This window comes from Balaenoptera acutorostrata, chromosome 18, assembly GCF_949987535.1.
Source record: "Balaenoptera acutorostrata chromosome 18, mBalAcu1.1, whole genome shotgun sequence".
Taxonomy (NCBI): Eukaryota; Metazoa; Chordata; class Mammalia; order Artiodactyla; family Balaenopteridae; genus Balaenoptera; species Balaenoptera acutorostrata.
Genome location: NC_080081.1, coordinates 21,185,328 through 21,257,416, shown reverse-complemented (window position 1 = coordinate 21,257,416; position 72,089 = coordinate 21,185,328). Strand labels below are relative to the sequence as shown.

Here is a 72,089-nt window from a genome sequence, read left to right as displayed (position 1 = left end):
TGTAAACAAAATAGCATCTTTGGATGAAAATACTCTCCAAAGAAAAAGTAAGTTCAGGGCTTCCCTTGTGGTGCAGTGGTTGAGAATCCGCCTGCCAATGCAGGAGACACGAGTTCGAGCCCTGGTCTGGGAAGATCCCACATGCTGCGGAGCAACTAGGCCCGTGAGCCACAACTACTGAGCCTGCGCGTCTGGAGCCTGTGCTCCGCAACAAGAGAGGCCGCGATAGTGAGAGGCCCGCGCACTGCGATGAAGAGTGGCCCCCGCTCGCCGCAACTAGAGAAAGCCCTGGCACAGAAACGAAGACCCAACACAGCCAAAAATAAATAAATAAATTAATTAATTAATTAAAAAAAAAAAAAAAGTAAGTTCAGTGAGAAGAATAGTGTTGTTTTACATATTCGTGAATCTCTTTAAAGAGATGTTGAATTTTACCTGATCCTGAACTTCTGGGAAACAGTGAAAGTTAAAAAATATGCCCAACCTTTTGTTTTCCAGGAAATGGCCCCCTGTAAAATGGCTCACCCTTCCTCATATGACTTAGTAAGGCTCATAGATGCTCCCTTGTTTACCTGTGACAAGGCCAGACCCAGATCTTCCACATTCCTATTCTTTGCCACATAAATAACTAGCTAATGAGCTGTCACCCATCCTTGGTTGATGGCCTTAGACTCCTACGTCTTAACCTCACTCGAAAAGTATTCTTTGGGAATAGAACCAGAGGTGTTTGGAATTGAATTATTTTTAGAAATGTCTCTAGTGTGTTTGTTTCCCAGCATTTATTGATGCACTATTTTTTAAGATAAGGAAGAAAAAAATCAACATAATTTGTAAATTATAGTCCTTAAAAGTTCTATATCTAAATAGCTATTTTGAGTGAGTAAGCAGCATTTTAAAAGGAAGAAAAAAATATTTAAAGGAAAAAGAGGGAAGGATCTTTCTGTCATTTTCACTGCCATAGCTACAATGTGCCCAACAGCTAAAACACGTTCAATATTTAATATATATTTATTGAATGAATTAAGGAAGCTGCTATTAAAATAATAATATGCTTCAGAAAAGAAAAGGACATGAATTCTAAGTTACAAATTTGACCATGTATCATTCCCAGTGTTAGACTTTCTATGTCATAAAAGGTTAAAAAAAAAAAAAAGTGTTATCTGTTCTAGATTAAAAGAAAATTAAGAGCCAAAACAATGAAATACAATAATGTGTGGTCTTTGATTGATCTTGGGATGAAAAAATCAGCTATAAAAGATGCTTTTGGAATATCTAAATATTCTCAAATATAGAATTGGTATTAAATAATATTAGGTGACTTGTCTCAATCTTGTTAGCTGTGATGTGATATTATAATAAAACAGGAGAGTTTGGGGGCAGAAGAGGCATGCTTGAGGTATCTAGGAAGGAAGTGTCAAGGTATCTGTAATTTACTCTGAAATGCAAAAAGAAAGAAATATCACTAGTGAAGCAAATTTAGAAAATAGCAACACTTGTTGAAATCAGATTTTGAGTATATGACTGCTCCTTTTACTAGTCTTTATACTTTTCTGAATATGTAAATATATTTATGCTTATAAAAAGTGAAAGAGAGAGGAAAGGAAGAGAAAATGTTCAGATAAAGAAAAGAAAAATAAAGTAGCTATACACCCACCTCAAGCCCATGTCAGAAAGAAAAGAGATTTAAAAGTTTCCTTAGCAAATGTGAAGCTCGAGAGTAAGGGAGACAGAAATGCAATCTCTAGGCTAAAATACGAGAAGGGAAGCTCTTCAGATGCCTCCTCAATCAAAGATAAGGTGGGTAGCCAGGGACCAAAATCAACACATTCTTATGCGTTAGCATCCAACTTTTCCCTGAAACTTATGCCAAAATATTTTAGCCTAGAGATATATATTAACAATATACAAAAATTAGCTTTAACAAAAAACCATGATATCTGTATTATTATTTATTTTTATTATTATATTTACTATATCATAAAATTTGGTGTTATAAGTATGCGTGCGAGAGAAAGAGAAATTTTGATTATTTCATTGGATAAATTCCTAAAAATAGAATTATTGGGCCAAAGATCTGAACATGTTGAAGGCTCTTAATTAAGATTACCAAACTCATTTCTAGAAAATATAGGCATGATTGTAAACTATCATAATCATAATGGTTACCATTTATGTAATTTCCTCTATGTAGGCATTACGCAGAGGATATTACAGGCCTGATTTTCTTACTCCATGCAATAGCTCCATTAAGTAGATATTATTACCCTAACTTAACAGACTGAAAAACTGAGGCTTAAATAACTTGCCTAAGTGTGTAGAGAAAATAAATTTTGCAAATTCATCTATGTTAATTCTTTCTACCAACATACAGAGATTCCTACCAACATTGCTTGGAAAGTTTATATGCACCTTTCAAATAATGGCTGTTATATTTTTTAAAGACTAATATGATAGGAAGAAACTTATATCTCATTGTTTTTAGGACGCTTTTATTGACCCTTTAATTGGACAATTACAATTTTTTTTAATACTGTCTTTTCTTATCTTAAATACATCCTCTACTTGGACTCCATCAGATTCTTATGAATTAAGAATTGTTATGTGTAGATTAATATTATGAGCCTTCTGTTTGACTTATGGGTTAAAAATATTTATTGGTCTCTACTGTGAATTGGGAAAAAAAATCATACATCTTTTAAAGAAATAGGAGTTGTTCACCTAAATCTACATTTAAATAGAAGAACATAAAAAATAATAACCTCAGGTAATTCATGTGAAAAGGAAATGTAGAAACAGACTCATTTTGTGGATGCAATTCAAATTCAAGTTAAATTTCCTGGATTTTTTAGTCCAAATAACGATTTTATAACTGGCCACTGCAAATATTTGTGTAGATTTTTTAATACTTATTTTAAAGCAACTTCACAAAACACATTCAAGTTGCATTAATCCCCTAATCCTTTTCCACTTGTTTCATGGTTTTATCTTTCTGTAACAAAAATGGAAAGGTACAGGTGAACAAATTGTTAACATATTTGGTCAATGCAACTATTCTGAAAAACCTGATTACAAAACAACCTATTTTTCTTTAAATGAGTTTTTTAAAAAATGCTATAGACAGTGTGCAGATCAAACTTGGCATCAGTTTTTGTATATTTTAATTAAGGGGATTAATTTAGTTTACTGCTACCTAATCTTTTAATCTATCTAATCTATCTAATCTTTTAAAATGAAAGTGCACTCAACCAAACAGTTAATTGTAATGTACAAAATTGATACTTCTTTTTTAATATTTCAATCATGTTTAATTGAGTGCAGCTATAATTTTTACAATTACTTGTACAGATGCAACATGAAATATCTATGTAACTTATTTAAACACATCTATATTCAATAAATGCCTCCCTCACTGACATTCACAATATATCAAATGCTAATCTTATACATATATTTTCACATATGCAATATGAAGCCTATAAATATACGGACAAAGTGAAATGAAAAGTGGAAACAATGATCGAGCCAAGTTAGGAACAGCTCCTACTTTTAGGGTAAATATTTTAAAGGTTTGAATCATGTAGATTTGCTCTTTTCTTTGAGAGCTACCAATAGGGAATAAATGGTAATCTAGCCATATTTATTATGGAACTGTATCTGAGAAGATGTGTAGTATTGTCAAAAAGCTTTCTAGAAAGAGTCATCATTAAACAGCATTTCTAAGAGAGAACTAAAACAGCATAACCAAATGAATATCATTCTCAGTTTAATGCCATTGTTGGTGTATATTTCGCTAGATTCTACTCATAAATTCTCAGAGGATATGAAGTAGATCAGATAAAATATAAATGATAATTTAAATAGGTTAATCTTTTTAATATATTATCCTCCAGATTTAATAGAAACTATTTTTTCCAACACAATACCACTGATTTGCAGACCTATCCTTTGCAAAAGGTTCAGGTATCGTCAATCAGTAATAAATGTTCTTAGGATATTCTACATCTTAGCCTAGAAAACCACATCCCACTAGACTAGTCATTCACTTGAGTAATAAATTCTTTTAGAGGCATTTGTAAGAAGGAGAGCCAGGATGAATGTTATTCTCCTCTGTAACACTATTCATATTTTGCAAAAGTGAATGCTTGGCTTTTTTTTTTTTTTTTTTGGTCAATTTTATTACTCTTTAGGCAAGTTGCAGTGAATCCCATTCTTCACACACTTGATGTGTGAAGAGAGATATAGAGTTCACTTCAGAAGAGAAAAGTACATAAATCTTGATGAAATCTGAAAATGAAAGAAATGCCTAAAAAAAATTGTCTATCAATATCCAGTCTTAATTTCATTATAGTGTGTGTGTGTGTATCTTTTTAATTTGCAAGAAATGGATTTAGGAGTATCCTAAAATAAAATCTCAAGACATTTATTGCAAGCAATTAATTTCCTTGAGGGGGGGGAGAAAAAAACAGGACTACAACAGTCACGTCAGTCTATGTCAAGCAGCCCATGAAACAAGTTGGGTTCATGCTGTTTATTTATTATTAAAATTCATACTTTTTTACATTATTAAAACATGAGAGGAAAAGAAATGAGTCTTAGAAGATTTCAGTGCATGTGGTTATTGTACTTATGACAGTCTCAACCTACTGAGTGGCTGAATGCTATTACCACTGTAGTGGCAGGGAGGGAACAAGGTGCACTTACTTGTACTATATATAAACCTGAGCTCACTCTTTTACACCTGCAGCATCTTGGAAATCTATCTTTCTCTCCTAGTCGTATCTAAATCCCGTCTGTCACAAATATCTCCCACAGCTCTGATTCCTTAGGACATGCTCCTATCTCTCAAATCCAGTAAAATCGTGAAAAACTTGGAGTAAAAAAGTAGGCTCTCTTTTATGGATGCTACCATTATTTGCCACACAGGGAAATTAATATAATTTGGAGATCATATGCTTGATTGTATCCCAACAGATCAGGAATCCTAATTCCCATTCTTCTACTTAATAGTCTTGTGACCTCATATATGTAACCAAATTTATATTAGACTCTGTTAAGATATCTAGATATTGTGGTTAGCCATCCTGATTCTTAAGGTTTCCCGAAATTTTTACATTTGCATGTGATTTCACAACTGAAACTATATTCAGCTTCTACATAGAATGTCTGAATCCTCGACCACCCATTTTCTAGAGGAACAGAATAAAAAAGGAGATAGCCAGAAGACACAGACAGGTAATGCACAAATTATATTTCTAGCTGTGGCTTTGGTCCAAGACCTAGTAGCTTCATAAGTTGAGTTAGTCTTTATAAAGCTTTCAGAACTCCTTTTGAAAAGAGTTGAAATTGGCTTTCTTCTGGTCAATTGTATTACCACTAGATGACTGGTAAACTTAAGAATAACCCTAAAAGCCGCACTAATGGGTTTTTGGCCCTTTTTCCACAGTCATTTTCTCTAATCATCGTTCTTCAAATGTTATGACTCTAATGGGGAAGAGAGAGCAAAGGGAGCCGTTCCTAAGGAAAAAATTCATGGAAGACCAAAGGGAAAAAATCAATGTGTCCCTAAGGCCTAGAGCCTCAGACTGAGTCACACGTTCTCAGCCTTCCTGGGCAGGGTCCCTTCCTGGGTGTATTTTGCAGCCAGCAGTGTGCTCTTAGAGAGAAGTTCACATAGAAAGAACCCTAAAAAACACGCCTAATGGTCATGAGTCAAATTTTTGAAGAGTTTCAATTTTGTGCAAAGCACAAAAATTACCTAAGTAAGACAGACATTTTGCACCATAAATACGTAAATTAGAACAAATTAAAAATTGTGGTAAATTTATAAAATAAATAAGTAGATCCTGTGGGAAAATAATTTACACTGAGTATTTGGTGTATCCTCTCTGAGATAATTAACAGAAAATGTATTTAAAAATTAATAATGATATTTGACAGAAAGATATTTATACAGAGAACTAGAGGGGGGAGGAAAACAGGGAGGTGGAAGCACAAAACAGAGAATAAATTGAATCAAGAACTTTCTAGTACTTTAACCAAATAATACCCTTGCTTTAGTCACCTGAATGAACACACCTAATTCTCTAGTAAGAGAAAAGGAAAAGGGCTTTACCTCGTGTCTGTCTTCTTTTCCTCTTCATCCTTTTGGGGTTTCTGCCTCCCAGATGGCCTCCTATAGTCTTTAAACCATCAGCCCCTTTGCTGCTCCTCACTTCCCTGCATCATTTTCTTTCTAAAAGCATTAACCTACTAATGACCCCAAATTGAAAACCCTGTCCATGATTTTTCCTATGAGTTTTGATCAATTTAGCCAACTCTAAACTTGCCATTTTCACTCAGATGCCAAAGAATCATCAAAATATTAATATGTAAGAAAATAAAATCTAAATTTTAATTCCATCTTATAAGAAAATCTGTTCTCTTTTTCAGTAATTGTACCAATATATATCTAGTTACTCAACCTGAACATCTAAGCCCAGGCTCTGTAGTTACCATCTTGCCCAAACCACCACCAAATGTTTCCTGGGCTTTTGCAATTGCCTCCTGACATCGGGCATCTGTTTCTACATGTGCTCACCACTGAACAGTCAATTCTCCCAACAGTACTAGACTCACAATTTGAAACAAGTATTGGATTACATTGTTTGTGGAAAAAATGACAAATTATTTAATGACATCCATTCTTACCTTTGTTAATAATCAAATCGCTAGGTTCGAGTTAGACACATGGCTGCCCAGGTAAGAACTAGGCATTCCATCTTTTCTCACAGCTTAGTATGACATATGACTAAGTGTTGTCCAGCTGGAGGGGAGCTGCAGGGATGAGTGCTACTTCAGGGTTCTGCATTCAGAAGGAAAATGACCTACACTCCCCCGGCCTTCCCCACTGGCAGGGAAGCAGTGTCTTCTAGAGAAGCCGGAAATGGAAGCCAACTTTTGAGAATTCCAGAGTATTAGTGCCAGACCAGGCCCTCTTATCTCTGGACTGTTACAAAGAGATGAAAAATTCTAACATTTTAAAAACGATTGCATGTTTGATTTCTTTGTTACAGCAGCTGAGTGTGAATTCTAAGCGTGACAGGTTGTATTTTCTCAAAAATGACTGCAGTACTATGCTTTATTCCACATGCTCTTCTTACAATGTGACTTTGACAATCCTCTTGTCAAGAGGTAGGGTCTATACTCTTTTCTCTTGAATGCTACAAGCCTTATATCTATGACAGAAACAATGGTATGTGACTTCCAAGGCTAGGTCAAAAAATTCTACACGGTTCCCTTGGGATATTTATTTTTGTAACCCAGCCACCATAATGTAGCAAAACTCAAATCAGCCCATGTGGAAAGATAACATTGAGGAGGCACTGAGTATACAAGAAGAGAGACATGGCCAGTCCCCAGCAGCCCACCTGCTGTTTCAGCTGCAGTCACATCTGAATGCAAGTGCATGAGAACCCCCTTTATAGTAGCCTCACGAGGAATTCAAGTAAAGCCTATCTCAGTGAGATTTGTGGTTGTGGGTTCTACATAATGGAGTAAACACCAATAAAATTCATAGAAAGCCTACAGAGTTGTTCTGGTGGAAGCACCACCATATTGAACTGAAAGGAAGAGAAACAGTACAAAATAAAAGCAAGGCTTTGGACTTACTAACTTTTATGGGCAGGAAGCAGGCTTGAGAGAACTACTCAGCTGCAAACGTGAAGTACATTTGATGGAAAGGGAAGGATGTTTTAGAGAGCAGGACCAAGATCCCAAAGAGAGAAGCCACAAGCCACAAATAGCACTGCGATCCAATCAATGAATTAACAATATTTTCCCAGCTGGATTTAAAGATTATTATTATAATCCTCTGTGCCTCCTATTTACCTCACCCCCTTCAATGACTTCTGCAGTTATCCCATGCCTATCCAGTCTTGCATGTTAAGTATGTGGGAGCAGAGAAGGTACCTCTTTATTTCCTATGGCTTCATGTCAAGGAGAGCTGTGTTTGAGGAATGTAACCAAGGAACAGCACCCAAGAGCCTCATCCACAGCTATACATGATTTAAATGATGAAACTTACTTCTCGATCTTGTTCCTGATGCTGTAAAGGGATGAAACTTCTGGGGGTTCTTGGGCAAGGTGAATATATATTGCACATGGGAAGAATGTAAATAATCAGTTGCCAAAAGGGAGAATATGGCCCCCAAATTCTATGTTACTCCTAACATTGAGAAATAGAGTCTATGTCTCTCCCCAAAATCTGGGCTCTGCACACATAACCAAGAGTGTACGGTGGAAATGATACTGTGCCAATTTCCAGAAGGAGGCTAAAAGAAACTGGTAGTTTCCACTTCCTGACTCCTGAGGCCCTCACCTTATATGCAGTTACCATGCCGTAAAGAAGCCCAAGCACCCAATTTCTCCTTGTATGGAGAAATTCACATGGAGAGGGATAGAGTCCCCTGGCCGTCAGCAGCAGCTGAGTTTCTGTTCAACTGTCAACATTAACCTGCAGCCATATATGAGATCCTTTTTTTTTTTTTGGCTGTGTTGGGTCTTCGTTTCTGTGCCAGGGCTTTCTCTAGTTGTGGCAAGTGGGGACCACTCTTCATCGCGGTGCGCGGGCCTCTCACCATCGCGGCCTCTCTTGTTGCGGAGCACAGGCTCCAGACGCGCAGGCTCAGTGATTGTGGCTCACGGGCCCAGTTGCTCTGCGGCGTGTGGGATCCTCCCAGACCAGGGCTCGAACCCGTGTCCCCTGCATTGGCAGGCAGATTCTCAACCACTGCGCCACCAGGGAAGCCCCCATGAGATCCATTTTTAAAGTGGATCCTCCAGCTCCTATGTGGATGACTATGATGTCATGTAGAGCCAAGACCAGCCTTCCTTTCACTAGATTATGGGTTGGTAATCCAAAGAAAACAATGTTGTTTTATGCCAACAGGCTTGAGGTGGTCTGTTAAAGAACAGAACACCTAATAATATATAATTTCCTCACCTTCAACCCTCAAAAATTGCACAATGAATTGGGGAAAAATACCCCACAAGCCCAGATTACTTAGCAGAACCTGATAAGCCCTTCCTGACTTGGTCCCTGACCACATCTCCAAGCTCATTTCTTTCCACATTTACCATCTCTATTTTTCAGGTGCAAGAGGTTTCTTTATCTTCTTCAAATCAGTCTAGTATTCTTCCAACTCAGGGCCTTTGTTCTTGTTGACTTCTTCTCTGGAATATACTTTCCCTGATTTGTGTGGTTTCTTCTCATCATTCAGGTTAAGTGCCACCTCTTCAAAAAACACTTCATTATAGTTAAATTTGTTCCCTTTGCACTTCCTCCCATTTACAGTGCCCAATTTTATTTCTTTATAGCACTTATTATTATTGAAATTAACTAGATTAATTCATGGGTTTATTATCTGTTTCTACTACTAGATTTTAATCTCCATGAATCAGAGACATTTTCTTCCTGTTCTCTGCAGGTTCTCCAAAGCTATGTGTGACACGTATTAAGTGTTAAAAATATATTTGAAATGAATACTGGTTGAATGGCAAACATAACTTATATTTTGTTTCTCACTTGTCAACTTTTCCTGTCACCTGGTGACATTAATATCTTATTCAGACTTAATAAGACAGGAATATTCCAGGATTTTCCATTGTGGCCACATGATTCCATACATTACAAAGGCCAACAGATTTGTGCTATTTACGGGAATGATGAGTTGGGTTCTGCCATGTGTATAATTTTCAGATATAACTTAAATTGGGTGGAGTACATATAATGTCCTTTTTTTGTATTTTTAAGAAAATTAAAACTAGGTACCTTTAAAGCTACAAATAATCAAGACAGTGTGGGATTGGCATAAGATAGACATAGAGGTCAATGGAACAGAATAGAGTCCAAGAATATTTAGGTTTGATAAACCTGCTGGTTCATGAGTTTTAGATGGTTACAATAATAAATAACCAAAATTTTCTAAAAAGTATGGTAGGATAGACTTTGAATCAAATGGACTATTTGGTCTTCAGTTCACTTGCTGTATAATTTTGAGCAAATCGTAGATAGTCATTACTGTGTAAAGCTTGCCCATCAGTTGAATCTGGGATTTGGCCTTCTCACAGGACACCTAAATTTATGATAATTTTTTAATCTCCTCCTTACAAGCTGCTGCACGTTCCTTCAAAACCATCTGGTTCCAGAACAACTTAGTTAAAACAAAGTTTCACTCCAGATGATACGTAAATAAAGACATCACTTTTTTGTTCTTTGTTTTAGCTTACATTCATTGGGCACATACATTGCAAGAATTATTTAAGCACTTTAATTGTATTAATAAAATTAATATTCTTTCTCCATTAGGTTGCTAGGATACAAATGAACCAACTGAAGCACCGTGAGGTTAAGAGCTATATATCAAGCAAAGCACAAATTTAAATGTGACTGGATCAGAATTCCTAGATTTTTTTAATAGATCTAAACTACTTTCTTAAGTTGACATGGCCCCATTTAATTTTCTTCAGAATATCTCCATTTGCATGCCACACAGTCAAAAAAAATTTTAACGTTCAAAATTGATTTCATTGTCTATCCTTCAAAATGAATAAATCTCTTCCTTTTCTTATATTTCATATGGGGTTGAATGGCTATTATGATAGCCAGAAATCTGGAAGTTTCTCTTTTACGACCCTCATATTCAAATATTCTACCAAATTCTATTGATTTTATCTTAACAGTTCCCTAATCAATTCAATACAAAGAATTCCCATATCTGTCTTAGTTCAGGCCAGTGCCATTACTGGTAGAAACTGCTATAACATAGTCCAAAATAGTTCTCTTTATTCCCCTGGTATCTGATCTATTGCAGATATTGCTACAACAAGTAATATACCTAATAATCAAATCTGATCATGCCATCAGGGCTAGATAAAATTTTACAATGACTCTCCACTTTACATTGAATTATTAATTTATTTTTAATCACATTGTCTCTCTATTAGAATGTGAGCTCCTTGAATGCAAACTCAATATTTAACCTAGCCCAGCATCTGATTCTAATGAAGAGCTAATATGATCTGATAATCATTATTATGAGAATGAACTGAGGAAGAGAGCTCAGCTTATTTTAAAAAATCAGAAAAGTAATAGAAATCTAATAGGCATGAAAATCAGTCAGTAAAGGCATTAAAAATGTACTTAAAAGTGAACTGAATTTTTTATTAATTGAGGAAAAGCCCAACTAGGTTCACTTATTTCGAAAAATTGGTAGAGAATATTTGTTATCTCAACTGTAAAATAAACACTTAAATTGCCTACTCGTTTTTTATTAACATAGAGATCTAAAGAGAGACAATGATTTCCTACTTTATTTTGTTTTGTTTGCACATTTTTTTTATTTTCCTGGTTTCTTTCTTTGCTTCTTCCTTCCTATCTACCTCCTTTCCTTCCTTCCTTCCTCCCTTCCTTCCTTCCTTCCTTCCTTCTTTCCTTCCTTAATAAAATAAAACTCTATCCAGGTATTTCATTATGTTAATGGCAACTTCTACATAATAAATTTTATAGATAAGGAAAAATGGTTTTTCACATTAAAGGTAATGGTTCAGGGCTAAAGAGATCATGAATATTAGAATCAGATTTAAACTTTCCAAGTTTTGAAGGCTCTATTCTTTACTCTGTACATGTCAGTTTTCAGGTGCATAGCAAGAACTAAATGAAGAGACGAATAGTCTGGGGAAGGTTTTTGAGGGGGTAGTAGTGATAAATCAAGGACTAAGGAAAAGTACAACTGTCTAAAAGAAGAAAGAGGGGCACTTTTGTTAGTAAGGATGCATACAGAGACATATATAGGATGGTAGAAAGAGAGAGGAAATGGCAGCTGCCTTGTGTGCAGCTGTCATAATTGATAACCCAGACATACTGTTGTAATTATAGAGTTCCGCAGAGAAAATTTTTTAAAACCCACATTTAATACATCCATATATAAGCAAGTTTAGGAAAAACACAATAAACTGTGGACTCTTAGAGAAAGTTAGATGGAACTATTGGTAGAACAGCTAAGGGAAAATGTGAGAAATTTTAGAAGCAAAAAATTATAATGTGTTCCACATATTCTTTACCATGTGATTTTTCATGAAATCTAAATTTAAGTTAAATATGTATCTGAAATGTAAAAACAGTGAATAAATATGCCTTTTAATTTGACCTGAGTTCATCTATTTCTTGTAGGTACATAAATAAAAAAGAAAATGGCACACTTCCGCTCAAATCCAGCTAGTTTGCCCTAAAATGGTGACGTATCTGCATGTAATATGTTAGATGAAAATATATATCCTTATATTATTCAGCATAAGTACTAATTCCAGTATAATATAATTTTTATTTCATGCAAATGTAGAGATATTAAAACAGTATATCTATTTTAAATATATTGATATACAAAACATATCTAAATCTGTGGATTGCTATACAAGCAATCATTTCAAATATTTGTAAATATAAGTCTAAATATACTCTAAGTATATTAATGAAATGTTTTCATGTTATAATTAATTAATTGATAAATAATTGATATTAATTAATTGATAAATAATTGATTCATTTAATTGATGAATAAAATATAATTCTTGAAATGTTATTACTAATGTTCAATTACTTTCCCTAAATGAAATGTCATACTGGATTCTTCTGTCAGTTCAAAGCTGGATAGCATTTTTCATTTATTCAATGAAGACTATATTGTCAAATGGAAAAGTAGCAAATTAATTGTCATTTAGACTTCTGCCTCTGTAGAAGGTGGAGAGAGAAACAATTGAGCTAAGAAAGGACAAGGCATTTTTTCAAATTCCTTGGATTCAGTGGTTAAGTATTGTGAATGCCTATTATATGGAGATTTCTTTTCTTTATGGTTGTTGTCAATTCCAATTCCTTTCACAAAATACCATATAAAAGGCCTGCAAAATACCATAGTGGACTTGCATAAAATGTAAATTGTTTTTTGCTTCAAAGCACTCTAAAGAATTAGGATATGTATATGTGTATATAGATACATATATATATATTTAAAGAACAATATATTTCTTAAAATACTTTGTATTGATACAAAATTACATATTATATATTCTGAGTTCTTTGGGAAACTAATATTCACATATCGGTAAAGTGACATTACCCATTATATGTCAAAACTATTTTTAGAAGTAACTATTCAGGCCCATTTCTTGCAAGTTCTGTGTTCATCACATTTTGGTCTAAGACGTTTTTCAGAAACTGTACATTTAAATTTGTGTTTTATGATGTTTATACTCATCATTGAAAGAAATTTTATGACGGAAATGTTTATTTATAAAATGAAGACATTAACAAGAATAATATCTTTAAAGTTGTTCTTAAGGAAATTGGGTTAATCTTCTGAATATAAAAATTGTTAGCTAAGCTTCACAAATTGTTAAAAGCTGGTGATGATGGTAAATTGATGATAATAATGGTAAATTGTTAGCATTGAGTTCTTGTTGATCTTGCCCATGAACAGGGAAACCAAGTCTTTCTTTATTCACAGTTTCCTTTATGTCTAGTTCAACGCCAACCCATGATAGGAGTTTTCAGTTAGCTGTTTTAAATAATTTTGGATTTTTTAGGAAACTATAAAAGAGTACCTTAAAGGATTATTTTCTGGAAAAAAAAAAAAAGCTCACTATTCTTCCAAGTCAACACTACAATGAATACTTTGGTCCAAAAACAAATCACTAGGAAATATATCAGTAGAAAGCAAAGTTGTAAGTCTTTGATGAATTCTCTAATAATGGACTCTCTCCAGCTGAATAATTTCAGTTTTGATCACTTCATAATTTTAAGGCTCAAGAATATAATCCAATGGACCTTTTTCCTGTTAATTTTCCTGAGGTATCTTAATATAGAGAATTAAACCAAGTAAAAATGAACATTTGGTGGTATAATTTACAATACAGAGAACTGTAAACTTGCCAAAAATGTCATTTCTTTATATTTTATTAAGATTAGATACTGGAAATATATTACTGCATATTAACTTAAGAATAATTAGACTTGTGTTATGGGACTTCCTGGACAGTCCAGTGGTTAAGACTCGCCACTTCCAATGCAGGGGGCGCGGGTTCCATTCCTGGTCAGGGAACTAAGATCCCACATGCCAAGCGGCCAAAAAAAAAATTATACGTGTGTTATTATTAGACTATATGTGTGCATTCAATATTTTTTCTGGTTAGGAAGGAAAAAGAAGATACATAAACTCTCTAATTGTGTCTTTTTTTTTCTCAATGTTGTTACAGTGAACTCCAAAGTTTTGACTGTCATCTCTTTCAGCAAGGGAAATTTTATCTATCTATCTGTCTATCTATCTATCTATCTATCTACCTATATCTATCTAAATCTATATCTATGGAAAGAGAAGAAAAAATAAGAAAGAGAAAGTAACACTTTGAACTTGTTAGTAGCCAAGTGAAGTTGCCATTTAACTTGAGAAATATTTTTGAGCACTATGACCAATGTAAATAGTAGAAAATGCAAAGGGAATTAAGCATAGTATATGACATCGAGTACCTTATAAATTCGTAATTATTAGGCAAGTATACAAAAGTCATAATATAATGTGTAGGGAGATACATTCCAAAAGAAATTCAAAATGCAACGATTATTCAAAAGACAAAGAAGTTACAGGCAGCTGAATAATCAAAAATGAATAAAGGAGGACACGAAGCTGATATGAGCATTGGAAATTAAATAGTTCTCATAGTGAGAGATGAAAGGGAATACACAGGTGGAAAGGACAGCATGGGGGATGTGTAAGAGAATATGTGTCTATTTAAGGAGAAAGCAATATTCCAATTTGGCTGTAAACCATGATTTCTATAACGGATGTTGGGATAAAATCCTGGAAAGATAAGTTGTGTCCATATTGTAGTTTGGCTTATATTGTAGTAAGGGAAAAGACAGAATACTATATTTGATAAATGTAAAAATAGGATAATTTAAGGTAGTAATGAGGTCTGTAAAGGAAAATGTTGGAGCTTGATTTGGGGAGAATATAGTGAATTTCTTAGATAGGGTGGTTCAGAAAAAACCTCTCTGAGGATTGAACATTTAGCTAAGACATGACTCATGAGAACTAGGAAGTTGAATGCATAGCCAACATTAGTTTACAAATTATCTTTCCATAAGGTTTTGGTTATTTCATAAATCAATTTTAACTGTGATAAAATTAATTATTTTTTCTAGACCACATTCAACTTTTAATACAGTTCTGTGTTTCTATGGTCTAAAGAATCACAAGATAATTTATTAGTTCATACTAAATTAGGCTTTATTTTTATCTGTTGAAAGTTATGAAAACTCTGATTGATAAAAATCAACTCTCAATTAAGAACGACTAGCATTGCATGTATTTAAGTTTAATTACCTGAACTTTAAAATTCGGATGAATCCCCTCAATTTTTGATATTCACCTCTAACTCAACGAAATCAGAGACACAGTTTCTCAGAATACAGACATCTGTCCCTACTTCTATGCAAAAAAAAATTACCAATAAAGTAAGACTTAGACTATCTATTGTTTTATTCAGCATATATAAAAAATAAAATTTTAAAATTTTCCTCATGAGAAAGCAGATTAAAATAAACTTTGCAAGAGAAGGGAAAAACATGATTTACTCCATTCCCCCACCCCGCAACCCAATAGCATTGGAGGTGCTACTCATTGTCTAGGGCATATAATAATTATCGGCATCTACAAAAATGGAGAGGATGGTCAAAAGAGAAAAAAACGTTTTCTATTATTTCTGCAACTGTAGTTTCAGAGGGACTTTCTTATATCTTTTTTTGGCACTGTAGCTAAGGTAATAGTTACCAGTTCTCATGTTACAAATGCCCCTGGTATAAAAGAATTGAGGTGAAAGGTTGTAGTTAGTAGTAACTACATTACTACATTTTACTTGTGAAAAATGAGAAGCTTTTATTTTTAATAAGCTTTTATTTTTATCCAGGACTATATTAATATTAATTAGTATATTAATAATTATTTATGCAAATGATTAACAAAAGGAGTACTGAATTTAGAATGAGAAGCCTCTGGCAATGTCACAAACTAAGATCAATTTCAGCAAAAATAAATAAAAAGAGAAACAATAACATCTCTGTCTCACAGGGTCATTGTAGAGAAAATGAGACAATATACATCAGAATTTTGGTTATGTCTAAATCACCATGCAAATGGAAGGAATTGTTACTCTTATTTATACAGGCATAGTTGTAATTCTATTCCACGTTGACACTTTTATTTCCAAAAAATATGATTTCTTGGGTCTTAGAAACAAAAAGTTTCAAGAGCTGAATTAGGAAATCATTGGACTATGTAGGTGAAAGTTCTATAACATGGACAGAACTCTTTCTAGGATCTTGTTTCAAAACCTTCCCTGTATATATGAAATAGATAACTAATAAGGACCTACTGTATAGCACAGGGAACGCCACTCAATACTCTGTAATGACCTATATCAGAAAAGAATCTTAAAAAGAGTGGATATATGTATATGTATAACTGGTTCACTTTGCTATACAGCAGGAACTAACACAACACTGTAAATCAACTATACTCCAATGAAAATTAATAAAAAATAAACTTCCCTTGATAGCAGGTATAAAGGCCTAAAAGCAAGACATCGGATAACTGCAAATCCTGATGTGAGCTGAAGTACTATGGCCTGGAGTCTGGCCAATGGCAGGTGGTGAGGGGGAAGGCAGACCTGTGTAAACAGGCAGGGGAGCAAACTGCTTCCCCAGGCAGGGGCTAAAAAATCTCTCACAGCGATCAGGCTATCTCTCCAAAGTCACACAGATCACGGGTAGCTGACTTGACACTACGAGTTTATGTGTCCTGGAGCCCAGGCCCAGGATGTATCTTGTATGCTCTAAGAATTGTGTTTCCCAATTAAGTGTCTCAAAGAACTGTTAAAAATAAAGTATTAGGTTTTATGTTGAAATTCTAAGGATTGGGACATAAAATACTTGAGCGTTATCTTGTAAAAAGCATATGTTAATAATTGTCCAAAGTACATGGCCTGGAATTAGCAGGAAAATGATTTCAAGTTTTTGAAAAATCTACAGGTAATCAGGTACAGGTACCGTTTAACACTGCAGTATCATTACCCCTGTATCTATAGATTTTGCAGTTTTTAAAAATAATAAATACCTGAGATACTGATAAACTTGCCTCCAGGGTCCTGCCAGGATTTCTAGTGTTCTGAGGCTTGAAGTGGTGATTGACTGCATCAGTACCTTGCGGCATTCATTTAAAACACTGCGGTAGGGGCTTCCCTGGTGGCGCAGTGGTTGAGAGTCTTTCTGCTAATGCAGAGGACACGGGTTCGAGCCCTGGTCTGGGAGGATCCCACATGCCGCGGAGCAACGGGGCCCGAGAGCCACAACTACTGAGCATGCATGCGCGTTTGGAGCCTGTGCTCCGCAACAAGAGAGGCCGCGATAGTGAGAGGCCCGCGCACCGCGATGAAGAGTGGCCCCCGCTTGCCGCAACTAGAGAAAGCCCTCGCACAGAAACGAAGACCCAACACAGCCATAAATAAATAAATAAATTTAAAGAAAAAACAACAACAACAAAAAAACACTGCGGTAATTAACCAGAGCAAATCGTCAATGAAGTCAGCTCTCATTAACTCAAGGGATCCTAAAAAAGGTAAAGCTGGACTGAAATTAAAATGTCATAGAAAGTAAGCAAGTTTGATGAAAATTACCCTTTATCCTGTCTTTAAAACTTTTGCCAGCCATTGGCAACCCTATCTAATCCACCTAACACGTGTCCTGTACCATCTAATTACCTAACTGGCACTCCTGTGAACAGGATAGACTCACGGTGTACGGGCATCTCACTTTTCAGTCATGTTTGACTTTCTGGGTTTTCAGAGATCAAATCTATAGTATCTAATAAATCTGAATTGCCCTATGCTATTATTGTGATAGAAGTGGTGGCAAGGAACGCTAGGCAAATATCTACATTTTAACAGGGGTTTTCTGGAAGCAATACCTTAACATAAAATATTGAATTTTTTGGTCTTACCATCTAAAGATAGTTGGGGAATTATCAGGAGGCAATGGACTTTTTGACCTTTCAAATTCCAGTGTTCACCTTTACAGCAATTGTCCTTGACTCATTTATTTTGCAGTCAGTGACACTGGCATGATATTCTTCATTGGATGAGAAAGCAGAGGTGTTGTAACCAGAGGCCATGGAGCGTTTTCAGTTTGCATCCCTTCCTCATCGATAAAGGAGAAAAATGAATTCCCATGGGGCAGTTTCATGCAGTGAATGTGTATTGAGATGGCCAACTTTCTGAATGACTATCCAGCTAGGAAAGTTCATCCAATAGAAAATCTCAAAGGAGAAGTTCCGTCAGCCTTAAGTGACAGTTTTTAAACATTTAGCACAGATGTTTTCCTGTTATCAATACATTTAATAAGAGCAGAGTGACAGAAACAAAACCTGCACCTAGAACTGTAGCTTTCGCCATAGTACACCTCAAAACCTAACAATTGTGGACTCTCTGGCTGCTCAGGAAAACCCACTGCAGGAGCTTCTCTGGCTCCTGCTGGTTTGGGGAGACCCCTGAAGCTGCACATCTGAATGGCAGTGGCTAAATCCCACCACCCAGGCACCTGGCAGGCCAGATGAATTCACTGTATCCTTCGACAGCCAATTAAATGTTATTTGACTAAATATTTTTATTTCTGTGCTTTTCCTATGGAAAAAAAAAGTCATAACCATTCTGATATCTGCCATGGGTTCAGAAAATCAACAACTTGCCGCATGTTACATGGTCAGTTTACAGTAAGGAAGACACATATCTTCAGATTGAAACTGCTACTTACTTACTAATATATCCTATTTCTCTTTGTTAGGTACAGGGCACTTTCTGTATCCTGAAATTTCTACTCCTCTCCTCTCTATTCAGGACACCAGGATTCTATAAGATACTGTGCCAGCTACAAGTTTTATGACTTTTGATGTATCGCTGGATCTCAGTTTCAACATCTATAATATATGTTAATTGAATTATGCATCTCATTTTCATCTTAAAAATACTTAAATCTACAGCAGTACCTTTCCTCCCTTTTCTTCATTATATTAGTGGATTTTCAAGATTCTCGTACCAGCCTTTCAATGAAACTATCGATCTAGAAGAAGTTCAGGGAAACAGGGAACAGATTAAAATGACACCACAGAGAGCAATCGGTACAATCCAGATTGGGGGAATGATATTAATTCTTCATCAGATATTTTGCAAGGAAAAGACACAGAGAGATAGAGAGAGAGAAAAAGAGATTGAGCTAGTGCTGGGATAGGAACATATAGATTAAAAAAGGCTTAAAAAGCAAAGCAACAAATTGTTATATGTGAACATTAATAAAATCTTAATTTGAAAAACAATAAAAATTCGTGAGAAAATCAGAAAATTTGAACATTGGTTACTGGACATTAAGGAATTATTGCTAATCTTTAAGCGTGAAATGATTTTGTTGCTATGCTATTAAAAATGCATCTTTATCTTAGAGATGCAGTTGAAATATTTGCGGGTGAAATAAAATGTGTGATTTTTACCTCAGTATAAATCTGGAGAGTGAATGAGTAGTGGTATAGAATAAAAATGAATTATGAAAGTTATGAAAATTATGAAAAGCCATGAGTTATGGGTACATGTTTAAAATTTTCAATAATAAATGTTTAAATGTGTTTACATAATTAAAAGTAAATATCATTGATAAAAATAATATATGGAAGTTTTACCCTAAACATAATTTCTATCTAGTTTAATAAATAATGAAATCTGATTTCTATATACTGAACTTGAGAGCTTGAAAGACAAAGTCCTTTGGCATTCATAAAACTAGTCACCATTTTGAGTGCTTCAGATTTCATTGATCATATATTGAACATGCCTTTTTACATGTCCTATTTGTTTCTCCTTTTATTAATCTGTTTATTCTTAATTTACTCCTCCTCTGAAAAGGGTAAGGGATCCTTTACTGCCTTTACAATATAGCCAGAGAACTTTTGTTACCATCACTACAAGACATAAATTATAATCACAGATGTGTACTTCACAAAAACAAGAAAAGGCTATATCCTTTCACTCACATTCATTAAATAAAAGTACTTGGATTCCCTAGGGGGCCTACATATTTGCTAGTACAAAAATGCAAATTGGATTTCATTTTTATTACTTAAATTCTGGCACTGTTTTCAGAAACATTCTTCAAGGGAGAGTAAAAACTTTACTCTCAAAGAATTAGTAGTAAAGCTTCACCTTATACAAAAACCCATCTAAAACATTTTTTTCTGATTGAATTTATTAACAGTTTTATTTACACATTTCATCTTGGTATGATTTCGTAGATATAAAAAATTGAAAAAAATAGTGTCAACATATAAAAATATTGATACAAAAATATGCCACTGATACCAATTACTTGTCCTGGTGATTATACATTTTCTGTGACAACAATATATTTTCAAATTCTGAAGAAAGATTGCTATCTCAGTTTTTTAAAAATAGTACATTAGATACAAAACCTCCAAAATTATAAATTTTAACTAGTCTATATTTTTCTGAAACATTTTCATGCCATTCTATAATTTTTATATTAATATATTTCTCATATTAATATTGGTATTCATGTTGGAAAATGTATTATGGACCCATGTATATTAATTCCTAAAAGACAAGCTAGCCTCAGGTTGCAACATTCCCATGGATTGCACCTCTGATTTTGATGGAAGATGTTTATAATTTATATGAAAATTATAATGAAAGCAAAATTATTCACTTTTTTCTCTAGTAATTTACGTGTTTCTTTATGCAGTTGAAAACCTCAAGAGTTTTCAAAGAGGTATTGCTGCTTGCTCAAGAATACAATATTAATCATAAGATTTTCATGTTATTGATATACCCTATGAGCTAAGAATTTTAACTATAAACACAGAGAGAAACTGAATAAATTTGTACAATTTTACATAAATTTTTAATCTAAAGACACTTTAAATAAGGCCCGGCCTCCCTGGTGGCGCAGTGGTTGAGAATCTACCTGCCAATGCAGGGGACACGGGTTCGAGCCCTGGTCCGGGAGGATCCCACATGCCACGGAGCAACTGTGCCCGTGAGCCACAATTACTGAGCCTGCGCGTCTGGAGCCTGTGCTCTGCAACAAGAGAGGCCACGATAGTGAGAGGCCCGCGCACCGCGATGAAGACTGGCCCCCGCTTGCCGCAACTAGAGGAAGTCCTCGCACAGAAACGAAGACCCAACACAGCCATAAATAAATAAATAAATAAAATTTAAAAAAAAAATACTCCTCTTGAACTGATTTTAAAAAAATAAAATAAAATAAGGCCCAAGTTAAAGTATAGGAGATATATCAAGCAATATCAGGCATTTAGAATTGTTCTAAAATTATTAATGTTTATTATGTAAAAGAAGTCCAAAATCTCGCTATCAATACATTCCAATGCCTGATATTTTGGCCCAAAATGTATTCTAAAATAAACATCACGTGATGAAATCCACTAAGAGTAACCTCTGAAAATCCATTCATTTAGTACTGAACAACACCCAGTTTCACTGTCATGGCTATTGTGGACATAATTGTCCAACATTCACACACAACTTAATTTGTCAGAACATTAATTCTCAAAATGGGGTCTTCTCTGCCATAGTTTGTTCCTAAGCCAATATTAGGTGTGTGATCACTTGATGTCACCTAATTAGCAAGAGGAAAACACAACACTGAGTTTGAACAATGGAGAGAGCTTTGGGGCTAGAATATAGAGAAAGTAAGTTTGAGTCCTGGCACCATTATTGGGCAAATTATTCAACCTCCTTGAATCTCCAGTTTTCTCCTTTGTGATATGGTAATAAAAATATTTAACATTCATAGTTTGTCAGCTGCTTTATTGAATTTTCATCCAACAAACATTTATTGATCCTTTATCATAAGCTGCTTATATATGATACTTGATTTTGGAGACAAAATTTTCATTATATTTTAAAGTTCAAAGAATTTATTTTAGAATAAGACACTAAGACAAATAAATCACCATATCCTGGTGTGATAAGTGCAATCGCAGGGGTATGTACATTTTCTCTAAAGCAAAGTAAAGGCAGATGTAAATTTTATGGAAGGGTCAGGGAAAGTCTTCTTAGGAAAGTTGATTCTTTTAAGTTATGAAAGACATATGAGCAGAAGAGTTAGCTAGATAAAGATATGGAGAGAAGGTACAGACAAGGCAGAAAATGTGTAAAAAGACATGAAAGCCTTCCCTTCAGAGTTTGGATAGTAATTCCTACTCTACCATTTAGGCTTTTTATCAATTCTAAGACACTTTTTCTTTTTTTCACATTTTTACATCATGGGGAAAATGGTGCATTTTACAGTCAATGGTGTCTTATAATCACTATCAGCCAGATGACAATTGTTAGAAAGTTGTGTAAAAACTTTCACTGATGCCTCTTACTAAGATCAAGCAAGAGCCAAGATCAGTAAATCTTGGATTTGGTGAAATACAGATAAAAATATAGAGATGGAGATGGAGATGGAGATGGAGATAGAAGAAGGAGGAGCATGAAGGGATGGAGGGAGGTAGGAAGAGAAAGAAGAGATGTCTCTCTCTCACTATGAATTTCTATAAATTTTCTTCTATACATCTCTTATATTTTTAAAATTGAAGTATAGTTGACTTAAAATATTATATTAGTTTCAGGTATACAATATTGTGATTTGATATTTTTATAGATTACACACAAGGCAAAGTTATTATAAAATATTGACTATATTCCTTGAGCTGTACGTCACATCCCTGTGACTTGTTTATTTCATAACTCATAATTTTTACCTCTTAGTCCCCTTCACCCATTTCACCCCTCCACACACCTCTTGTTCCTTTTTATTTACATTGGTTTACTTTTCAGCTACCATCCACAGATAACTTTTAACACCTCCTGATGAACTTCTGTTCTATTTTCACCTTAAATTACTTATGAAGAAGAATTTAGTGTACTCTCAACAAAGTATCATGCTTCTCTACAAAATAAATCACAAATTAATTTAAAATGGAAGCTAAACTTCTGCCCCTTCCAGAATGATTTGTAAGTATATGTATAATCAACAATTGACACATCCCCTGATGTCCACTCTGCATCATATCCTAGATGGCTCCAATCTTGTGTAAAGCAAGGGTGCTGCTTTCCTAAAAATAACAACCCCAGAATTTATTCTACATTAAATTTATAGCAGAATAAAGCTGAATACACATTATCCTGGTTCTTCTATTGGTTCATAAATTATTGGAAAAGTTTTTTTAATGGTAAGGGGAAGTCTAATCAAAATTTACTTTTAACCCACAGTATTCTCAAAATTTGCTTTTCATATTAGTTGAACTATAATTACATAATTCACTACATTTTAAATATTTGTTTTTGTATATGTTTCTCCAGTAGACTGTGAACTCCCTAAAGGTCTGATCCTTCTTGATGTTATTTGTTTCTGAAAATTGACAAAGGACCTTATACTTGTTAAGGGATTGGTAAATGATGTTTAAATGTTTAAGTATATTAAAGAATTTAATTTTTGAAAATATAAACACACACAAGCAATGTTACTGATAAAGAGCATACTAGGAATTGAAAGACATAAGTTAAACTGAGAATAAAGATATTTTTTTCTTTCATTTCACAAATAAAATACATGTTAACAGTATCCATCTAATCAAATCACCTAACATGGATATCTAAAGATATCTGACTCAGATGGAAGTAGTAATCAAATGCACAGGTATTAAAATTTTAAATTTTCATAAATTTTAACTAATTACAGAAAAAGTGGTATAAGATAAAAATTACAAAAAATAGCAGATGAACCATTGATTAGGTAGATTTGCTCTCATGAAAAATTATAAATAAAACCTTCTTGTACTATTCACATAACACATAATTTAAAAATTAAGAAGTGCTCTAATCATTTAATATTTATATTAAAGAAATGAAATAATTATACATGTAATAATGAAGTACTTATATCTGGGAGGTGGGGTTCTAAAAGTGTCATCAGATGCTAAGAAAAGTTTTTGTATAATTTACCCTCACAAGCAAATGTAAGAAAAAAGGTCAGATTAAGGGTGAACTGTGAGGTTTTAATGAAAAGCTTCATATTAAAATCAGATGAGACAAAAGTAAAAATCTCCACACTACAACCTGTTCTAAATTAGACAGTATGCATCCAGCACTTTAGGAAAATCAGGTTAGAGCGATTAAATATTTATCATCCTTAAAGCAACTAATTTTGAGCATTTCTTGAATTTACCTAAATTTACTTCTTGTATAACCATTTTTGCTGTTAAATTGCCTTATCTGTTGCTAATACCAGCTCAATTGACTGTTTTAAAATATTAATAATACATCTGTCTACTGACTATGCTTCCTCTTGAGGATATGGGGAGCGGGAGGGGTAAGATGTGACAGGGTGAGAGAGTGGCATGGACATATATACACTACCAAATGTAAAACCGATAGCTAGTGGGAAGCAGCCGCATAGCACAGGGAGATCAGCTCGTGCTTTGTGACGACCTAGAGGGGTGGGATAGGGAGGGTGGGAGGGAGGGAGACGCAAGAGGGAAGAGATATGGGAACATATGTATATGTATAACTGATTCACTTTGTTATAAAGCAGAAACTAACACACCATTGTAAAGCAATTATACTCCAATAAAGATGCTTAAAAAAAAAATTAAAGTGTAAATTTCTTAATATAGTTTGCATGTGTTGGCAGACACCCAGCTCTTATTTTGTATCGCACAATCAGAAGAGTTTTAAAACAAACAAACAAGCAAAGAAACCAAAGTCCATTTCAGAGTGTTTTATTTCATGAAAACATTTATCAGACTTTCCTAACACTTCACACTGCAAATTCAGGAACTCCAGAGGGCAGAACATTTTAGAATCACCTATTGCTCTTAGCAGACAAGGAAGGCTAGAAGTAATTGCTCTAACAACTGCCAGAAGGTTTCCACAGTCTTTTTTTTTTTTTTAACATCTTTATTGGAGTATAATTGCTTTACAATGGTGTGTTAGTTTCTGCTGTATAACAAAGTGAATCAGCTATACATATACATACATCTCCATATCTCCTCCCTCTTGCGTCTCCCTCCCACCCTCCCTACCCCACCCCTCTAGGTGGACACAAAGCACAGAGCTGATCTCCCTGTGCTATGCGGCTGCTTCCCACTAGTTATCTATTCTACATTGGGTAGTGTATATATGTCCACGCCACTCTCTCACTTCATCCCAGCTTCCCCTTCCCCTTCCCTGTGTCCTCAAGCCCATTCTGTACGTCTGTGTCTTTATTCCTGTCCTGCCCCTAGGTTCTTCAGAACTATTTTTTTTTTTTTTTAGATTCTGTATATATTTGTTTTTCCCTTTCTGACTTACTTCACTCTGTATGACAGTCTCTTGGTCCATCCACCTCACAAATAACTCAATATCATTTCTTTTTATGGCTGAGTAATATTCCATTGTATATATGTGCCACATCTTCTTTATCTGTTCATCTGTCGATGGACACTTAGGTTGCTTCCATGTCCTGGCTATTGTAAATAGAGCTGCAATGAGCATTGTGGTACATGACTCTTTTTGACTTATGGTTTTCTCAGGGTATATGCCCAGTAGTGGGATTGCTGAGTCATATGGTAGTTCTATTTTTAGTTTTTTAAGGAACCTCCCTACTGTTGTCCATAGTGGTTGTATCAATTTAAATTCCCACCACCAGGGCAAGAGGGTTCCCTTTTCTCCACACCCTCTCCAGCATTTATTGTTTGTAGATTTTTTGATGATGGCCATTCTGACTGGTGTGAGGTGATACCTCATTGTAGTTTTGATTTGCATTTCTCTAATGATTAATGATGTTGGGCATCCTTTCATTTGTTTGTTGGCAGTCTGTATATCTTCTTTGGAGAATGAAACGTAGAAGCTTTTGCATAGCAAAGGAAACCATAAACAAGATGAAAAGACCCTCAGAGACCCAAGATGAAAACCCTCAGAATGGGAGAAAATATTTTCAAAAGAAGCAACTGACAAAGGATTAATCTCCAAAATATACAGGCAGCTCATGCAGCTCAATATCAAAAAAACAAACAGCCCAATCCAAAAATGTGCAGGAGGCCTAAATAGACATTTCTCCACAGTCTTTTAAGCTAGCACAGAGCAGCTTTAACGGTCAGCTACAACTTGCCTCCTCAAACAATCAGGATTTACATGGCTATATATTTCTGAAGGGTTTTTCCCGCCGGAGCCCTCTGGATGATTGGAGGAGTCCAGCTACCGTGGCCCCAGTACGCTCAATGTCTGAGCCTTGGGTTATTCTGCATTTGCAAGAATATGGCTGTGGGTGTAGAGAATAAAAATATAAACAGCAAACAAATACACAAATCCATCCACTCAGGTTTTAGAAAATAGCAAGCAATATATAAAACAGGTTTAGGGACTGTGCCAAAGATGCCCTCTGAATATTGCCTCAACACAGAACCTTGGTATATATAATCAAAGCAACATAAAATATTTTATAAACATCTAAACTCCCAAAATGCAGTAAAATCCGAATCACTGGATTTTCTCCCAGCAAAAAATGTCTATTAACTAACATTTTGATATAATAATAAATGTTATTTGAAATGAAGGGCAGATGTAGCAGATCATAATCTTCATGTGAACATCAGTCAACAAGTAGCCCAGGTGCTGGGAGATATAAATCATAGTATAACCTAGTTGCTACCTATCATCAAGGAAATTATAGATTAGTGAGAACAAATAAAGAGTTTATTTGCATACATATGGTAAATGTCTTTTGAAATCGGCAGCAAAAAAAATTGTTTTCAGGATGGCATTTATGGTGAGTGCACTTTATTATGCTCTGATATTTGAAAGTTGGATACTCCATGTATAGTGTGTACATTTATCATTTTCACTCCCTGTTAGTATGCGTGTGTGTGTGTGTGCACACGTGCTCATGCGTATAAACTAGGCCGTCCATCTCCACAAATATGAGACCAAAGTTATTATATAGCTTTCTGTCATGTGAAAAGTAGTATCTGTAAGTCAAATGCACCAAAATTAATCTTTATGGACTTGAACAAAATATCCGTGGTCAAAATATTTTCTTCAAGAGGAACAAGTTTTTTCTTACATGTGACTTTCAAGGTCATAATCTTGGGCTTCAAAATTGCACTTTAACAACAATACAACAACAATAATAGGGGCATTTACAAGAAAAATTTTAAATAACAGAATTCAAACTTAGTATGAAAGGATGCTTAAAATAGTATAAATTCACAATATACAAGCAAATATATACATATATATTCTTTAAAGTAGCAATAAAACCATAACATTTCTAATTTATAAGTACATACATACTGACAAAAATTAATAGATAATACAGCAGAGCAATAATTTGAATTAGTAGTATGCATACATAATGTTCTATATGCATGATAAACTAAGTAATTTACACTAGAGTTTAATATCTCATCATTTAAATTGACTGTCCTGTATTTTTCTATAAAAGTAAACTTCACTTTAATATCTAAATATTAACTGTTAACTACAGACTTATTTTAAATATACCCAAATTATATTTTCATCATGAAGATAGTTTTAAGAGCTGCTTTATAATTTCTTTAGTGTATCAAAATATTTCACATTCAAACCTGACTTAATTTCCCATACAGTTTCACTACAATATTTCATTATTTATGCTGTTGTAAAGACACAAAACTATGGTTTCTCCTCTATTCTGTCCTCCAGATCTTTTGGAACAATGTACGTGCATGAGTTTTATAAAATTCATTACTAGAAAGTGCTGTCTGGCATTTTCTTATTCCAGTAGCCGAAATAACTGGTGAAATCTGTAAGCCAGCAACCCACTTCATCAATGGCAGACCCTCGGTGCTATAAATCCATAACTAATCAGGATCAGCTGATGATGAAGGCAACTTGTCTTGAACAATGTCTATTCTGGGGGGAAAAAACCTCTGCTGCAATCCTATGTAGTCTTCTCTAATTCTTGGCATTATAGTGTAGATTAAAACTATGTTGGTGCCTGTAATAACTAATAATATAACAACAAACAATAATAATAGTTAACACTCATTTAGTGCTTACAATGTGCTGGGAAGTATGCTAAGAAGTTTATGAGTAATCTCATTTAATCCTCACAACAAATGTAGGTATTGTCATTATACACATCCTATAGATGAGGAAACAGAGGCACTGATTTAAATAAATTAACCAATATTTTAAGAAATCACTAAAAGGCAGAGATGGGAATGGGAACCTAGGGAATGTTTATCCAAATACCTGTTTTTAATCCCTGCACTATCTGTGAAAAAGTCCATCACACTCAGTAGAAAGCAACAATGCAATCAAAAAGGACCAATACTTTTGTGTATAAAAACACTAAATGCATATGTTTTAATAAAGAATTATTGGATTACAAATGCAATAAAAATGTGCCTTATTTTAAGCCTGTTTTTTTCCTAACAATGTTTTGAAAGAAAAAAAGTTATACACATCAGATTTTCGCTCAATCTTCTTATATAAATTATGTATCCTGGGGCTTCCTTGGTGGTGCAGTGGTTAAGAATCCACCTGCCAATGCACGGGACACGGGTTCAAGCCCTGGTCCAGGAAGACCCCACATGCCACGGAGCAACTAAGCCTATGCACCACAACTACTGAGCCTGCACTCTAGAGCCCGCGAGCCACAACTACTGAAGCCCACGCGCCTAGAGCCCATGCTCCGCAACAAGAGAAGTCATCACAATGAGAACCCCGTGCACCGCAACGAAGAGTAGCCCCTGCTCGCCACAACTAGAGAAAGCCCACATGCAGCAACGAAGACCTAACACAGCCAATACTAATAAATTAATTTAAAAAAAGAAAATTATGTATCCCGAACTCCAAGTGGAGGAACATTCTGTATTTTAATTCTGTTAAAATGTTATCAAATTCAACACACCCACAAATAAGAATCCAAGATATAATGTATTTATAGTGCATTAGTTGATATCAGATATGTACAGATATGAGCCCCCTAACAGGAATGAAGGTGTTCTAAGCATGATCTAACATGCATAACTTAATATGTATGTAACCATAATTATAAGACACTTTAATCACAGGCCAATTTTATTTATTCCCAGAAAGTTAACCAAACTATTGGCTTAATTTTTTTTCTTTCAGTGAACACATGGTAAGACCACACCTTAATAGGTTACCTATTGCTCACTTGAATAATGAAGTTTTTCAATAAACCAAGCTGACTTTTTTTTGAATTTTGGAATTTTATTTTATTTATTTTTTATACAGCAGGTTCTTATTAGTTATCTATTTTATACATATTAGTGTATACATGTCAATCCCAATCTCCCAATTCATCCCACCACCACCACTTTCCCCCCTTGGTGTCCATATGCTAGTTCTCTACATCTGTGTCTCTATTTATGCCTTGCAAACCACTTCATCTGTACCATTTTTCTAGGTTCCATATATATGAGTTAATATACAATATTTGTTTTTCTCTTTCTGACTTACTTCACTCCGTATGACAGTCTCTAGATCCATCCACGTCTGTACAAATGACCCAATTTTGTTCCTTTTCATGGCTGAGTAATATTCCATTGTATATATGTACCACTTCTTCTTTATCCATTTGTCTGTCGATGGGCATTTAGGTTGCTTCCATGACATGGCTATTGTAAATAATGCTGCCATGAACATTGGGGTGCATGTGTCTTTTTGATTTATGGTTTTCTCTGGGTATATGCCCAGTAGTGGGATTGCTGGGTCATATGGTAATGCTACTTTTAGTTTTTTAAGGAACCTCCATACTGTTCTCCATAGTGGCTGTATCAATTTACATTCCCACTAACAGTGCAAGAGGGTTCCCTATTCTCCACACCCTCTCCAGCATTTGTTGTTTGTAAATTTTCTGATGATGCCCATTCTAACTGGTGTGAGGTGATACCTCATTGTAGTTTTGATTTGCATTTCTCTAATAATTAGTGATGTTGAGCAGCTTTTCATATGCTTCTTGGCCATCTGTATATCTTCTTTGGAGAAATGTCTATTTAGGTCTTCTGCCCATTTTTGGATTGGGTTGTTTGTTTTTTTAATATTGAGCTTCATGAGCTGTTTATGTATTTTGGAGATTAATCCTTTGCCCATTGATTTGTTTGCAAATATTTTCTCCCATTCTGAGGGTTGTCTTTTCGTCTTGTTTGTAGTTTGCTGTGCAAAAGCTTTTAAGTTTCATTAGGTCCCATTTGTTTATTTTTGTTTTTATTTCCATTACTCTAGGAGGTGGATCAAAAAAGATCTTGCTGTGATTTATGTCAGAGTTTTCTCCCTATGTTTTCCTCTAAGAGTTTTACAGTGTCCAGTCTTACATGTATCTCTCTAATCCATTTTGAGTTTATTTTTGTGTACAGTACTAGGGAGTGTTCTAATTTCATTCTTTTACATGTAACTGTCCAGTTTTCCCAACACCACTTATTGAAGAGACTGTCTTTTCTCCATTGTATATCTTTGCCTCCTTTGTCATAGATTAGTTGACCATAGGTGTGTGGGTTTATCTCTGGGCATTCTATCCTGTTCCATTGATCTATATTTCTGTTTTTGTGCCAGTACCATATTGTCTTGATTACTGTAGCTTTGTAGTATAGTCTGAATTCAGGGAGTCTGATTCCTCCAGCTCTGTTTTTTTCCCTCAAGACTGCTTTGGTTATTCGGGGTCTTCTGTGTCTCCATACAAATTAAGACTTTTTGTTCTAGTTCTGTGCAAAATGCCATTGGTAATTTGACAAGGATTGCACTGAATCTGTAGATTGCTTTGGGTAGTATAGTCATTTTCACAATACTGATTCTTCCAATCCAAGAACATTGTATATCTCTCCATCCGTTTGTGTCATCTTTGATTTCTTTCATCAGTGCCTTATAGTTTTCTGAGTACAGGTCTTTTGTCTCCCTAGGTAGGTTTATTCCTAGGTATTTTATTCTTTTTTTTTGCATTGGTGAATGGGGTTCTTTCCTTAATTTCTCTTTCTGATCTTTCGTTGTTAGTGTATAGGAATGCAGGAGATTTCTGTGCATTAATTTTGTATCCTGCAACTTTACCAAATTCATTGATTAGCTCTAGTAGTTTTCTGGTAGCATCTTTAGGATTCTCTATGTATAGTATCATGTCATCTGCAAACAATGACAGTTTTACTTCTTCTTTTCCAATTTGTATTCCTTTTATTTCTTTTTCTTCTCTTATTGCCATGGCTAAGACTTCCAAAACTATGTTGAATAATAGTGGCGAGAGAGGGCATCCTTGTCTTCTTCCTGATCTTAGAGGAAATGCTTTCAGTTTTTCACCATTGAGAATGATGTTTGCCAAGCTGACTTTCTTGTGATAATCCATTCAGTATATGAAGGTTTTATGCAAATGACTTGGAACCCTGCCAAAGTAGCATGGAATCTGTGGTTGTTAGTGTTTTTGGTTTTTTTTTTTTTTTGTATTTTTCAGAATAAATTAATTATCAAGTTTACTAAGCTATACATTTTTGTTCAGTCTAAGGTACACTGACTAAGGGGTCAGAAAATTGGGAGAGCTACCTAATTCTCCAATAAATGGAGGTCCACTTTGGTTGAAACATTTACATTATCTGGGTCCTTTAAATTAGGGTGTAGTACTCCATGATCTCTAAGGGTCCCGCCAATTTAAAAATTAAATGCGACTAGCTTTCCACTTTTCTTCATTATTTCTCATACCCACAACTCCAAAAACATGATCAAAAACTGATATTTTAAAAAGCTTATATAGTTTTTAACTTTTAGATCACATAAAAAAATTTCTCTTGAAGTAAATCTTCAATAATTCATTAGGTTTTAGGAATCAGATCTTTACAGTATTTAGGGACTATTGACCGGCTAAGTGACTCAACAATTAAAAACCAATACATTTTCAAATGGGTTTTTCCATTCAACCATATAATTGAACAGTTACCCAAAGGTAAGCTAATCCACTTACCTCCATTTCGACCTCACCTAAACTATTACAGAAACAGATATTTATAATCTCACCTAGAATTTTAAGATATTTTCAAAAAGTATATTTTTTAAGTAATTCAAAGTCTCAGTGACCATTATCTCTATATGGACATAGAGAATATATGGCTAAACATTTTCAGCAAAGTAATCATTTGTCCTAAAAACACCTGATAATAAATTGGGGTAGATTATCCCAGACTGAAAATCGTATTTGCAAATATAGCTTGCTTTTCTATTACTCTACTCAACTATATTACACATTGGGGGAAAAAATTCATTCTATTGATTTTATCAAGTATAAACAGAAACACAAAATACCTGTTCATGTGTGCATTTCTTCACTCATGCATGCTCTCACACACTCATTTCTCCCCAGGACTGCTTCGCAGATTCTGGTTTATGCTGCAATTTCTACGATCCTGAATCTTATGCATCCACTGCTAGCAGGTGTCTGCAGGTGTTTGCCTACAAGAAGTTCATTGACAGTTTATTGCAGTAAGAGTACTTTCTAGTGAAAATTAGCTGCAAAAGCACTGCAGGCTAAGTAATGTAGGACAATGATGCTTCATATGCTGTGAATGCATAATTATTTATTATTGGTGAGGCAAATGTTCATCATTCTTCTGTGACCTTTTTTTCCATGGAGAAAACTAGTTATCAAATTCTGGTTTCCACAGATATTGTCAGTGTACTGGAAGGACTGCAGCTGTACCATGAGTCTCATGGACATTTAACTTCTGACAGCTGTGAATGCTTCTTTGTGAATGCAGACATTGCTCTTTGACTCAGAGTTTCTGGAAGAACTCCAAGATGCATTCTCGAGCACTACTGCAGGCTCTCTGAGTGCATATTAGGAGAAGGTGGTCAGAAACGTCATCAATTGCTAAAGTGGACAGATACTTTTATTGTTTTTACACACTTATGTATTTCAGCATGGTTATAAGTAGATGAAGTGATAGCCAATGATGATTCTAATATTTATAAATGTTCAATATTTGGAGATTCATTATTATGGCAAATCATCCCATTATAATTTTACTGACATTGAGGAAATGCTGACATACACAAACACTCAAATATTTTCTTTGAGTTTTATGGAGGTTTGCATGTTCTATTGAAAATTAAATTGGGCTATTTGATAAAGATGATTGATAAGATTAAGGTCAGATGTTTAAAAATGATAAAATATTTATTATTTTATTTAAAGCTATTTGTAAGTGGATGTTGGTTTTTTGTGATTAATATTTTCATGAACTAAAGTGATTTATCACTTATTAAGAAAATTAATTAAATCATGGGTATCTCATTGTATGTATTAATTTGAAAAAATTTAGAAAATATGTGTCATGCCAATTTTCAATTTTCAATTATTTTTATAACAAATTCATGTCACAAAGGACTATGGGGTTATATCTCTAAACTTATGCATGAAATTGTTGGTATGAATCCTCCTCAAAGGAATCATTTTAGTATTTTATTATTGATTTTTCTTAGGAGGTATATAATGCATGCTCTGACTCCTTTATTAAATGTAAAATAATAATTAGTCAAAAATTCAAAAATAGGGGAAAACTATTATTTGAGACTTTTTTACTTTAGGAAAAATTATACTATAAATATTCAAAAAGTATTGTTTTAAGAACCTTATGTATTTGGGTTACTGTGATAATAACTTCTGGTAGTTAATAATGTCTTTGATATTCTTAAGGTAGATCAATATAAAGATGGTTTATTTATAAATATATTTCATGACCAGTTTAAGATATATTTTATTATGGTGTTATTTTAAAGAGTAGTATTATGTATTAATAATTTGGAATGTATTCTTATTGTTGATTTAGAATACATTTGACATTATAGAAATGATGAATCACTTAGAAAGTGTCTTAATTGAAGCTGATCATTAAGTATTGATATACATTATTTTCACTTTTTCTTTAAACTGAAATAAAAGTTCAAAAGTGTGCATTTGAATTGGCATAGTTAAGTTGAAAAAATGGATACTGAGAGTCCTTGAAATTCTCTCATAGTCTGGAGCTGCTATGTACTGTCTGTATGAATTACGGAATATCATCAACTACCTTGAAACTCAGTTTTCTCATCTGTAAAGAAAAACACCTCATAAAGTTGCTGTAATAATTACATGGAAGAATGAGACAATCTACATAAAATAGCTACCAAGTAGTAAATGAGTATATGTATGTTGTACGTATGTATACATTTTATTTACCTTTGATTTTGGATTATAAATGAAGTATAAATTACCTGATGATGCTTATGTTAACTGTGGTTGGTAAATCACATTACAGATTGAAAAATATAGTCAAATAGATTCCTATTTTTTGCGACAAATCAATTTAGGCCTCCCTTTCTCTATATACTATAATACTTCTAAATGCTACCATATCAATACTATAATGAAATACTTTTAAATTTAAAAGTACCTAGAAATAAATTCATGAGTATCTTCAAATGGGTAAGTGGCAGTGTAGTCATTGATCAAAGTCTGCCTGCATGGCAGTCACTACTTATATAATATAGCAATTAAGGATGCAGATTGATTGTACAAAAAACTGTGCATCTTATACTGGTGATTCAAATCCAGATTAGTTTTTTGTTCATTGGGATATGTAACAATCAATTAAAATTGCAGCAAACATTGAAATATGTCATATGACAATAACTATGAATCTAGTGTCACTATAAAAGCTTCACTACATTGATGGAACATCTTTGATCATGGGATAAAAAATGCATCACATTAGATTAAACAAAAACTGAGCTGCTTCTGTTTTTCACAGAAGGTACACCATGCACAAGTGGGCGTTGGATTGCCAATATTTATTTATATGACGATAACTTTACGTTTTAGGAGAAAGTGAATAATTTATAATCTACAATTTAAGAGTAATAATTATATGTTATTTTTCTTCTAAGGAGATTACATTTTAATACTTAACATTTGATTAACCAGTGTGGTAGTCTTATGGTCCACTGAAGAGAAAGAACAGTGAATTCTTTATATATAAAACCTGTGATCTACCCAGAGAGGTGTCATCATAAATGCACGTGCACAACTGATGCAAAGCCAGAGTCAAGAATGGGGTTGAGATCTCTGAGAGCCACTCTACTGCTCTGGATCAGGTGGCTTCCTACTTACTTTGGACTTAAGCTCTGAAACAATTAATGCTGCTTTTGAAGCTATACTGATTCTTCCCACAGTGGAAATATAGGTTAATTTTATTACCAATATTTCAGATAGATTGATTAAAAACAAAACAATCTCAAAAATTACAATAATTTGTTATACTTGGAACTGGTTACCAAGCTATTACATCTTTGTTTCAAATATATAAGTATGATTTTATTTAAACTGAGATTTATTCAGATCTTCATGGAAATTAGAGGCCCTATTTGAATTCAATAAATTCATTAATTACAATTTGCTGTCCAAACTCTGCCTACATTAATTGTGCAAAACACCACTAAACTTCCAAATAGAGCTTTTGCATTCAAATAGATGGAATGCAAGGGTTCAAGTGCAGTTTTTTTACTGACTGCCTTCTCTGCATAAAAAGTCTCTTTTAGAAAACTCCTGAAGCAAAATACCTATTTAGGACTTTCTTTTCCAGTTCTACTAACATCCCACTGTGTGATCTGGAGAAAAGCACTTTAGAGAGTACTTCATCATGCATAAAAAGGCACTGATCTTGTAATAAAATTCTATCGATACAAAATAATCTACCTTTCCTTCTTTATAAGGGTGTAATGAGGATGTAATAAGGAATTTTGAAATGCCTGTAAAATGCCTTGAAATCTTTAAAAGAACGGTAGAGGCCCTCAACTCAATGCAATTTAACAGAATTGAATAGAGACCCTCAACAGAATGCAAATCAGGCCTCTTGCCAAATATGAATCATAACGGTCCTTATTTATTGAGGGTGTCATAATCACCATCATTAGTTATGAGTGCAGCTGTTCATATTGAGTGAATTTCCAAGGTATCCCAGAAACTGCACAAGAAACACAGTTTCAGTCTTCCAGGGATTTGTATTCCAAAACTGCACTGTTCAATATGGTAGCCATTCGCCACATGTGGCTATTTAAATTTAAATAAATTAAACTTTTAAAGATTAAAATTGTATTTCCTGTATTTACCAGTCACATTTCAATTACTCCGTAGTAATATGTGGTCAATGGCTATCATAGTAGACAAACAGGTATAGATTACTTCCATCATCACAGAAAGTTCTATTGGAGAGTACTCTTGCAGAGGCTTGACAAATATATGCTACAAGAAATACTATTCAAGCATACAATTTATGCAATAGTATTTTTATTTATTTTATACCACTTATTTTGACTAGAGAATGCAGGTGGTTTATCAGAAAGTCAAAATATCTCTGAAATCACCCAACCATCCTGATATGAATCAACTAATTGTTTTATATCAAACATAATAGTGTTTAACACAATATAGGTACTAAAAAAATGTGTTGAATAAATAAACTTGTAAATGGGTATTTCTTGTGTATACAAAGAATTTTTTGGAGCTCATTTTTCTCACTGTTAAAGGGGTAACAAACAATAAAATGCTGTTCTCAATAAGGCATGATAATCTAGTTCAGAAAAGGAGAAAACTTTAAGCAGTTACTTGAACACTATGCTACAGCAAGTGCTAGATAATGCAAGAGAATGTTCAGATAATCAAATCTTTAATGTTGGTTAGAGGGGACAGGGAAGTTTTTTTGTTTCTTTTTTTTTAAGACCTATTATAATATTTTAATTTATAAAAATTCACATTTAGTATTGAAAAGTCTTCATTGTCTTAGCAAAATCAGAAAAAGTGCTATAATAAAATGCTGTCATTAAAAAACAAACAAACAAACAAAAAAAACCCCTTGATTTTCTAGTTAAGCCTTTGCCTGATACCACTGTTGAAATTATATCACTTTGGGTTGTGTATGATATCATCCAAACATAAAGATATAAACTTTGTGTGCTAAAACGTGACTGACAACAACAGGACCGTTAAGATTTCACTTTAAGATCACACTGTACAGGGACTAAAGCAGAGAAGGGAAAACAGAAGTTTCATAGATCTTTCTTAGGAAAAAACCCTTCAAAACCAGCCAGCAACAGCCGCTAAAATTTATATAGCGTTTACTAAGTGCCTGCAATTTCACCTTAACCCTATGAGGTAGGTTCTGCTATCATGGAAGTTGTTTGTTTTGTTTTGTTTTGTTTTGTTTTTTTTGATGAAGAAAGTATCTACAGTGAATTCTCTAGAACAATAGATAAAAGAATGGTAGAGGAAGTGAAAAGCCAGTTAGTTGAAAGGGCAACACAAACCAAAGTTTTGGAGTTGGGAGAAAAGCAGATTTATTTTGAAGGGATAAAAGGATTATGGGAGTCTCCTGTTGAATGAAGGATTCCAGTTGATAAAAGTTGAATAATGTAAGGTTAATTTAGATATTTTCATGCAAGCCATGACCCATCTTAAAGTATTGTGAGGAAACTATGTGTTAGGATGATTAATTGTTTTTCTCAGAAAAACCAGAAAGGATACAGAAAATCTAGGCATAACATAATGCTTGTTTGGACTTGTTTCCTAGAAATGACTAGAGATATTTGAGAACCAAGAACTCATGAATTCCAAGAGACAGATCATAGCTGCAGGAGGAAGATACACAGAAAAGCTTATCTGGCTCTGTAATGAAACTGCTTCTTTTCCACAGGAATGTGCATATTTCAGTGAGTGAATATAAGCCAGAAGGCAGCAGGCTTTGTTCTAACAGGCACGATATTAGTTTGTATCTTTAAAATATGTCACAATTACACACTCATCTTTCTGTAGACATCAGTGAAGATCTGCTGCTGACAATTTCTAGTATAATTACTTATCTTCTCTAAAGAACCATTTTGATATTTCCCTTCACCCATCAGAGTATCAAATAAAGCTAATGTTGCCAGTACACAGCATGGTTCTGTATAGTGAAGATAACAGAAGCTAGCTTCTATTAATTACAATTCTATTAATTAATATTGCCAGCTAGAATTGAATGTCACTTATAAGAGCTATGAAGAGAAACCATTTTAACCAATTAATTTACACTCATATTTTTAGAAAGATAATCAGTGCCTCCATTGATAGCAATGTGTCATAAAAAATAAAATAGTTTCGAGTACTATAGGACAGAAATTAATTTGGTAAAATCATCTTCAACTCTTCATCACTTCTCATATCATTCTTCCAAATATTATTCTTATTTCTGAAGTACATATTTTTTCTTTTTAATTTCTTATTGGGAATGTGAATGTAAATTGAAATGTTCTGATAGTTAAAAATATATATATATGGTGAAAAATAAATTTCCATTCTACTCAAGATTTCCCAGTATTCCAAGAGGCAATCGCTATTGCTGGATTTGTGTATCTTTCCAGAAAACTTCTCTTTTCTCCCTCCCCCTCTGTCTCTCTCTCTCTCTCTCTCAGTTTCGACAAGGTACATAGATGATGCTATATATACTATTAATAATGACAGAACTGTATTCCTATATACACTGTTATTACAGGAAGCAAGGTCTTCCAAGGTATAGATTGATGTGTACCACTTTTCATTTAGTCAGACATGTAGGCCATTCTTAGTCATTTACAAATGCAAACATCTGTTACAAGGAATATCTTCTTATATATCATTTTGTGTACTTAACTTCCGTACACCTGTAGGCTACTTTCTGAAAACATGATTGTTCAAAAGATATATCCATTTTAAATTTTGGTAGATATTTACAAGTGGTCCTCCAAAGAGTATGTTTTAATACCTAATTCTGGCAAAAAAAAAAAAAAAAATCAGAGGGTATTTACAAGGAACTATATGAGACAGGAAGAAAATTGTCTATTTTTTGCACCTCTTTCTTTTATGCCTCTGAGAGCATATTCCTAAGACTGTAAATACCTAAGCTTATAAGTGAATAAATAATCTTGGTAAAATTAGTTTAGCCGGCCACTTCGGATTTGACAAATATCACTGCATCATATATTTTACTGCTGTAATTCTAAAAGTATCAAACTAATCAAAAACATATGCTATACAGTTATTTAGTTTAGCAATTGCATAGAGAAACAATCATAAATGATGACTCATGTTTTCACCTCCAGGAGAAACTTTTCTCCTTTCAGGGATATGTGGTATATGTAATTTCAATTTCAAAGACATTAAAAATATAACTTAAATCTGAAAAAATTTTCATTTATTAAATAAGATAGTATAGTCTTCTCAGCCATTACCATAACACAAGTAATCTATTCAAGCTAATTTGGGAAGAGTCTGGAATCTAGCATTAGAATTCTGTAATCCTAACTCACCAGTCAGGCTGACAACAACAACAAAATACAAGGTCTACTGGCTTTAGATCTCAATGATGTTGATTTGTACTCATAAAATCTCATAATTATTACCAAAGAATTTCCTTGTTTATAATCTCTGTTAGACTGTTGCATGAGGGACTATAATTCCTGACTAAGCATTTTACTATTCTGAAAAACCCACACAGTGATACACAAATGTAATATGATGAGATATTTTAAGAAATGCTTTTAACATAAGAATTCCTCCAGAGTCCGTAAGGCACTGAAACAATAATTCCAGGTAATAATAAATATGAATTCACAAAAATGTATGGTCAGTTTCAAGTGACAAATATGCTAATCGTGGTTTGAATTTAAATTTTAATATGCAGGTATCAAATTATGTCCATAATTTGCACTAATTATTGACAAATATATTACCACATATGAAATGTATTTATAATGACACTAGATCATGAGCTAATTATGATATGCATAAATATATTCATAAATGTTCAAAGATTCTCAGCTTTTCACATCCATCTCAATCAAATAATGTTTAATTTAGTGTCAATGACCTTAAATCTGGAGAGATGTATTTGATCAGACATTTAATTTTCTAGTTCCTAAGTGTGTTTATGTAATCATATGTGTGCGTTTGAGTGTTGTGTGGTAGCATGTATACATATCATATGACTGTATATTGTTGAATATAGACTAAAATGTGAATATGTTTGTTCGTGTAGATAAAAACCTTGCTCAAATTTGATCAGTTACATGATTCATTTATTTCTTTTCTAGGCAATAATCAACACTCAAAGCAAATAGGAATCTACACACTAATAAATGAGGCTCTTCCTTATTTCTATGATGTTTTCCTTCCCCATTCTTCTGTTCTTATCTCTTCATGTCTCAGTATTTTCTCAAAATTCACTTTCCTGCAGAGTAGCTTATAGAGACACCTAGTGGTAAACTAATGGCGATTTCTCAGGCCATCCTTAATATTGAGTTAATGGCAGAAAGTTGTCATTGATTTATTTGAGCCACAAGAGGTAAACTGGAATATTTTTAGTGTCGGTGTTTCTAACAAAATTATTACGTATGTTAATTGCAAACATGTTTAGTGCTTCTTAGCTCAACAAAATGTATTTTAATTGGATAATAAGTAAAAATAAGACAAAAACAAAAATTAAACTAAAATTTGTTATTAAATCCAATTGTGAAGATTTAGAAAGTAATAGAAGAATGAACTAAAATAACTATGTTTCAGTTATTTTGAGTAGTCCAATAATTAGATAAGCTATTTTATACCCTTTGAGAACTTCTACAGAGGTTATCAACATTGAAAAAAATGTGTCTGTGATAGAACTGAACATTTATATTCCAAAAGTTTCTAACTGTAATTAATATGTAATTTGAAAATTATGACACTTTAAATCTTTCATTTTGAAAATATAAAAGCATTTATTAAAAAATAAATGTTCTAAAATGTTAGAAGATAATGACTAAATAAAAAATACAGCAACAAGCCTTTTTTGGGTGAAGTTTAAGTTACCTGTTTATATAATGTACCTGTAGCAAGTGGCTATCATTCCTAGGCCAAATGTTTCTAAATTTAACAGGAAGTTCTATTATAATATTTTCTTTTTAATTATATGACATTACCGATTGCTTTTCTTCCTCACTTACACTTACCCCAAATTTAAGCAAAATAAACAGAATTGTTTCCAAGCCAAGTATGAATGGCCTTACTAAAAAAAATATTTGCAGAATAGAGTCAGGAGAAATTTCAAGAAATGTTGCAAAACCTCAGGAGACTGCAAAATTCACCACCTCTAGAAAACTCTTTCTAACTCAACATAGATGTGGGAAGATATGTTAGTGGCTATATGTATATACATATATATCAGAATTTATATTAATTTTGTATTTAATCACGATATTATAACCACAATGTTACCCCAAATATTACCAAGAAAGACACAATATCAATTATGTTTAAGACGACTCCAAAAGATACTATATAATTAATTCCAAAATTAAACGGATAAAATACATTTAAGTGGTAAAACCACCCAGTTATCAAAGGAACAGGCACATGTGCACTCAGCCTGCATTGGGCCACTTATAACAATCAACTTTTTTTCTATTCCTGGGATGGACTGCAGCTGAAATATTACAAACACTGGAAATAATGCCTTACGAATGTAAAGACCCTTTTTGGGGGGAGGGAGGTGTCTGGTTTCATGGAAAGAGCCAGGAATACTTACTGTAGAGATGACGCTAGTAGAGTTTAGCAGGTGACTCTTCAAGAAACTTGCTTTCTACCGTTACTGCATTTATTTAGGGATTTCCAGCTTTCTAGTACACACCAAATACGTTCACAATCTCTCTGAAAGTCGTTCATATTCCCTTGTATAGCCCAAACATACTTATAAAACGTAATTCTTAAGAAAAAAAAAAGCGCCCTTGTTTGCAGCTAGGATGAACCACTCCCTCTTCCAGGGTCCTTTACAGTAAGTACAAGAGACAGCAGCACGGGCTGTGTTAGTCTAAATGGGAGGTGGAAGGCAGACGATCAGCCCAGGGCTGGAATCATCTGTCCCTGACCACCAACAAGCCTGACACTGTCGGGGTTATTTCCACCCTTCCCTTTTTCAATCCGAGGATTGCACAGTCCCACGCTAGAGTTACGCACATGGTCCAAGAGTCCTCTGTCTCCCACGAATGTGACATCCAAGGTGGGGGGCGCTCCGGTTGCGCCGCCGGGGCCCAGGGACGCCTTCGCTCTCGGCTGCCATCTATCGGCCACGGAGCGCCCGCTTCGCCCCGGGCCCATCATGTCTGCTGCAGCTTGGCTCGCACCGGTGGCGCGACAATAAACAAGTGCACTGCATGGGGCCCTGCGCCCGCGCCGGAGCAGATGTCTCAGAGACCCCTGCACTGCTTACCGCGTAGCCACCTCCTCACCGCCGGGGAGGGAAGACGCGACTTTCTCTGAGTTTTTTTGAGCCGCCGGGCTGCCGGGACACGCCACAGGCTTAGAACAACGCCGTTCCTGCCCCCCACCTCCCCGCGGACCCCCAAGGATGTCGGAGATAGAGAATCCCAAATAATGACGTTCGTGCGCCGCATCAAGAGAAGGAATAGAGGAAAAGCCCCTGCAAACACCGGGAGCGATGAAACAGCCAAGAGGATGCGGGAGCCTTACATGTACTAATTAGGGGCCGCGGCGGCGGGCTTGGCAAGGGGACGGCGGCGGCGGGATCCCAGTGCGGTGGTCTCCGCTGCGCGGGTGGGGGGGTGCGGAGGACGGCGCAGGAGCCGCAGCCGCCGTGGGAGCAGCCGAGGGGCCGGTGCCACCTTCGCTCGCCCCCTCACTACCATGTACAGTGTGCGCTGCAAGAAGAAGGCGGGCGATGTATGCACACCCCTGCGTCCCGCTCCCTCTGGCTCGTCCCCGGGCGTGCGCCACTGACCAGGGGGGAATGTGGTGAAGACGGCGAGGAGAGCCGAGGGGGGAGGGGAGGGCCGGCCCGCGCGAACCCAGGCCGGAGGGTGCGAGGAGCCGGAGGCGGCTGGAGGGGGTGGCGGCTGCCGCTGGCCTGGAGAAAGTTGGCCCCTATACAGATGGCAACTGTAAGTACCCGCCTGGGGGGTGCGGCGAAGGATGCCGGGGACCCCGCGATCGCGCGGCGGCGCGGCTGGGAGCGAGTGAGCATGAGTGTGAGCGGGTGCGAGCGCTCGGCGAGGCTGACCGTCACGTTGGCTGGGCCGGCGGGCAGCCTGCTCCGCGTCCCCCTCCTCGGGCTCCACGCCTTCTCCCCCTCCAACAGCTCCTTCCCCGCCCCGCCCGGTTCCAGCTCCCGGCCCCTAATGCGAGGCGCCTCGACCGCCGGTCCTCCGCCGCCCCCTCCCCCTCCCTTCCCGGCTCGCCGCTCGCGATCGCCCCCCTCTCCCCCCCTCCCACCCCGCTGCCGGCTCCGACTACCACGGAGAGCGCGGGGAAGAGCGGTTGGGGAGCCCCGGAACCCGCGGTCGCCACCACGGCGGCGGCCCGGGGGTGGCGGCGTCCGGGTGCCTCTTTTCTCCAGCCGCTCGGATCGCAGCGCTCGCCCTCCCTCGGCTTCCGAACCCCGGTGCACACCCCAAAGAGGTATTTTTTTGTAAGGGTGGCTGTGATGAGTGGGCCTGGGAGATGTGAGACGGGGTAAGTCGGCCGTTTACTTTGCAAAAGAGGCTCCAGTGTGTGTGTCTGTGAGTGTGGTGGCCGGGTGGCTTTCCTTCCCTCCCCGCCCTCCCCCGCCCCTTTCCCTTCCTCCGCTTCGGGGCGGGATGGGGGAGGGGGAGCCTCGCGTCCTGGAACTCCGGGCGCTTCTGCCTGGGCCGCTGTGGGAGCAGCTGTGCCCGGAACCGCGGTTCCGGCCTGGGTGCTGGGCTTCAGCCCGCCCGGCCCCACGTTGCTTAATGCAGGGATGTTCAGGGCGACGATCCAGGGTTTAAATTCTTTGGGGGAAAACAAATACAGTTACCCCGCCCCCGCCCTCCATTAAAAAAAAAAAAATCTGAGAATCTGAGAATGTGCAGCGTACACGCGAATTTACATCGGAGGTGCGTTTCCCAGTCAGAATGTCAGCCTTCCCCGGCTCATTCAACTTTATTTTTTCAAATTTTGGGGCTCCTTTGATGGCAAGGAGGAGGGGAAAGGGAGTGGGGTGAGAGGAAGCTCCTCGACCCTGGCTATCCAGAACTGAATTAAAGTTGTAAACGCTCGAGTTTAATATTGGCTGGACACATTTTGCGTTGGGCTGTCAGAGGGGCGGCAGGTGAATGGGGGCGGGGAAGCACCGGGAGGGAGGGGGAGGGGACCCAACCCCAGTTGAATGGGTGTGCAGATTTGATCCAGCGGAGAACGGAAATTTCAAGGTAAACGTTTTGCTTTCGTAGAGGGTAAACGTTTTGCTTTTCGTAGAGGGTGTTTTTGCCGCTTTTAAGCCGGGAGGTGTTTGTCGTTGGCGTTGGGAGGTCGGGGATACTTGCGACGTTTATACACTGTGGGTTCCCATTCGTCTCGACACGTCTGGGTGGCCACACGTGAATGATTCGCAGGCACACTTGCACATGTGCGTGCGAATGCAGGGGCTGTTAATAACGCGGGCTGGAGTCGGCTCGGGGATGAAGATCAAGGTCTCCAGGCTTGAACCCGTGACTCAGAAACGTCTGGGCTTTAGTGTGAGGTTGCGATTCGACATCAGACTTCGGTGGTGGTGAGGCAGAAGCAAGGCTGACCAGAGAAAAGGCATTGGTTCCCCGAGCCCAGCATTTCTACCAAATATTCCCACCCCCCTTCCCCCAACCAACGCAACACGCACTCACACACACTCACACACTCGCTCCATTTATGTCCTTTCCTTTATGAGTGCTGCTGTCGACTCGAAGTAGGAAGTCGAAGGAAGCCTTTAAGGGGACAAAAAGAAAGCCAGAACGAAAAGGGAGAGGGGCTCAGATTGATTCCTTGGGGAGATGAAATTCGGATATTAAAGCACTGGCTTGTGTCACTTGCTGTTCTCCCTCCCTTACACCCTGCTATTTTGCCTCTTAATCAGCCCAAGTGCCCTTTCTCCGGGGGGAAAAAGGGGGGGGGGGGTAGGGGGAGTAAAGCATTGACAATTAAATGTAATAAGCAACTCCAAACATAGGGATGCTGGCGAGGTGGTAGTTCACTCCAAATCTTGCAAATTCAGTAGGGTTAGTTTTGCATACCGTGGCAAACAGACGCGGAGCGCGAGGTTACAGAGGCTTTGGCGCTGGTCCTTGGTTTACTTTTAGCTGGTTCCGGGTAAGCAGTAGGAACGTCCTAAACTCCAGGTATTGAGAGGTGTTCCGGGATCGCGGATGCCTTCGCAGAGTTCTTTGTAATCCGTCGTGCAGAACTATTTCAGTGGCTTAAAGATGCGGTTTAGTAGCGTCGCTGACATGATCAATGAGGAGAAGTGGACGCAGGGCGCTCTCAGGGAAGAGAGCTGCTAAGTGGCACTGTGCATGCAATTAGGACGCTGATGTGCTTAATAGCGTGATGGTGAAGTCCACCATCAAAGCGAACGCGCTCTCCTTTTTCTCCATACGCAAAGCTCCTGAAGAAAATAGGTGATTTAAGAGCTTCTTCTGGGTCCTTTTGATGCATAATCTTGCATCCTTTTTGCCTCTGGAAAGTATTCTTTAGGTTCCCACTCTGGCATTTCCAGCGATGGTTTTAAAATAGCTCAAGTATTGTGGCTCCTGGCTTTTCTGTGAAAATGGGAGACCTTCACTGTGAACTGTTACCTGAAGAGGTTCTGAAGGAAAGACAGAGGGACTGGGTATAGGTGAGGCAGGGAACCTTGTAAAATGGTGCTTCCTTTCTCTTCAATTAGAACCATGAAACTGAACTGACAGCCATTTTATGTATATTTATGGATTGGTTTTGAAAGGGGGGGGGGAGTCGGGAAGAATACTAAAATGGGACTTTGTCTAACCTGCCCTTATCTTGTAAAGAGCAGCATGTTCCTATTGTCATTAGGAAATGACATCAACCTTTAAATCAGAATGAATGTCAGATTTTAATAAAGTCTGGAGAATTTCGAGGTACCACGGATGGTGGAGGGGGGGGAGAGGTTCATTCATATCCCCTCCTTCTGGATTTCAGAGAAGTAGTATTAGGAAAGAGAGAGACTTTCTGATTGATCCCTTAAATTTTTGTCATATTCTGTTGTTTCCTTTTTTCCTCTCTCCCTTGCAGGAGATAAAATGCACACTTGCTGCCCCCCAGTAACTTTGGAACAGGACCTTCACAGAAAAATGCAGAGCTGGATGCTGCAGACTCTAGCTTTTGCTCTAACATCTCTCGTCCTTTCGTGTGCAGAAACCATCGATTATTATGGGGAAATCTGTGACAATGCATGTCCTTGTGAGGAAAAGGACGGCATTTTAACTGTGAGCTGTGAAAACCGGGGGATCATCAGCCTCTCTGAAATTAGCCCTCCCCGTTTCCCAATCTACCACCTCTTGTTGTCTGGAAACCTTTTGAACCGTCTCTATCCCAATGAGTTTGTCAATTACACTGGGGCTTCAATTTTGCATCTGGGTAGCAATGTTATCCAGGATATTGAGACTGGGGCTTTCCACGGGCTGCGGGGTTTAAGGAGATTGCATCTGAACAATAATAAACTGGAACTTCTGCGTGATGATACCTTCCTTGGCTTGGAGAGCCTGGAGTACCTACAGGTCGATTACAATTACATCAGTGTCATTGAACCCAATGCTTTTGGGAAACTGCATTTGTTGCAGGTGCTTATCCTCAATGACAATCTCTTGTCCAGTTTACCCAACAACCTTTTCCGTTTTGTGCCCTTAACGCACTTGGACCTGCGGGGGAACCGGCTGAAACTTCTGCCCTATGTGGGGTTGTTGCAGCATATGGATAAAGTTGTGGAGTTACAGCTGGAGGAAAACCCCTGGAATTGCTCCTGTGAGTTGATCTCTCTGAAGGATTGGTTAGACAGTATCTCCTACTCGGCCCTGGTGGGGGATGTGGTTTGTGAGACCCCCTTCCGCTTACACGGCCGGGACTTGGATGAGGTGTCCAAGCAGGAACTTTGCCCAAGGAAACTTATTTCAGACTATGAGATGAGGCCGCAGTCGCCTTTGAGCACCACGGGGTATTTACATACCACCCCGGCATCGGTGAATTCCGTGGCCACTTCTTCCTCTGCTGTTTACAAACCCCCCTTGAAGCCCCCCAAGGGGACTCGCCAACCCAACAAGCCCAGGGTGCGCCCCACCTCTCGGCAGCCCTCCAAGGACCTGGGCTATGGCAACTATGGCCCCAGCATTGCCTACCAGACCAAATCTCCGGTGCCTTTGGAGTGTCCCACCGCGTGCACTTGCAACCTGCAAATCTCCGATCTGGGCCTCAACGTTAACTGCCAGGAGCGCAAGATCGAGAGCATCGCGGAGCTGCAGCCCAAGCCCTACAACCCCAAGAAAATGTATCTGACGGAGAACTACATCGCCCTGGTGCGCAGGAGCGACTTCCTGGAGGCCACCGGGCTGGACCTTCTGCATCTGGGCAACAACCGCATCTCCATGATCCAGGACCGCGCCTTTGGGGATCTCACCAACCTGAGGCGCCTCTACCTAAATGGCAACAGGATCGAGAGGCTGAGCCCGGAGTTGTTCTATGGCCTGCAGAGCCTGCAGTATCTCTTCCTCCAGTACAATCTCATACGCGAGATTCAGCCTGGGACCTTCGATCCGGTCCCCAACCTCCAGCTGCTATTCCTGAATAACAACCTCCTACAGACCATGCCCTCAGGCGTCTTCTCAGGCCTGACCCTCCTCAGGCTGAACCTGAGGAGTAACCACTTCACCTCCTTGCCGGTGAGTGGAGTTCTGGACCAGCTGAAGTCGCTCATCCAAATCGACCTGCACGACAACCCTTGGGATTGTACCTGCGACGTGGTGGGCATGAAACTGTGGGTCGAGCAGCTCAAAGTGGGCGTCTTGGTGGACGAGGTCATCTGCAAGGCGCCCAAGAAGTTCGCTGAGATGGATATGCGCTTCATTAAGTCGGAGCTGCTGTGCCCAGACTACTCGGACGTGGAGGTTTCCACGCCCACGCCCTCCTCCATCCAGGTGCCCGCGAGGCCCAGCGCGGTGACCCCCGCCGTGCGGTTGAACAGCACCGGGGCCCCCGCGGGCTTGGGCGCGGGCGGAGGCGCGTCGTCGGTGCCCTTGTCCGTGTTAATCCTGAGCCTGCTGCTGGTCTTCATCATGTCGGTCTTCGTGGCCGCCGGGCTCTTCGTGCTAGTCATGAAGCGCAGGAAGAAGAAGCAGAGCGACCACACCAGCACCAACAATTCCGACGTGAGCTCCTTCAACATGCAGTACAGCGTGTACGGCGGCGGCGGCGGCGGCGGTGGCGGTGGCGCTGGAGGCCACCCGCACGCGCACGTGCACCACCGCGGGCCGGCGCTGCCCAAGGTGAAGACGCCCGCGGGCCACGTGTACGAGTACATCCCCCATCCGCTGGGCCACATGTGCAAAAACCCCATCTACCGCTCCCGAGAGGGCAACTCCGTGGAGGATTACAAAGACCTGCACGAGCTCAAGGTCACCTATAGCAGCAACCACCACCTGCAGCCGCCGCCGCCGCCGCCGCCGCCGCAGCAGCAGCAGCAACAACAGCCCCCGCCGCAGCTGCAGCCGGGGGAGGAGGAGAGGCGGGAAAGCCACCACTTGCGGAGCCCCGCCTACAGCGTCAGCACCATCGAGCCCCGGGAGGACCTACTGTCGCCGGTGCAGGACGCCGACCGCTTTTACAGGGGCATTTTAGAACCAGACAAACACTGCTCCACCGCCCCCGCCGGCAGTAGCCTCCCGGAATATCCCAAATTCCCGTGCAGCCCCGCTGCTTACACTTTCTCCCCCAATTATGACCTGAGACGCCCCCATCAGTATTTGCACCCGGGGGCAGGGGACAGCAGGCTGCGGGAACCGGTGCTCTACAGCCCCCCCAGTGCTGTCTTTGTAGAACCCAACAGGAACGAATATCTGGAGTTAAAAGCAAAACTAAACGTTGAGCCGGACTACCTCGAAGTGCTGGAAAAACAGACCACATTTAGCCAGTTCTAAAGGCAAAGAAACTCCCTTGGAGCTTTTGCGTTTAAAACCGACGAGCAAGCAGACACACACCGCGAACACATTTGATTAATTGTGTTGTTTCAACGTTTAGGGTGAAGTGCCTTGGCACGAGATTCTCAGCTTCGGCGGAAGATACTGAAAGGGTGTGCCTTTTCCTTTTCCTATGACACGCGGGGAAACATTTGTGTAAGCTGGGCACATCACTTTCCCTTCTCGCGTGTGGAGGAGACGAAGAGTAGGGCTTTACTGAGGGCAGTTTGCTTCGCGAGTGACTTGTTAAAGGTCTCAGTAATTTTTGTAGTGGTTGGAAGTGTTAAGAATGGTGGGAGATGGCAGCGCATAGATTCTATTCTTCCTCTTTTGCTCCCTTCTCCCTCCCCTTCTCCCCCTTTGAGCCGTGGGTGGGTCTAAATGGCTTTTGTGGAGAGATTAGCACACCCCAACTTTAATAGAAGGTTTGTTCTCTCTCTCTCTCTCTCTTTCTCTGTCTCCCCCACCCACCCCCCGTGCCCTTTCTGCTTCCTCTCTTTCTCTGCCTCCCTGCCTTCTTCCTCCTCTCTCATTCCTTTCCTTTCTTTTTAAAGGATGTGTTTGTATGCATTCTGGACATTTGAATTAAAAGAACAAAAGTATTGTGATCTTGAAAAGATCACCATAGATGTGGACAAATCATTAAAATTACAGAGCTAGATGATCCATAATTGATTAGTCAAAATAACTTATTGATGAAATATACAAATATTTTATTGTAGCACCTATTTTTATATGCACATTTAGCATTTCTCTTTCCTTCACTATTTAGCCTATGATTTTCACAGAGGTGTCACACTGTATCAGGAGCTGCATTTCCCAAACTGAAGTGATATCAGGAAGGCATTTTAAATCATTAAAATATGGAGAACTTAATGGCAGAATCTTAAAAGTCAATGCAACCCACCCAATTGGATCTGTAATTTAAAAAAACAAAACAAAACAAAAAAACATTGTATCCCAATGTATAGAAGAAAAAGATTTAGGGCAATTAATTGGGCCATTCCAGTGAGAATCATGTGCAAGTTTCTGGTTTTGTTAGAGGAGATTGAAAAGTATTTTTATTAGTCAACCAAAATGATGTATTGATCTGACTACTATTGTAGCCAATTTTTGATTGTTTAACCAAACAAACCCAGTTGCATTTGTACAGATCCACGTGTACTGGCACCTCAGAAGACCAAATGATGGACTGTACAAATCTCTATACAATGTCTTTATCCCTCTGGGCAGCAAGCAATGATGATAACCACGAACAGGATGTCTGTAAGATGAGGCTACTGTTGTTACAGTCTCATGTATCCCAGCACATGTAATTTTTTAAATAGTTTCTGAATAAACACTTGATAACTATGTCACATATGAGGGACTGAAGTAATGATTACTTAAGGTGCAAAGGAAACAGCTACGTGTGATTGACTGAATCGCCATTATGAATAATTTAAGACAGAGTAGCTAACTTCTATTCCTAAAAGAAAAATAATGTTCCCCGAATTATCAAATATATATAATTACACCTTTGTTGGTTCAGGGAAATGTTTATCTAAATGTGTCATTTAATGTGTTTATTAATGAAATTTCAACTGTATACTTCTTTTCCTTACTGAAGTATTCATCTAACATGTGGAGCATGGTAAGTAATGTATTGCACATTGATTACGTATTTTGTCATGCCAGTATTATTTATTCGGTCTACAATTTTTCATAGTTTAACTTGTGTAAAACTACCTTCAACAATTATGATGGGTACTTTATCTCAAGTTGATCTATATCCTAAATGTTCAAAATGTTTGGTGAGTATAAGCTGTTCATCTCTGAGTAAGGTTGGCCAGTGAATTAGATAATATTTATGGGTAGGAAACTTTTGAATTAATCGAAACTTAAAGAGCCATGTGCTTTATTGCTGTTGGTGGATCTCCCCATAATCTCACCTGGAACGTGTACAACATCAAGGGCTGTTCATGAACTTTATGTTTAAGGAATATTTTCCGTGGCATTCTGCCACAAAGAGGCAGCATTCACCCATGAGTAAATTGACAGTAACTACTTGAATTCAGATTGAACAGGTGGTAACATTTTCCCGAAGGAGTTAAAAAATAATTAGTAACGCTACATTGGCCAAGTGAAGTAAACTATCCCCATTCTGTGTAACATTTTCCCTTGCAAATTTTTTTTTCAAAGGGGAAAGGAATAAACTTAATGCCGTGATATTATCATTAAAAAAATATATCTCCTGCTCTCCATCTACCTCCTCCATATTAGATCCAGCATTGTAAGATAAATATAAATACTAGCATTTGACATCACAACTGGGGTTGTTGTTAATTTTTTCTTCACAGTGGGAGTTATTTTTCTTTAAAAAATGTCAAAATCTCCTCCACAATATTATTATATGTAGATATGGCAGTGTTGTATGATTTATAAAATATTAATACAAAGTGGAATCCTCCATGTAACTAAGTTTTTAGTTCTTAATTGATGCATTAAAAGTAAGAGGTAAGAATTACATGAAGTCAAAAATGTAGTTCTGGACAATATAAGTAGCTTCCAGAAAAAGTTTGTTGATGTATTTTTCAAAGATTTACAAAATAATATTGTTATTTTCAAACCAGCACTATTTCACATAATCTTGTTACATATACACTCACTGTAGGTGGTTCATTTCTACCTCTACTCTTCGTAAGGTATCCAGTATTTTTTTAGTCTCAAAAAATAACAATTATATGATTTATGGAAAGAAGTTACTTCTAATTTTTAAATTATACTCTTCCCATCTGTATTAAGAGGATAAAAGTAAACTTATCCTTGCCCTAATAAACTTGAAACATTTTTAACATGTAGAATCATGAAACTGTATAGAAAAATGAATTATTTTTCTCCTTATACATGGTTTCCTGCCAATACATTAGCATATACAACAGAACATAATTTGTGTGGTTTTGAATATTTGAATTTTGGTTTTTCAGGTATACTGAGTAAATAATTAAATTGGGTATATCAGTGGTATATGACTGGATTAAGGAACCCTGCAAATTCTCTCCATAGAATTTTGGAGAACAACAATATGTAATGTTTCAGGCATCAATTAAAATTTGGATGCAAACTAAGCTTACTCTTTGTTCTTGTTCTATTTGATATGTTGCATAATCTCATACAAATATATCTCCAGGTAGAGATTACAAAATTTTATTTCTATCTATATATATGATTATAGTGTAAATATTTAGTTATCTCAGAGAAAGTAAATATATTCCATGTAAATGTAGATAACTTGTATGCTGATATTCAAAATAATTTACAGCTAAACTAATGATTGGAGTTATGAATTAACCAATTTTAGCATTAATATCACACTCAGAACACATCTTTTGTTTAGGCAACATTATCACCCCTACTTATGGGAAGTGGAAATTTTTGGTAAATGTCCTGGGTATCCAACTCTGTCCCTTACCACTGTTCCCTCAACCTCAATAGGAAAATCAAACTAGTGTGTAATGAAAAAGCCACACAAAATGTGGAAAAGTTTAGAACTTAAGAACTTAATCTAAGTTACCAGTTTCTTGCCCTATATCATTAATTCTATTCTTGTTACTAAGTTAGCAAATTATTCAAATTAAATATGTATACTTTTCTCTCCTTACTCTTATTTCCTGACTCTCTTCTTATTTTCCTTACATCTCACCCTTCCCTCCCTCCTTCTCTCTTCTTATCTTTTCTCTTCTTTATTTTTCAGTAGGGCAAGGGAAAGAGTGAGAATAGTTCAGTCCTTGTTTGAAATGCCCAAAACTGGCTACTTCATTTCAAGAGCTCAATAGGTCGTTCCCAAAGTCACACAACTCCAAATTAATGAAAATAAAGCAGACCACAAACATGCTTCCAATTCATTTCGAAATATGCTTTTGTTGCACTTTCAGATGGCCCCAAATTAAGATATTTGCAAAGGTGGGAAAATATTTCCTTTTAACTCATTTTAAGAACAAATTTTACACTGAGAAAGAAGAACTGAAAACAACAAAAGAACCAATTTAAACTCTGGAAGGCAGGAGCATTTAATGAATTGTTTTTCAAAGGAAATAAAATATGAAACTGATAATTAAACTGCTATTAAATTAACTATTTAGTTTATGCATAATGTTCCTCATACCCATTGAAGTGCTCTACAGTTTTGCAAATACAAATATATGACAATAAAATTAAAGTAGTTGGACGGACATTAGTCATGTGCCTAAAAATAATTATCTAAGATCTAAATCCTAAGAAACTTATATATCAATTAATATTGCATTTGACAACTGTGCATTTTATCATTAATTTGATTTTAATTCAATTTAATGCCTATCTATAACTATCCATATATATTTCCTTTGGTAATATATGTAGCACATATATGGCATATAAAAATATATTATTAAAGCATTGTATACCCAATTTTCATTTCAATTTTTTAATTATTTCAAATTATACTTTTGTGTTCTACTCTTTAGGCATGTTAGACTGGGGGGAAAGAAAAGAATCTGATGCAGTATAATCTTTGAGTCTGACAATAATATACTCTTTTCTTCCTCTATTTATGGCAGATCATTTGGCTTACAAGACACAGGTCAAACATTTCTCATGGTAGTTGTGCCAGTATTATAAAATGAATAGCTTTTATACTCATTTTTTAAAAGAACAACATTTAACCTTAAGTTTGAGTGATTTAGATTATTTCTAATAAAAAGAACTTTGAAGATCAAAACAAATATTTCATAGAGAACTGATGAAATGCAAATTTGAAATAATTTGACTTTCTCACTTTCTATTTACTGTCAAAAAATATAATGATATATGGCATAATGCTAAGTATGTCAGATACATTTTTATTAGATATTAAGAAAGTCATTTATAGAAGAAAAGTAATATTCATAGAGATATGTTGAGTGGAAGTCTTCCAATGAGTTTTTTTTAATTAGGTACTTAGTGAACATGAAGGAATATTGTATATTTCTACTATAAAATAAACAGGTTCATGCTTCAAAATTACATGTGTTTCTAAAAGTGGAAAATATGAAACAATGATTTTAAGGGTGAATTTTTTTTAAGTTAAGATATGCAGAAATAGAATTGTGGCTTTTTCAAATTGAAGGCTCATCAGCATCTTGGTCGACTTTCAGCAAACTTATTTGAAGATCATTACATTTTAAGACATATTTCCAATGTATCAAAATGTAAACTCAATTCAAATTTGTGATACTCCAGTACTGAATCATATATATGCTAGTAGCAAATTTTGGTTACTTTTTAGTGTTCTGGAATATACATATTTTAGATTTTCTTACAAATTGATTTCTACCACCAGTAATAATTTCTAGTGTTTCCAGCTAACACATTTTTTAAGAATCTTATTGTATAGTTTATTAAAAATACAACTTAATATTGAGTATTGAAACTAAAATAACTATATTTTCAATTTGTAATTGAATACATGTCTATTTAAATAAAACATGAAGGGTGGCAGTAACCCATGTTAATTGATTAGTAAAGTTCTTTATCAGATACTACTATAGAGACCTTACCAGCGTGTTTTATCCAAGAGAGATTCATCAGGCTCTTGTAGACTAAAATTTTAAATAGTCAGTGTATATATTGATATGTGAAAAGGAATACCTGACTAATAAACATATTTACTTGTAATGGTATATCTATATAAATTATCCATATAAAATCATGCTTTTTAACATTACAATATAGTATTTTTGCTCTATTTAAGTCCAAAGTCAAAAAGAGTATTTCATGTCTGAAAATCCTAATAATGGGAAAGTTATAGCTATCAAATTTATCTAAATCCTGAGTTTTAATATTGACTTTAAATCTCCACTCCCAAGTGTTGGGTTGGCCAAAAATTTAGTTCGGGTTTTTCCATAACATCTTAACGGAAAAACCTGAACGAACTTTTTGGTCAACCCAATGTAAAGTTCATAGTGAATGTTTTTCTTTATATTACTGAACTCTGCCCTCGCTAAAGTCTCCTGAAGATATACAAATACACGTAATATTTTTCCTTTATGTTTTTCTTTTTGATTGACATTTAGGTAGCAAATATTAAAATATACAGTTATGAACTAGCAGTTGTTAAAATATGAATTAAATGTGGTCTCCCACAAACAGTATCCCTCAATTTTATAATTATCTCCAAATTTTTAAAGCTAGTGAATAGTATATTTACATAAGTGGTTCCAAATGTGAACATTCAGATCCAGAAATTACTCATATTACTCAGAGAATATTTAAAATCATTCACCATACTGCCATTTAAACTCATTCAATCAGAACAATGATGTTTTGCTACCCAGTTACGATTAAAAAGCCCCAAGTCTTAGGTGAAAATTAAGTATTTCATTAGAAATTTTAACAGGAAAAAAATGTAAGTGATAAATATTAAGTATTTGGATTCTAAATGTAAAATATCTTCTCCGAAGCTAACAAAGTTGTATATATAGAAAAAATCATTACATTGGGTGTTTGTGTAAAATTATACATTTTATAAAATTGCTTGTTTCATATGGCTTGCAAAATCTTTTTACTTTCAACAATGAACTCTGTCTTCATTTAAGAAAGTTTATCTGATTGAGGATTTCTTTTTTCTTGCATAGGATGTCATCTTATTGTCCTATTATGGCTTTGGCCTACACCTTCATTTAAAAGCTCTGTGCCCATTTTTAAACGTATTGAAAATGGTCTCTATTATTATGTTTAATTCTTGCAACCCAAATCATTTCCTCCTTCCCCCCAAAAAATTGAAAAGAAGTTGGTATATTTCTCCCATTTGCTAACTTAACATGAATTTTGAAGTCAAATTAAAGATTATCCCAAATCATTCCAAATATAGCAATCCAAGTGCTGTGTAAGCACGACAATGTGAGTGTGAGGATGTGGATATTAAACTGTCACTATGGACTTGTCACTCACTAATAATCATCCTGAATACACAGCAGCTAAATATAAAGGTGAAAACATCTTTGAATGTTAACATACTTAAATTACACACTTTGATTAACCGGGTAGCGCATATAGTTTACAAAATGCCACTATTGTGTGCTTATAAACACTAAAGCAATACTCACCAAGTGGTGACCCACAGGCAAAAGCCTGGAAAATCTGTTTCACTTGATCAGAACAATTTTATTTCCACTTAAAATAAATAAATTTGAATTTGAATGCCTTTAGGCTAGATAAGTACCCTCCATATTACTTTAACCTAGCACCTTCATATAATTTCATATTATCTGCTGGACCACGAGAAAATTTGAACTTTCAACCATGTTTAAATAAAATTTTTTCCTCCAATATTAAAATGTATGTATCACAATCATGAATTCTCAGCCATTGTTCTCTAGGAGCTCAGAGTTATTAATTCTTTGTATATAACATATGAAGTAGCAGATTCTATGTAGGTTTATATTATAAAGAAATCAAGATTAAATAAAGGAAAAATAAGAACGAATAACTTTACAACCAGAAGGAACTGTTTTACTATATGTGAATGCTCTATTAAAAATGTAAATGTAAGTGTTAAAGATTTACAGTGACTTGGAGTCTCCAAGAGCTACTTTTGTAAACTGTCCTGACCCTCACAGGCCCCTGGACGTTCTAAGGGGAGCAGCAATAGTAACTAAAAAGTATGTTCTTACAGAGGGGATATTATAATTGCAGTTCACAACAAAAGCTTCTCCCCAAATTTCTAACTGCTCATGTACTTGAAAACACTGCAAAAGGTCAATTCAATAAAAATATGTCAACATCAAATATTATGAGAATCACTTCCAGGATGGAAAATAAAACTTAGAAAATCTGATCCAATAGATTTAGGACCAAAAAAAAAAAAATTGTAAACGGGAAGACAGAATCGCCAAGGCTATTTTTCAGTATGTTAGAACAAAATAATGAGTAGAGGAAAGATATTTTTGGTATTTCTGACTGTGCTAGTGATAAGTTGTTTGTAAATTGGTGTATATCTACAGGAAGTAAGAGCAAATGTGATGAGATTCCCAAACTCTCCAAATCCGTTTGTTTTCTTTGAAGATTTATGTTCATTTTTTGAGACTAAACTCTGACATATTTTGTAAAGAAATTTTGGATTTCTTCTCTAAATTATTTTTCTAACAAAATGTGAACTAGCTTTGCTATACAAATATACTGTCAGTTGGATTTTTATTTTTACTCTTGATTTGGTTTATCAATCATGTAATCTTAACGTTTTCCTTCATTGAAAGCTAATTAGCTGTGCCTGAAATAACAAAATAATAGTTGCATATTATTTGCTGTTGTTTTATACCAAATGGTAGCCACTGGCAACAAGGCAGAAGATGATTCTAAAATTCCAAATTATGTTCTTTTTCCCATTGCAGATGGCGTATCCCTTGGCAACTTTCTTTGTGTCTCTGCCTATTTTCGATTTGTAAAAATTAATACAATGCACTTGGTTTATGAAGAACTCAAAAAATATAGATCTCCATTTTCTCTGCTGGGTGTATGTAAACTGTGGTTCTTTCTAAATTTAACAACGTGTAATTAATTATCATTGTTGTTTATACTATATACCTATGAAAGTTATGATCATATCTTTCAGATGAAAACTTTTTTTTTCTCTCTTTATATATATGTATGTGTATATATTAGTTTGAAATGTATTTTTCAGTTTCTCCATTAACAGTTTCTTTGTTTACAAAATTGCATAGTCACTTGTAGATACTTTACAGTAAATTTAAAAGTACATCTTCTTTGAAAAGGAAAGAACTTAGTGTAGTCTTATTGACTTTATTACATATTCTTACTCTTTGAAATAATTGAACTTTCAGTATATTTCAAAAATATATGATCAGTATTTATTTCTCAAAAAATTGAATGCTGTTTCTAAATTGCAACTTTATTATATTTGCTTATTTTATGTGCATTTAACACATTTTGAAATTATGTGTGAGATAATTTCCATTATTTTGGTTTTAATTCAAACATTCTTGGGCATACTTATTTTTTATTAGATAAGATTCCATAATATCATACAATGATGTATCAATAATCTGTACCATATATAATATTTAAGGCTCCTTCGCTTATTTTTTTGCAGAGTTAACTGCAAAAGGTAGAATAAATATGTGATACATCATTCATCATTTTAATATTCTAAATTTAGCAACTGCTCTCCTACATAACGATTAATAGTATAGATAGTACTGATTTCTTTTTTCTGCTCTGGTATAAATTTAGTTGTTAATCCAATAATGAAATTACTTCCATTCTCAATATTTTCAAATATCATTACAATTGGTAGTTACTAGTTTCAGTGACAATCTGAGTTCCTCCTCAGATGCTTAAAGGAATCTTAATAGATTGGTATAAACAGAGAGCTCTAATGGTTAGAATTAAAATGGTAGCAATGACAAATCAACAATAAACATAATAATAAATCATTACCTTCTCTATAAAGAAGAGAACAGAAACTCAAGTACATTAAAATAATGTCCTGAAAGATATTGGAAGTGTGGCAAGCTGACACTCATACCTAATAAAAAGATCTTACTAATATCATCTTGCAGTATTTATATTGTTCTATATAAATATTATGTTTCTATTCAGTGCAACAGAGAATTTATTAATCCAGAATTAATCCATTATTTTTCTCTCTAACTTGCCAAAATTCATCTAAATAAAGGTAGAGTAGGAAAAAGAGATATTTAAGATAATGGCTATATCTATCGCCAGATCATAGAATGATACCTTGCAATTAGTAGGCACTCCCCAAATGAACTAACAGATACATATTTATAGATGTATACAGACTAAGGTGAATTCGTGAATACTATAAAGATCCTAAGCTGTCTATCACAACAACATTTACCTTGCCATAAACTTCAAGGATGGCTAAAATATCAATTAGGATATTAGGCGACTGTTTAGTACCTTGGCATGCAAATTTATATTAGGGAACCACTGGGGATGCTACTAGTGAATTTTAAATATATTTATAATAAACACTCCACTTTTAGTCCACTTTTCTAAAAAATGTTCAGATAGTTAAAGAAAAATGGAAATGAGACTTGAGCACTAAGACATAAAACTTATCCCAATTTTGAATTTTAATTATTAGTTTTGTTTTGCTGGTATAACTGGCTAACTTTTTAAAATAATTACGGAAAGTAAGGATTGCTGTTCTGTCTTACATTACTGGTCAGAGTCTGCCTTATTCGAGATACTGGTGAAATTTTCAGGCATTTCACAGATATGCTCCTGGTGTTTTAGCCTGGTGAGGTGTTTATCTATTTAGAAAGCTTTTCTGAGCACTATGTGCTTTCCTCTGGGTGTGAGAAAATCAGTTCATCCTTTTAATGAGAATGTTACCTCCAGGGAAAAAGTAATCCAGAAGGAATAATACATTCCTCAAGGCAGCTTCCTACACAGGGACACGCTTTTCTCTAGGGCTCACTGCATGTATATTTCAGTGGGAGAATTTTAATATTTTAAAATTCATTGCATTTAGTCATAAGGCACCGTGACTATAGGATACAGTATTTTTTTGAATATATATTGACATATTTTTCTAAGCTTTTTTATACATCAATTATAATTTAGGAAATGTTATATATTCTTAAAATTTTACCTGTCTTCATATTTGAAGTACAATAAAATAGATTATTATTAATATGTACTTTACATATTTTGTTAAACTTAGAGACAGAGAACAGGAGGCTTAAATGAAGTGGCTTTAGAATTGCACTTATGGACCCCAAACAGCACAATTTTAGAAGTCTTTAAGCTGTTTCGATACCAAAATATAAACTCTTTCTCTCCAAACAAACTTACCTCATTTTAACCTTGAACATTTGGATGATGAAGTATTTACTTCTTGCGGTCACTTAGAATATTTTGGAGAGTTCATGAGTTGAGAATGTGAAGCTGTTTGACTTTATAGCCATGTGTTTTAATTCTTCATCATCATATGTAACATTAATATATTTCAAAATTCCCTTCAGTCACTACTTTTGCCCATTAAAGAATATTGGAATACAACTACATAACTTTATGGATTTTAAATACTTAGCTATTTTTTCTTTTACAAACACTTATAATTTTATTTCCAAATTAAGAACCAATTAGATATTAAATATATAATATTAAAACATTAAGATATGTTAATATTGTGCTTTTGTTTGTAAAAGACTCACTCTCATAGCCAACAACTAAAGTAAATAAATATTTGATTCATAAGATATAGCAACTATCAAAATATTTCATATTACTAGCCTAATGTGGAATAATGAGGAATAACACTCAAAAAAGCACCTTTTCAAAATATCTAACATAAGACGAAAGTTAGATTTTTTGGGGGGGAAAGATCTTTTCCTCCTGCTATTTTCTCTTATTTCTTACTACCAAATCAGTTTCCTGTTATTAATATTCATTAACAATTGCTTAATTTGAACTGCTATTTATGATTTAAAGATGAAATCACTATTTGTTACTTAAAATAAAAATAATTGGTTGACTTATTCATAAATAAATTTGATGTGGCTATTTATTTGTGCATTCAAATAACGTTTAAACTAGACTAAGATCAGTTGTTTTTAGAATGAATTTCATTAAAACCTATTATACATCTTGGATATTAAAGCCATTTTATCCTATGCTAGAACATATTAAATACTTTTAAAGAGAAAAAAAATGAATGGATATTCAATAATTTGAATCTCTTTTTAAACACTTGAACTGTGATTCTATGAACATTACTGAGATACAGATTTCTGTTTACCTATCGAATGTGGGTATTCATATGCATGACATAAATACTCTCTTAATAGTCTGAGTTACATTTTTGTTTGTTGAACTGGAAAAAAAATGACATAATATCTAGACAACTAAGTAAGAAAATTTAAGATCTTCATATTGATAAAATATATCATAATATATCATATATTATGCACATTTTGTAAATAACTTGAAAAGACACACTCACATGTATTCGCAGAAATTAAATACCTGTATTAAAGTTAAACACTGTAGATATTTTATTCAAATTTTATAAGGTTAAATTTCTACTTGCAAATATTTTTAAAATAAAATTACATTAAAAGTTAGTGTATTAAATGTGGTATGAATAATACTAAAAGCAACATTACTTACAATGCCAGAGAATGAAGATAAACATTGTTTAATTATTCAAAAATAGTTGGAAAAAATATGTTTATGTGGGAAATTAGGCAAATAACCGAAGTCTGATCTCTAGGTATTTTGCATGGTGATTCAATTAGTAGTATGTATTTTCACATACTTTTTGTATTCATTTATTTTAATTAATTCCAATGTCTGACATACATGCTAAAGATAACCCCTTTAAAAATGTTATTTCAAAATCACACAAAAAAGATATTAAACAATTATTTATGCATACTCTGCATCACAGCTATGACAAGCCTATAAATATCACAATGGGAGGAGCAATGTTTGATTTAATTTTGATCCCAACTTATTTTACTTACTACTCATAAAGATTCCTTTCTATTTGAAAATTATTATGTGAAACAGGAAATTTCCCATGCAGTTGGAATGGGGGCTACAATGAAACAAAAGAAAATAAGAATGTCATTATGATAAAATGAAGAAAATATTTAAAAAATGAACCTTAAATTAGTTTTTAAAAGTTCTGAATTTAGTATCTATCAAGTAGTAAATAAATGCATACATAAATATGATAATCACATAAGAATTTTGGATAAATAATTTTAAACTAACTCTTAATCCCACTACATCATAATCTGTTGTAACGTTATTAGATTCACATTCAAAATATTAGAGATATTGGATTGTATTCTATTTAATGTGTTTTTCTTCAAATGAATCACGTTGCTGTAGCTGCTGCTATGTTTTCCGCTTAGAATCAATTCTGTAATTGAAATCCTATGTAGGTGTATCATCTGGAACTCTTGTTGCACTGGATCTATGGGTGCTATGAAGAAAGTCTCCATAAAATAAATAAAGGTCGTTTCTTATACCAAATACTTATTCAGTCATGAACTCTAAATATATCTATATTCTTATAATTGTGTAGCACCACTGTTTTAGCACTGGAATGGCACTATGTATTAACTAAAATTTGGGGGTTGGGGTCTCATGTTTTCCTCTTTAATTTTTTAATTTCCCAATGGATATAGAAACTTGATGCAAAAGTTCCTATATAATGAATTATTCACATGAACCAGATTCGTGTTTTTACATCATTATTAGACTACATTTCATGGTATGTTATTATGGTTTATATTGTTTAAATTGAATGTGATTCATGGATCTTTAAAATATTTATCCCTGTGTCACAATTACCCTATTTCTTTCATACACGGTATATAAAATAATATTTTTTGTCTGATAATTTTTTGTAATGCAATGAGCCAGCTAGAGTTGTTAACTATATCAAACACAGTGCAAGGATATGGCATCTGTCCATATAGGGAAATCAAAGGTATTTTAAAGAGATTATTGATCTTTTTACATGTTGACAATATTCAGTTCAGTGAAATGCCATATCCTTGATTATTTTTTCATAGTTGATTTATCAATATATTACTTTGAGTTTTGAAATTTTTTTATTGTTCTAGTTGTTCATAACTTTAGGAATTCACTCAGTCTGCTTGGACTTAACCTGGGAAAACTGTGAAGTAGGTAAATTATACCTCCCTTTCAGACTTGTTCTCTGTTTTTGGCTTTCCTTTTAACCTGCAGTTCACCAAAAAGTTACAATCATGCCGCTTCCAATTTATTCTTTCTAAAGTGTTAGTTTGTTCACAGCTTTGTGTTTCATGAGAGTGATATGATGAAGGTACCTTAAAATCAGGATTTCAAGGCTATTAAACATACCTCTACCTACAGAACCCCAAGTTCTGTGACAACAGTGATAGTAGGAGATGTGGGACAGGAAACTAAGCTCAGCACCAAAGATAGAAACTATGCAGATTAGCTCACTCATCTTATGGGGGCCAAGCCTGCCAATCATGCAGAAAATGTAGCCGCCCCAGAGCAACTAAACTGCCTTTTTGTGGTTTATATTTTCCATATTGGGTTAAAAAAAAAACCAAACAAACCTAGAAAGGAAATTCCGTGTGTGTTACAGATGCGACTTAATCAAAAAAAGATATTTTAATCGTCACATCTAACTATTTCTAACTATTACATGTCAATGCCTTTTAAGAAAACTTTGTTTTAAACTGCATTTGCCACAGTTTTCATAAGGGATATAAATGGAAAAGATGGAGTGCATTTACAACAGTTATTAGTTTTTCCATAGATGCAACTAAATTTATTCTGATGTTAGTCTACAGTTTTAAAAATTGTCAAAGAAGATATACATAGTTTTTTTTGCATTATCTGGCTGATACAGCAATTATGTATATTTACTTAATAAATTACAAAGGGGTGAAATTATGGTTTGGTACTATACTATTGAGTTATAATTTATTTACTACTACAATGAGATCTTTTATTTCTACCTCCACAAATAATGCAATTTCATGAATAAGTAATTCTTTCCTTTAAAACTTTCATTTTAATTCTAATTTAAATAGCTTCTTAAATAAAAACATAACTCTTCAATAGTAATATGATTCTGTAATTTGAAATTTCCTGAATAAAACAGAAAGATATTGTGCTTACCCTTTTTAAGTGTAATCTAGACTACAAAAATGTTTTTAGTCTTACAATTGGAATTGTTAAAAAGAAAACTCAAACTCAGGGCATTAAATATCTTTCATATAAGGTAATCTAACAAGTATGATAAAATAATTAAGTACTCATATTTTCAATATTTCAAGATCATTAGCATCTTTAACTTAAGCAATTTTAAACTGGTGTCATAAACTCACCTTTTGTGTCTGCAAACATAGGAGAACTGAAGAAGCAAATAATGTTTTCTTTTAGCATGTTATGATATGTGTGTACATGTTTGTGTTATGCGAGTTTTACAGGAGGGGTTGCTTGTTTCATTAGTTTTTGTTTCTTTTTTTACATTTTGCAAGCCATCATGAATATTTTTATTATAAGCTTCACACACAAGAGCCTGCTGAAGATTTGAAGGACGGGGCAGCACAATCTTCACAATCCTTGTGTCCCATCACTCACCAGCAGAAAATGATGCCAAGAAGACTTGTGGCCTATACTCTCCATTGGTCATAGTCTCAAGACAGGGTGGGGCTTACTAATGTGCAGTGGCTACACCTTGTTAACTGCATACATGTTTCTTATCTGATTACAGGAATGGTAAACAGGATGTTAGCAATAGACACTCATCTTCAAATTTCACTGTCAAACATATCAATATTTCAAAAGATAGCTTTGATCCAGGAAAATGTTAATAAGATTTTGAGTGAGTAAATGTAGCCAATGCACATCTGGCTTAAAACAGAAATTTTTTTAAATCTTTCCATTTTTATCCTTTTTACAAAAAGTATAAAACTGGTTGCACGTAACTGAGATGAAACAAAAGAGCAAAGCCATGTGAAATGTTGACCTCTTACTGTGAATTAGTCTCCCTTTTCTGTTTGTTTTGCCTTGTTTCTTATAATATATATTTAGTGTGTCACAGCAGGATTATCTTTGACAATTTTTCTTGGAATGGTTATTTATTTGCATACTTCTCATTTTCTCTGTTACCTACCTAAAAAATGTTTGAATTATTGAAGTATCAAAATATTCATTATACTGAATTCCAGATCATTTGTTTTACCTTATGCCAATTATATTATTGTGGATAATGATTGTCTACAAAATATAGCTCTTTTTTTTTTTCCTGTTTTGCATTCCAGTGCCCTACTTGCTATGTACTATTTTAGTTTTCCTTTTCCTTGATATTTTGCTTAATGTAGAGTTCATTTTTATCACAAGATTTACGTGACGTTCTGAAAGTCCTTGGTAAGTTAAAAAATGCAAAAGTCATTTTTTGGAACCACGAATTTGTTTTAAAAAATTATACTCTCTTTTATTTGTGTGTGTGTGTGTGTGTGTGTGTGTGTGTGTGTGTGAAAAACTAAATCTTGAAAATTGAGGAAGTTTATTCTTCATTTAATTTTGTTGCTTTGAGTACTCTTGATGCCTGAAAAAAATACTTAGGAAAATAATATAAAAGATATCATGTACAAGTGAAAGCTGCAATATATATTATGCAAGAATAATATATATTGTGTGTGTGTTGCCTGGGTCCTTTTCTGTTATTTTATTCCCCTAACCTCCTAAATTTTGTTAAGTCTGAATTACAAGTGGCTATCCATTTGGATAAGTGATTTTTAAAACTATACTGAACTGTGGACCACTTAAGATTCTACACCTGGACAATTTCAATAACCTGATTCACTCAAAGATCTTACTTTGGAATAGCCACCTAAGAGGAGGCATCAGTGTTCAGTGTTTCTTGCCCCAAGCATTTTCCCTGCTGCTGCGTTTGAAGTCTCCTCCCCTCACTCTCCATTCTCAAGAATGCTGTCTAGGATTCTTCTCTCACCTCTTACACAATCACAGATTACCTGGGCTGCTGCAAGGTGGAGCCACTGTTGGTAAAGTGGAGTTAGAAAAACAGGAGAGTAAAGAGAAAGAGCTGGAGAAGGGAGTTCCTTCTGTCACTGTTTTCAGCAGACCCAGGACAGTTCATGCCAGGAACTTCCCAGTGCCCGCTGCATTTCTCCACTCACACTTCCCAGAAAGTGCCCTGAGTGTGAGTGCAAACCTTTGCACCTATTTCTGTGATGATATTTCTTTGATATTTCCTTCTGACATGTAGATGGTTTTCCTTTGTCTGTCTGTTTGTTTGTTTGTTTGTAGCCCATGCATTAGGAACATGGTTTGTATGCGTGAGTGTGTGTGTTTTGTTTGTTTTCACTACTCCCCGTCTATGTACAAAAAGAGACTGGCAGGTGAAGAAGAAAAGGTAACTATTTAACCCTATCTCTGTTTTCTTAACACTACCAACAGTAGATAGATAGCTAGGCAGATAGGCAGAGAAACAGATAAATGGACCGTGCATTTGTTTTGGGTAGGGGAGACACTGGGTGCTTGTTGCTCTATTCTATTATTTGATGGATTAGGGAGGAAAGAAATCCTGATTAGAAGTAAGGAGTTGTGGCAGGGGGAAGCATTAGTAAAAAGAAAAAATTGGGGTGAATATTAGTTGGCCTAAGATGTGTTGTCTTCAGGCACCTCATTTTATTCTCTGCTACCTGGAGCTGCTGGTCTAACCCTAGTCCCTGAGCTGAGCAGCAGATCTCCAGGACTTTCATCTCCTTTCCTCAGTGGCATTCAGTCTTACCTATCTTGAAGTCCTTCTACAGGCCTTGAAAGGCATAATAACTTTCTTAGAATTGGTAAAGACCCCTGTGCCTTTACATTTGGAGAAGGCAGAGGTTAATAATCTGTCATTTGATTGGAAATATGTGCCTGGTAACTTAGATCTTTGAATTATTTTTAATATTGTCACATATGGTTCTCTGTAATATCTACACAGGGTAATAAATACTTAAGGGGCATTATTGATTAGATCATTTTGTTGACAATTATAAAAGTATGTTTTTATTGTTTGATTTATATCAGAAAAAATCAAAAAGGAACTATGGATGATAATGCTTTAAAATAACCCATTTGTAAATTCATTTTTGTGTATTTCTTAACCAAGTCACAAGTTTTTATTTAATCCAAATTTATTTGTTAGTGACAGAAATGTATATGTGCATGTAGAATTAAAATTGATAATACTTTTCATTTGAAATGCTGCGGTTTTGGAAAAAAATCATTGGTGACCCAGTAAAGTAAGTGATATATCTAAGAATGTACATCCTTGAAGATACTCTGTCATTGTAAAAGGGCATGGCCACAGCATTTTATGCTGTTATATGTAGATTCCAATAGAGCGATTTGGACACTTGCAATAGGTATATTTATTTTTTTAAAGCACACTATGAACAACTTGTGTGAATTTCTTTTTCTGTTCAGACTAATACATTTAAATCTAAAGAATACTATGTCTCTGAGAATGGCTTTTTAAAATATTGATTTCATTTTAAAATGAAGGCTAGATTATTAAGCATTCATTACAACAAGCCTCTACCTCATCAGTTCTTAAGAAACCGCAGTGGCCTTGGACAGTTCTAGTTAGGGAACATTAACTTCATTTGGACTTCTTACTATCTAATGACAGCCAAGTCACGAAAAAGGCAACTCGCCTTAATAACTAAGCTGGCTTGTGAATGGCTTTCTAACTAATTATTTAATAATACCATGAAATTATATTATTTCGATCATGTCAATGAGTCAGAGAATTTCTATATGAACATTTTTCAGCCTGATTTGAAGCAGAATATTTATTCCTGTGAGATGACAGCAGCAGACAGATTTTACTGACAAGAACGAATAGCTGCATTTGTGAAAAATCACTGTGTGAAGACCACAAGGCAATGAGAATAAGTGGCAGATAGTGAAATGCCTTCTGAGAATGAGAAGACAGCCACCAAATGGCAGTACACCACGTAAAGCAATATACCATATGTGTGACAAGTCAGGTGACTGTCAGTCTGACCACTTTCAGAAGAAGCTGCAAGATAATGCAACTCTAAGGTATGTTATATTTAATGTTTAACATTTTCTCTTATTGCTAAAAGTATGCAGGTCTTCATATTCAGCTGGGAGGTGAGGTCAGTAAAGTAACCAGGCACATTACATTTGTGACTTCTTGACAACTGACAGTATTCCTTGTTAGAAACCGGCCAGGTTTGATTGACCTTTAATATAGTGGCCAGATGTTATATTCTTTTTTTTTTTTTTAAATAAGCAAATGAATGAACAAGTCTTGTCTTATTAGGTTAATATTCATGGACAATCAAGGAAACTCTTTACAGGCAATGCTTATTAAAAAATGCTGAAATAGAACTAGTCATCACTCTCAATACACTAGCTATCTGCACAGAGAAACATATAGAAAAATAGATCATTTCAATATACTAGGATATAAATTTTTAACTTCTTATCATCACTTTAATTTGGAAATTTGGCCAAAAGATTTACTTTTAAAGTATTAATCAAACACTGAAGATTGGTCTCTTTGAGTTATTTTTATTTTAATGATTTTGTTAATCGTATTTATATCAGCACATTTTGCTGAAACCATACTACGTACATATGTTTCTGAATTTTCTTCCCATCCCTTACTTGAATTCATCTTTGCTAAAATTTCACTAGCTTGATTGGTTCTACTACTGAAATCATTAAATAAAACACTGTATTTATTTATCTGAATCCATTACTTAAGAATCATGGTTCTTGTGCACATTTTAATTTTCCTTCTTTTACACATAAAGAATTCAATTGATTTGGAATGTGGTGTGTTTGGGTACTCAAAAGTGATAACTGAAAACAGAAATAATCATAGAAATTGTGACCTGGATTTCATGCTAAGTTAACTACTATCTGGGAATCAACTAATGATCTAAGTGAAAGAAATTAGTTTCTGGGAGACACTACAATGAAAGTGTTCATTCTTCTCTTTCTCTTCGATTCTCTTTCACCCAGTAAGTGACTGAAAATAATTAGTTAATTCCAGTTACAGAAACAGTTTGAAACCAGATAAGACTATAATTGATGTATCAGGTTTAAAAAAAATGATTTACTAACATTTTACTGTAGCTAAACTATTCAGACTAAAGATATTCTATGTTCTTTGGAATGTTTTGTTTGTAATTTCAGATATGTCTCTGACTCAAGCTACATACCTATAGCAGAGACATTTTTTTAAACAAAATTTACCAAAAAGTATTGTTAGTCAAATACATATGCTTATATATTCAATTCAATGAATGTTAAGATATTAGAAAACTGTCAATTCCCCCCAAATCTGAGAAAAACTTCAAGTTTCAGTTTTGTAAGTTTGTGTAGATTCAGTCCGAACCTATCAGAATTTATAATGGTTAAAATTCAAGTAATCATGAGAATTTTATTTATTAATAGAAGGTGGGCAGTTCAAAACGTATTAACACATTTGACAGAATTTTAGAATTGTCCTCTATGTGTTTGGTATTAAAAAGAGTAATGAGTTTCATATATAAGATATTTAATACTGCAATTTTGATCAAATCCTTAAATTAAAATAACAGGTTTTTTGAGAATTATGAGTTACCAGGAACTGTGCTGAACTATTTATCTTTTTTGATAGTTTGTATCCAAATTTGCATATGTTTACAGCAAATGCAGACTACAATATTCTTGTAGATATAATTAGAACACTTTACTATCTTTTGCCAAAAAAATGTTCACTCTTTTAACTCTCCCTGAGAATACTACACATTAATGCATTTGCTGGCAGTGAAAATCAGTAGAGTAACATAAAGTGATATTGCATAAAGTTGAATTTTTATATTTATTAACATTCCTCTATACTCAAAAGTCTTATTTCCTTCAAATTTGGACAATTTCTTTTTACGAGGTAAAGGAAAATGTGTCATAAACTTAATTTCCACATCTAGATTGCAGGATTGTTGGTCCCTGAAAAATAAGATTCTTTTAATAAGAAATTTACCTAGAGTAATAAAGTCTTAAAGATTTCACTGCAAGTAATTTTTGGAAAATCAGCAATGAGAAAAATGATTACTGTACAGCAGTAATAAGATATAGTGTATAGGTTTAGTCAACATATAATGTGGTATGATATAGTTTACCAATTTTTCATGGATTAATGTAATATATCCCTTCATAGGAAGGGGAAACCAGAAGCAGCATCTAGAAGTTTTTTTTTTTTTTTTTTACAATCATCTGGACTCCAAATTTTATGTAGATTTGTACTTGGAATCTTCAGGTTTATTTTAATACCCAGCAGTCTTTATGAACCCTGAAAATAAACATTGATATCAGGATTAAAGGGCGAGCCCCTCTGCCTCCAAATTATTGTTCTTATCCTATGAATGCTAAAACCTAAAAATATGTAGAAAAGTAGATATATGAAAATATAACTGTGAAATCTCTTATAAAAATGGAAATGGAGTCTGTAAGAATACAATGGGGAAAATGCATTACACTGGGGGTTGGAAAAAGTATCATGAAAGATGTGGTATCCTCAAATGCTTCAAAAATAAGATTTTGACAGGGAAAAGTGGGAAATCCTGATGTTTTTTAAGGAACCTCCATATTGTTCTCCATAGTGGCTGTATCAATTCACATTCCCACCAACAGTGCAAGAGGGTTCCCTTTTCTCCACACCCTCTCCAGCATTTATTGTTTGTAGAGTTTTGATGATGGCCATTCTGACCGGTATGAGGTGATACCTCATTGTGGTTTTGATTTGCATTTCTCTAACAATTAGTGATGTTGAGCATCTTTTCATGTGCTTTTTGGCTATCTGTATGTCTTTTTTTGGAAAAATGTCTATTTAGATCTTCTGCCCTTTTTTTTTCAGGTTATTTAATTTAATTTTTATTTTATTTTTTTTAACATTTTTATTGGAGTATAATTGCTTTACAGTGGTGTGTTAGTTTCTGCAGTATAACAAAGTGAATCAGCTATACATATACATATATCCCCATATCTCCTCCCTCTTGCGCCTTCCTCCCACTCTCCCTATCCCACCCCTCTAGGTGGTCACAAAACACTGAGGTGATCTCCCTGTGCTATGCGGCTGCTTCCCACTAGCTATCTATTTTACATTTGGTAGTGTATATATGTCCATGCCATTCTCTCATTTCTTCCCAGCTTACCATTCCCCCTCCCTGTGTCCTCAAGTCCATTCTCTACATCTGCATCTTTATTCCTGTCCTGCCCCTAGGTTCTTCAGAACAATTTTTTTTTTTTTTTAGATTCCATATATATGTGTTCGCATATGGTGTTTGTTTTTCTCTTTCTGACTTACTTCACTCTGTATGACAGACTCTAGGTCCATCCACCTCACTACAAATAACTCAATTTCATTTCTTTTTATGGCTGAGTAATATTCCATTGTATATATGTACCACTTCTTCTTTATCCATTCATCTGTCAATGGACACTTAAGTTGCTTCCATGTCCTGGCTGTTGTAAATAGAGCTGCAATGAACATTGTGGTACATGACTCTTTTTGAATTATGGTTTGCTCAAGGTATATGCCCAGTAGTGGGATTGCTGGGTCATATGGTAGTTCTATTTTTAGTTTTTTAAGGAACCTCCATACTGTTCTCCATAGTGGCTGTCTCAATTTACATTCCAACCAACAGTGCAAGAGGGTTCCTTTTTCTCCACACCCTCTCCAGCATTTATTGTTTGTAGATTTTTTGATGATGGCCATACTGACCCGTGTGAGGTGATACCACATTATAGTTTTGATTTGCATTTCTCTAATGATTAGAGATGTCGAGCATCTTTTCATGTGTTTGTTGGCAATCTGTATATCTTCTTTGGAGAAATGTCTATTTAGGTCTTCTGCCCATTTTTTTGATTGGGTTGTTTGTTTTTTGATATTGAGCTGCATGAGCTGTTTGTATATTTTGGAGATTAATCCCTTGTCAGTTGCTTCATTTGCAAATATTTTCTCCCATTCTAAGGGTTGTCTTTTTGTTTTGTTTATGGTGTCCTTTGCTGTGCAAAAGCTTTTAAGTTTAATTAGATCCCATTTGTTTACTTTTGTTGTTATTTTCATTACTTTAGGAGGTGGATCCAAAAAGATCTTGCAGCAAAATCAGAAAACATTTTTGAATTAATAGATATAATGGGTGAAGGAGAAAGACCAGTCAAATATAAATGAACATGGATGACAATTTTTGACATAAGGGATTGAGGTGTTTTTTTTTTTTTTTTAATTTATTTTGTTTATTTATTTTTGGCTGCATTGGGTCTTTGTTGTGGGTAGTGGG

The 72,089-nt window shown here is 35.4% G+C and overlaps 1 protein-coding gene across 4 annotated transcripts; it reads left to right on the top strand.

Annotated features, from left to right (window-relative positions):
* The first annotated feature begins 43,071 nt into the window (after nucleotides 1-43,071).
* On the top strand, nucleotides 43,072-51,581 carry SLITRK5 (SLIT and NTRK like family member 5). 4 transcript variants are annotated; one of them, XM_007196861.2, is made up of 2 exons: nucleotides 43,072-43,146; nucleotides 46,286-51,581. In XM_007196861.2, exon 2 carries the CDS (start codon nucleotides 46,294-46,296, stop codon nucleotides 49,177-49,179), a length of 2,886 nt encoding a protein of 961 aa, XP_007196923.2. In that variant the 5' UTR covers nucleotides 43,072-43,146; nucleotides 46,286-46,293; the 3' UTR covers nucleotides 49,180-51,581. The 4 variants fall into 4 exon arrangements, with proteins under 4 accessions (XP_007196923.2, XP_057388521.1, XP_007196924.2 ...); XM_057532538.1 differs by lacking the exon at nucleotides 43,072-43,146 and adding an exon at nucleotides 43,564-43,717; XM_007196862.2 differs by lacking the exon at nucleotides 43,072-43,146 and adding an exon at nucleotides 43,655-43,663.
* Nucleotides 51,582-72,089: the final 20,508 nt, after the last annotated feature.

Excerpts from the sequence above, each read along its gene's own strand:
- SLITRK5 (XM_007196861.2), top strand. The coding sequence starts at position 46,294 with ATGCACACTTGCTGCCCCCCAGTAACTTTGGAACAGGACCTTCACAGA.